Source organism: Phaenicophaeus curvirostris, chromosome Z, assembly GCF_032191515.1.
Source record: "Phaenicophaeus curvirostris isolate KB17595 chromosome Z, BPBGC_Pcur_1.0, whole genome shotgun sequence".
Lineage (NCBI taxonomy): Eukaryota > Metazoa > Chordata > Aves > Cuculiformes > Cuculidae > Phaenicophaeus > Phaenicophaeus curvirostris.
The window spans coordinates 34,285,975-34,358,063 of NC_091431.1; the positions used below are offsets into that span (position 1 = coordinate 34,285,975).

At 38.7% G+C, this 72,089-nt stretch overlaps 1 protein-coding gene across 1 annotated transcript; it reads left to right on the forward strand.

Annotated features, from left to right (window-relative positions):
• Positions 1-10,062: 10,062 nt before the first annotated feature.
• Positions 10,063-32,523, forward strand: SLCO4C1 (solute carrier organic anion transporter family member 4C1). The gene is made up of 13 exons (XM_069880424.1): positions 10,063-10,273; positions 13,289-13,552; positions 14,088-14,282; positions 17,508-17,604; positions 18,447-18,568; positions 20,139-20,254; positions 20,567-20,711; positions 22,224-22,419; positions 23,851-24,004; positions 26,514-26,701; positions 28,716-28,780; positions 30,629-30,766; positions 31,745-32,523. Exons 1-13 carry the CDS (start codon positions 10,063-10,065, stop codon positions 31,867-31,869), a joined length of 2,016 nt encoding a protein of 671 aa, XP_069736525.1. The 3' UTR covers positions 31,870-32,523.
• Positions 32,524-72,089: the final 39,566 nt, after the last annotated feature.

A 72,089-nucleotide genomic window follows, 5' to 3' on the forward strand; every position in this document is an offset into this window, starting at 1 on the left:
GTATCCCTCAAGCTGTTTGTCATTTCCATCTATGCAAAGGTGTGAAACAAAAGAATAAAAGTACATAATAGTGACTAAAGAAGCAACAGGTTGGACTTCTGGTGGTATTTAATATGATGCAGCCCAAGATAATTTGAACAAATACTCATGAGTTACTACTTAATCAGATCAGTTAGTGCATCAACCTCTTCCCTCCCATTCATCTCTCCTTTGGGTTTACCTGCCTGTTCTCATACCAGCTCTGACACAGCAGGGACATGCCGCACTGATCAAGTCTCTGGGAGCAGAGCTGCATGAGCAGGAGCTGAGAGAAGCCTCGCCAGGCTGCCCCCAATTCCCCTGCAGCTGCATCAAACTCAGGACTCCCTGCCTCCTGCCCTTTGTGCCTGTGTCCCCAGCCCTTACACAGCAGCAAGTGTTGCTGCTCTGACAAGAGGAATCATGAATATACTTCCATCATGGCTGTGAATCTAACAGTGACATATTTATATTGTCAGCAAGCCTCAGCCTTTGCTCTCTCTCTTGGCCCCTGTAACAGCTTCATTTTCGTATGACTGTCCCTCAGCCAGCTTACAAAATTCCATCATGTGTTTCTGATGACAAGCAGAAAGCACTAGGGATGTTCTCTCGGAGTTTTAAGACATCCACAGTTACTTCTGAGAGTTCTACTTTCTTTTGGTGATGAGTCTTAAGACATCTCAGGTCTAAGAGTCAGCAGGGCACTAAGAGGCCCTGGGCAGCCTTGTGTGGTGTCTTCACCCACACCTCTGTCCCAAGCCTGGGGCTCCAGGGGAGGATGGAGGAGGAGGCTGCCAGGGCTGATGAGGCCCCTGCCCTGCTGGGCATGTGCACTCCTGGCTTCATGTCCCTTACAGTTACCCTCCCTATCAGCTCCCTGACCTTAGGTTAAGAGTTACATTATCAGGTCTCTCAAACTGTTACCTCTTTACAGTCCTGTTTGACTGCTAAGTTGATTCCTTCAAGACTATCTGCTAGATGGGACATGATTTCTGCTCCTTCAAACGTCCTGCTGTTTCACAACCTCAATGTGTCAATGCTGTCTCCACCTGGACAATTCAGACTTCTTGTGGGGAAATCTCAGTATGCCAGAAACAGATTCCTAGCTCATTTTTCAGCTGAACCTCCTCACCTGTTGAGAGGTGCTGACTGGTAGTGGGTCCATAGGTTGTCTTGTTCTCCTAGGCCTCCCTTCACAATACACTTTTCTAAGCTGCATAGGTGAAAAGAGCATAGTGGTCTTCTAGCTGTGGTGAAGGAGCTGGAGAACAAGTCTTATGAGGAGCAGCTGAGAGAGCTGGGGTTGTTTAGCCTGGAGAAGAGAAGGCTGAGGGGAGACCTTATTGCTTTCTACAACTACCTGAAAGGAGGTTGTAGAGAGGAGGGTGCTGGCCTCTTCTCCCAAGTAACAGGGGACAGGACAAGAGGGAATGGCCTCAAGCTCCGCCAGGGGAGATTTAGGCTGGACGTTAGGAAAAAATATTTCACAGAAAGGGTCATTGGGCACTGGACCAGGCTGCCCAGGGAGGTGGTTGATTCACCTTCCCTGGAGGTGTTTAAGGCACGGGTGGACGAGGTGCTAAGGGGCATGGTTTAGTGTTTGATAGGAATGGTTGGACTTGATGATCCTACGGGTCTTTCAAGTCATCAGCCTTGAAATCCAGAGGGTCTGTCCAAATGTGAATATAACACCAGAAAAAGGGGTTGACACTATAAGTGCTGTCATTTTAATTGTGTATGATTTGAGCTATAAATGTTAAATCATGGCAATTGAACTAACAATAATTCCTTGATTAGACTGCTAAGACAGTACGTTTATCCAAGAAAAAGACTAAGCTTAACAGGGAATTTAAACATGCTGCTCTAATTTGGATCCCATGAGCTGTGACACCATGAACTGCCCCTAGACCTGTCAAAATCTTGCTATGCACTGCTGTTGGTGATATGTTTCATGCCACTTCTGATAGGTATGCTATACCCTCTCCTGTTGTAGTGATTTACTAATGGTGGGAAACCTTCTGATCCTTTTTCACCTGTTCTTCTGTCACTGTGGCTTGGCTATTAAATAGATTTAGTATAAGTGGGATTTCTTCTGCCTTATGCTAAATGCAGCCCTTACTTTCTTACTTTCTGCAACACTTCTGTAACATCATCTACTTTAGTAACTGAGTGTGTGATGTAAAAGTACGGAAGTGATTTAGTTGACAGAAGGCCAAAGGTTTGGCTTACTTCTATTTTCTCAGAGCTTCAGATTCCCTACCTGATTATCTTCAGTAAAACAGGTAATGATGACTGGGATATTTTAGTTACACTCCCCAAAACAGAAATATTCTTGTTCCATTACATTACTCACTACAAAACGAAACGGTAAATGAATCACAGAATCACAGAATAACCAGGTTGGAAGAGACCCACCGGATCATCGAGTCCAACCGTTCCTATCAAACACTAAACCATATGATGAAGTAACCATAAATGAAACCATAAATGAAGTAGCTTTTAAACACTGATACAATCCCTCAATTAGAAATTAAGAAACAGATTAATTATTAAGTTTCCTCCTGAACAACTCCTATTTTATGATTATATGTAAAAAGAAAAATGTAATTTTAATTCTTGTACTCTAGACCTTCAAAATGATCGTTTTCTCTAAAACTTCTCCATAAAAACAGCACATTTAACAAAGAACAGCATTTCATTTTCAGTCAAATGAATCACTTAATCATTAGATAATCTTTGAAAAATAATCCTTTTATGGCATAACTTCACATTTTGGCCACTTCATTTGGCAAGAGCTAACATACCTGAAAAATCTGAGATTCTTGAGAAAATACAAGTATTTCTTCTGTCAGTTTTTAAGACAGGAAATATCAAGTATTGCAATAGACCCACTCAAATCTAACAATCACATGCTTTTGTCCCCTATTTTTGAAACTTTAACTACACAGACTGTACAGCTTTTATAGTGATTGCAATTCTTCTGCAGTGGTGTCTCTAACTTACTAGCAAGTTCATCCTATACACATCTCTGTCTGAGATTTTTTTTTTGTTTGGATTGTTTTCCTTACATCTGTTTTATACAACCTGTGAATCAGATCTACTTGATCAACCTGATATTCAGTGGACTGCTGAGAAGGAAAACCACATAATGAGCACCTAAAAATGTTTCAAACCCCAGCGCAGTTGACTCTGAATTTTCAATTCCTTTTTTTTTCTTTGGTTAATTACAGCTTTAATTTTTTATATTTTCTTTTTAAAGTTAATATCAGTATAAAAGCAATAATCAACTGGAAATCTTCATTTTTAGAGTTTTGTCTGTTCATGGTAAATTTTTAGGTTTTATTTGTTAATAGATTATTTTTTATAGATATTTTCCAGGGAGTTCATCAACTTAACATTTTTCAAGCACAGTCTCTATTTTGTAATAAATATTAACAGCTTACAGCCTTTATATTTCATGTGTACAATTACCATCATGAAGCATATAAATTTTAAAAGAACTGTCCAAGAACCACTCACAGAAATATTATTTTTGGCAAGAAGGATTATCCTTAGTGAATGAAATCAGACATAAGTCTCCTAAACAAACAGAAGCTGTTATATCTAGAAAGAGGAAAATTCCTTGAAAAAACCTGGGCAAGCTTACATTTCACTAATAAAAAACCATGGATCATAATTGTGTAATTTCAGCTTTATTATGGTTAACAGTAAAAATTTCCTGTAAAGGCTAGAACAGTTTGAAATATTTGACATTAAGACACGTCTGAAAAGCAAAGCAATAAACTCAGTATTTATATGTTTATCTGAATATATACCTGATATCTACACAGAAATATCTAGCTCATAATGAGCTTATTCATGCATTGTGTGGCTATGATTTGCAAAGCTGCTACAAAATCCATATAATCTTGACCTCTTGAACTGGAAATATCTTATCATATCAATTGATCCATTCCTTAAAACAAAACCAGTTTTCCAAAACCGAAAACTTCCTTTTCTCAGAAATATCTGAGATCCTTGAGAAAATACAGGTATTTCTTCTGTCAGTTTTTAAGACAGGAAATATCAAGTATTGCAATAGACCCACTCAAATCTAACAATCCCATGCTTTTCCCCATATTTTTGAAACTTTAACTATACAGACTGTACAGCTTTTATAGTGATTGCAATACTTTTGCAGTGATGTCTCTAACTTACTAGCAAGTTCATCCTATACATGTTTCTTCCAGAGATTTTTTTAAAAGCCCAAATGGAGAGACTTGATATAATCTCTTTCTAGATGCACATTTATAGCAGTCTTCTGTGTTAGTAAAGAGGTAAAGTCAATAGTAACTGAAACTGTAACACTTTCCTACCCTAAAAAAAGGCACTTTTTTCCTGCTGCTGAAACATTTCTTGTGACAGAGCACAGAATCACAGAGTGGTCAAGGTTGGTAGGGACCTCTGGAAGTCATCTAGTCTAACCACCTGCTCAAGCACCACCTACAGCCAGTCATCCTTTGAATATGTCCAAGGAAGAAGACTCCACAATCTCACTGGGTAATCTCTGCCAGTGCTTGGTCACCTTTACCAGATGATCTGATAGCTCCTCCTGTGTTTCAGCTTGTGCCAGTGGACACAAACGCTGGGCCTGTCACTGGGCAATACTGCCCTTTTCGCATTCTTCCTTTAGGTATTTATAGACATCAATGAGATCCATCTCATGCCACCCCAAAGCCTGCTCTTCTCCAGGCTGAACAATCCCAGCTCTCTTAGCCTTTCCTTGTAGGAGAAAGATATGCTACAGTCCCTTTATCTTTGTACTGGCCCTTCACTGAACTCTCCATTAGCAAAATTTTTCTCTTATTCGGAGAAGAACTAGACAAGCTATACCAGTGCTGCACAGAAGGGATCTAAAGCCAGTAAAGCAGAATGCACAGAGGGACTGTGCATTTTCACCTGTCATATGAATGTTATAAATAGATTAAAGTCATGGCTAAAAAAGGGGGGGTTACAATCATGGTAAGTATAGCACTTAAGAGAGAAATTTTGTGGTTTTACTTGTTCCTGTTCTGCATGTGCAGAATTATGCTATAAATCATTACTAACTGTCTGCCACTAGAGGTCATGTGTTAGCTGAGGAAACAAACCATAAAGCAGATTAAATTACTTTTGTTTTTGTTCAAACTGGGACACAGGCAGAAAGAAAACACAAGAGCTTTTCCAGTTGTGGAAAACACTGAGACTAGTGTTTCTGAAAAGAAATTAAATAATTAGTTCTTCTTTATTCATCTGCTCGTTAGATTCCAGGGATTAGGAACAATCTATGGAATTTAATATGTGAAAAATCAATGACTGTTAAGGGATTTGCCACATTAGCTTGGAATATGTTTACACATAAAATAACATGAAATTTACAGGAAACATGCAAGGTTTGGTGAGAAGAATATGGCATTGAGATGACAACAAGACATGCCTTGAGTTTTCACATTGAGGCATATTCATTAGACTGTTTAAAAAATGATGGGAATAGTTATAGGAATTAATTGCAGGATATCAGATTAACCCTTTCACTTTCACTAACCAAGCAAGCAAATCTGCATATATGTAAATGAATTTCACTGCAGGATAAGTAATTTGGAAATATATAGGATGAAAATAGCACAAACGTAGTAATAGAAGACCCAATACTAATGTCTTAATAAAGACAAGGATTCAATAAAATGTCTCCTTTGACATATATTCAAAACAAGGAAAAAGCTTATGTTCCTTCCTTGAGTCAGAATAAATCATGGGACAGATCAAGATCTTAAGACCTTAATTAACATAAATACAAGACTCTGAAAAATGAGAGGTGGATGCACATGACTGTCCTGTGGCACAATGTAATTTAGAGATACCTTGAGCTAGTTCTGATCCTAGAATAGAAGAGTACACAGCTGTACATTTGCTTTGTTCACTTTGAAAAGAACAGATGTGCTTGAAAAGAAATAAACTCATACCATTTATGCCTAAACAACTAGAAAACTACACACAGAAAATGAGCAATGCTGGTTTCACATTGTTTCCAAAGCAAATATCATCAGAACTTAAACAGAATGCAGATTTTACTAGAAACATAAAAAAATAGCATCATCAGGAGAAAAGATAATTAATGTATTAGATTTCTGGCTCTGCAAGCCAAGCAGGCAGGCAAATTTCTACCTTATTATGTTTCTCTCTGGGTGCTAATGTGTCCCAGTCCACATGCCTCTTCAAAACAGGGTAATATACTTGTTGTAAGTGTTGATTCCATCTTTAAATACCATAAAGTAGATAAAAATTCAAGACCCAAGACTTTTCTTCACTCAGAAAACAAGTAGATAAGGAAGATTCTTCATTAAGAAAAGCTAGCACTGTTTTTTTCACAACTTCCCTTGAGTGAGTTCTGACGTAGGCAAAACAACAGAAAACAATGTGAAGAAAGTTATCATGGTAGAGATAAAATAATCCACAGAGGAGAAAGATTTTATTCAGAGCGCTGAAATATCAGAAATACAGTTGTGGAAGAATGTGATATCTGAAACATTCAGCAAACACTGAAAAGCTTCCTGAAAAATGTGTTCCTGAAAAAGGATCCCAGGTAATTCACTCTGCAAGTTATTTTATAGCTGGCAGAGTCAAAGGGAGTATTATGTGACAAAATGTTGTGCCATGTTTCTGGGAGACAGTCTTTCTATGAGGTGAGGGTGGGTCCATGCACCACCTCAAATGAGAGGGGATGGCTTTAAGTTGCTTGAAAAAAATATTTTAGATATGCATGTTTCCGCCTTATCTACCTTACCTGATGGCAAAACCTCAATCAGTTTCGCAATTCAGGGAATGGCAGTTTTCAGACTTTTTAAAAAGCTGCTGTGTTTATTAAACAAATCCACAAGTAGTTTTGTGTCTGATCAAAAAGGTGACCCAATGATACTATGCAATTTGTGAGACTGCAGAAGCTGTAGCTGATCAAATACAATACTGTGAATTTACACGGCAGCTACATTTAATGATCCTTTTGCAATTCAGTATTTTGTTCTTTAAAATATCTTGTTGTCTCTTTGCAATGTACTCCAGTACAAATTTCCAGATATTCTTCCGAGTTAACCATTGGTTTTTCTTCCTAGAAAACAGTTTCTCTTTCCCACTTCACGGGAACTCTGGGTTAGAAAAAGACTTCCCTGTTAATCAGTTCCCATGTTCTTGTCCAAGTCATAATTTGATCAAGCTCTGTCTATAGTTTTAGAAGTCACTAAATCCATTAGAAGGTTCTTCCAAAACTCTCCTCTAACTTCCTAGAGAAAATTAATTATGGTCAGTTTGCTTAGTTGTTCTAAAATTTTCTGTTGCCTTTTGTCTTTCTTATAATTGCTTATTATTTCATGGAGCACTTCACCTTGCTAGCCTTGAACAAGCCTGGTTTTTTCCAGTCCCCTGGTGGAAAATAAACTCCTCTAATAATCTTTCTGCACATTTTCTCCTTTAAAAGTGATTTCTGGGAAGCTGAGGGTCCAAGTGGCACACAGTATGGCAGATAGCAGATTGTAGAATAACTTTAACAGGTCTCTTTTGGCTGTAATAGCAACACCCCCAAAAACTGTAGGTCACATTTGCCTTCTCCATGAGCAACCTCCATCTGGTCCAGCAGATTATTCACCGCATAGTCTATTACCACTTTTAAACTGAGCAGTCTAGATACATTCCTAGAAACAAGATGTGTTTTCTCATTTTCAGGTAGGTTGTGTATCCAGTCTTGAATGTTAGGAATTTAAACTAGCTTAATCGCTTTAGGTAATATCTCACATTGAGGCAGTTAATAAAAGCTAGTTGGATCTACTGCATTTTTCTGTAAACTGCTTGTTGAGGAACAAACATATTGCTCAGGTGATATAACCAGTGCAAAAGTACATCTTGTTTTATTCCCCCTCTCTTCCTGTACCCGTGACTTTCTCCTAAAACCTGTATTTTACTAGCATGGTATAAGTTCTTGAAAGTACACTACTATTTAATTCCCATGTTTATTCAATTCCCTATTTAATTGCCAAACTAGGCCTAGACTGGGACACCATAGTGCTACCATCCTCAATTTTCTTAAATATACTGTTGGCTTCAGCCGAAAACACTATTTTTAGCAGCAAGCTCTACTGACTTACCTCTTTTCCTTTCCTTCTATCATCCTCCTTTGATGATAAAAACAAAATTATCATTCGGGAGGGCAAGAACTAAATAGATATAACAACTAACTTAGCTGACCTTGTAGATCAAATGAGGGGTTTATGTCTTGTTACTAGTATAATAACTTAGCAATTTTGTGGATTATTCTTACCACCCTAGCACATAGGCACTCCAGTATCAGAATATTATTTCAAATGACATGTCCTACTTTATTTTAATTAGAGGAAAGAGAAAAAAATCAATGAAATCCAAACAAACACAGGCAAAGAAGACTTCGCTAATATGCTATTCGAGAAACAGGTTAGTGTGCCAGCTGGTTTAGGCACACGCTTAGACCACTCAAAAAGCTGTTAACCGGAATATATCTTGATAACTAGTTGGGGAAACACAATTCCAGACCATAGCCTGAAATAATAATAAGCTTATTGTAGGGTTTTGGGGGCTGTCAGTGACCAGCAGAGGAATGCTTCACTGGGCAGCCACTATCAGAGCTCCTGAAGGTTTGAGAAGGTCACTGCTGGCTGTGAGGCTGGGCAGGGCCTGGGAGAGACACCTAGATGGCTGAGGTGGAGCGTGCAGAAGGCCCACCTTCCAGGAAAGGCCTTGGTCTTCCAGCCCAAGACACTACCCACTGCCCCTGCAAGCTATTTGGAATCTATCTATACAAATATATACACACATATTGTATTCTTAACCTACTGGGTTTTGTTGTTGTGGGGTTTTTGTTTTTTTCTTGTTTTTTTTTTTCTTTTTCCAGAAGGTCATGTCCAGGTAGCTTCTGTGCTGATAATGTGTACTTGAAAATGTATGATTTTCACTGAAGAGCTGTGACACCAGAGTAAGAAAGGATGGTTGGGGATTCTGGAGGGTGCCTTGGCTTTCACTGTGAAACCATAGCCATCGCTGGTGTCTCAAGTTTCATTCTTTAATCTCACTTGTCTCTAAAACTTTTTGAACTCACCAGAAGGGAAGGATTCTTTAGAACAAACCTGTACTGTCCAGGGACTAACACCAGTGAGGACGGTTATTTGACTACCAGGCTCCTTACCAGTTCTTGTGAAGATGAGTAAAATAATTCCCACTATCCACAAACAAAGGCCCTTCCTTGTACGCTTGACAAATCCTGACAGCTGGTGACTGCAACTAAGTTGTTCACGACTGGAAGGTCCTGCAAGTTAACGCTTCCTGTGGTACAGTAGGGGCACTTTTGTAGATTTCCAAAGGATGGCATTTGCAAGCACCCCAGGTTTTTTTTCGGGTTTTTTTTTTTCTTTTTTTTTCTTTTTTTTTTTTTTGGAGGTGGGTTTCCACAGCCAAGCAGGTCCTGTGCCAGCTCAACTCACTTGCATCAGATGGGGAAGTACCCTTATTAACCTATCCGGGAAAAGCACTTTTTCCAACACTTATACTGAACACCTTGATTTGTTTTTCTTTCATGGAAGATAAACTCACGAGGGCTTTTTGTCAGGTGCTTGGATTTTTTTATTATTTTTCACGGCCCAGGTCGCCAGGTGAGGCCGCCTCGCGGTCGCGGGCGGCGGTGACGCACCCCCCGCTCCCCGTCCCCGTCGTGACAGTTTAAAGCAGAACTTGAGAGCGCCCGCCACTAACGTTAATCGCTGCCCCAAGCGGCTTTTCTGGCGGGGCGGGGGCGGCGCGACCGTTCGACGGCGAGGCAAGGCGGGAGCGACGACGCCGTTGCGGGGTCTCGCTGGGGGGCAGTGGCACCAGCCGTCCCGCAGCGCGCGCGGGGCGGGGCCGCCTCGGTAGGGAGAAGCGGAAAAGCGCCGCCACCTGCCCCGTCGGGGCCGGTCCACCTTCGTGGCATTTGGAGGAGCGCTGGAGGCCGAGGGTGGGTTTCGTAGCGCCATGAAGGGTGGCGGCATCGACAATCCCGTGCTCGAGCCGCCCAGCCCTGAGCTCGGCCGCCAGCGCCGGGCGAGCCCCGCCGGGGCATACTTCCCTGTGGGGGCCGAGGAGGGGCCCTGCGGGTGGGGCCGCTGCGCCCCGGAGGCTTTGCAGCTCTGCAACAACCCCGAGGGCTACTTGGCCGTCTACAGTCTCCTCGCCGTCTTCCAAGGTAACGCGTCCTTGCCGCCTCGTTCCGAGCGGCAGGCGTGCTGCCCTCCTCCCCGCCTCCCCGGTTGGACCTAGTCCGCGCGAGTCTCGCTCCTTTCCCCGGGGCGGCGGCTCGGGCTGAGGAGGGGGAGGATGGTGGTAATTTGGGCGGCGGATGAGGGGAGGCAGGGTTCCCGCAGCAGCTCGACCCTGATGCTGTTGCTGAAGAGAGGCTTCACAGCAGGAAGAAACTGCCCCAGTACCCTGGATGGGGGAAGTTGCTCAAACGGTATTTCTCCTTATGCTTTCTTCTGATTCTCTTGCCTACCTGTTTGACCACTGCTGAATCTGTGGTCCCATCAGCTCTGTGCTTCGTGCTCTTGTCTGTACTCTGTCTCCAGCGTTCGCAGGGAATGCTCACAGGGAAGTAGTGCTCCGTGTGCGCCTCGCAGGCTGAGGCATAGAAGCCAGGGAGTAAATATCATACAAACCACTAAACAGAACTAATGCCTGAACATGTACTTTATTAGCTGCCTGCTGATTGAAAAGTACTTTGTCATTATTGGATGAGACTTTGGGTAATTAAAATGGATTAAAAACATCTGGTTTTGTTCTGTGCATCCCAGTGTAGCCATATTTCTAATATTTACCTAATAGCTTAGAAAGAATGACTTGACTGTAAGAGGGGTGGAGGCAGATGTAGGAGGAGCAGTTCAGTGCTAGGAGAGAGGGCAGCTTATGCTGAAGACATGTAAGATATAGATTACTGTGATCTTTTCTGAAGCCACACTGAGGTGACTGGAATGGATTGAGGAGAACTGAGCAGACAATTCTGCTTAAAACTTAGAAGGGTCTTGCTGTTGTGTGTTGTTCGCTAAATCCTCAGAAGAACTAGTGGATTTCAGTGTGTTTTTCCATGAGCTTATTCTGATTTCAGCTGACATAGCAGATTTCAGTGACAGCTGAGCAATAGTAGACTTTGAGATCACATATACTTATTCTTGTAGTTTAAGAATATGGATAGGCAAACAAAAATGCCCTGAATGTGACACTGAAAAGTTTCAGATTATGTTACAGTAGACAACGGGTCTTGAATATTTCCAGTCCTTCTAAATTTTCTATAGCAATATTTCTTAATATCCAGATAGTGCTGATCTGATGGTCTGCTCAGCTGGATGATGAATTCAATATAATTTATCTCTTATTTGCAGTGTGGATAGGTTCCCGATCATAAAAAGGTATTGTAAGAATATCTGTCCCCTTAGGATGCTCTATGCGTGTTGGTTATGCCACTTATCCAGGCCTTGGTGCTGTCATCTAGCTGTAGATGTATGCCAGACCTCGGAGAGGTACCTATCTAACCTAGTTCAGATTTAGCGCTGTAATCGCTAAGTAAGGATGCTTGTTTTGAAAGCTGATGTAGGCATAGCTGTTATAGACCTTGTGGTGTTTTTAATGTGTTGTCTGGATTTTCTGAACAAGTACCCTTCCTTTGGCTGGATCTTAGCAAAGAAATTGGGCAGTGAAGACTCAAGTTGCAACTATTTTTGAGAAACAGAAAAAACAAGAATTGCTTTCAGACAAGAAATTCAGTGCTCCATGTGAAAATTAGCAAAAATATTCAGATCTTGTGGCTTCAGAGCTTAGATAAAAGACCACAAAACAGCTGGGATTTTGAAATTGTGAGCTATGTCTACTACTCTGGCTTTGTGTCAACTTATTTAACTTACCCTCCAAATTACAGAAACCATTACTGAGGAAGATAAAATATAGCTATAAAACTTGCTAATGCTAATGTACTTTTAGGAAAATTTATTTCCTGATGTGCTGAAGAATAATGAAGTAATCCTTAGCGCACTTCTTATGTATATGAACTGTTGTCCAAGAATTAGGTAGCTATCTACAGTGACCTGGTACGTTTGTGTAGATTTTTGTATGTGCATGTGTAACTGAAGGCATGTATTAGTTTATTTTCTTGCTGCCCTAGAAAAGCGGTTATTGTTATCATTAGTGCCTCATTTGCAGTATTTCAACTTCTCAGAAGATTCCAGGTGAAACTTAACTCTTCATTCCTAGCTGTTTTTGTTTCAAGTACATGTGAAACCTCTATTTCCAGAATAGAAAACACTTTGTGCAGAACATGGTTACTAATACCTGCTTTCTGTATGGCACTTAAAGTTGTATAAATGTATGATTGCATATTGTGTTACAGCAGCAGGTAATGCTGCAGTTCATAGCTCTAGCAGCAAACAAGGTAAAGGTCATCTCACTACTTCCTTCCCCACTTCCCCCCTGCTTCCTTTCCCACTACATCACACTCCTTGTGTCAGTAAAAATTAAGAAAATCAACAACCGTAAACTATTTGAGACTGGTCAGTCTAATCTGTCAGAAAACGTTGGGTAGCAATAGTATATTATACTCTGATTAGATTTGTTACTAGAAAGACTTTTAAAGTAAATCACCTTGGTTGCTCTGAAACAGTTGCAAAGCATTTTTAAAAGGCCTTACACCTTTATTTATATTTTAAGGAAAGGTGTTTGTTCAAAAGCCCTTTTCTATCTCTCCTTCAAGATGTCAGGGAGGGAATTAAGTTTATTTGGCAATCATGATTTGAAGGTGGTGTCCTGAACTTGCTTTAGTAATAGATTTCATTCTATCGCAAGTCATAACTTTGACTAAGTTCCTTTTAATTCCTTTATACAGTATCTTATGATGCTGTGATGTGCTGTCTGTGCTTCGAACTGAATCTGGAATCTTGAACATAGTTTGAGGCATGCCATTTCACTGGCTTAATTATTGGGTATTGTATTTTTAATGCCCACAGGAGAGGATGAAATTGAATAGGTCTTGTGCATAGTGGCTGACTTAAGTATCAATCCACTATGCGCCTGGATTTTAAAGCTAATAAATACCTTAAAAATGTAGCTTTGTAAATATATCTGGTTTAACTCTTCCATCAAACAATGGTAAGTTTAATTTGATAGAGTTGCAAGGGTAAAGTATGTTTTTCTAATTGTCACCTTTGTCTTTTTGTAGGTATTGTGGTAAATGGCCTGGTTAATGTCAGTATTTCAACAATTGAGAGGCGTTACGATTTGAACAGTTCCCTCAGTGGCTTAGTGTCTGCTAGCTATGACATTGCTTTTTGTATATTGTCATTATTTGTATCTTTCTTTGGAGAAAGAGGGCACAAACCACGATGGCTTGCTTTCTCAGCGTTTATGCTAGCACTGGGCTCCCTTATATTTTCCTTACCACACTTCAGTAGTGGAAAATACCACTTTGGAGCTAAACTTGAAGGTAAGCTTGTCCTTATGTTTTGAAAATGATTAAAATTAATCATTAATAATTTGGTACAGCATAGTCAATCTCTGTCAGAGTCCTAGAAGTAGGATATTAACTCTAACACTGAAAATAGAATTATTGTGTGCAATCCATAAGTTCAAGAGCTGCCTCTCCGCACAGTGAACTTTGTTTTTCGGAAGAGATCTGAGTGTCAATATCAGTTCTTGCTCATAAGCAACATTTGGTTTTTTACATATATCTTGTCAATAGTGCTTTCAACAAGCCAAAACATTTTAATAAGGGTATTTTATCCATCTTTTATTCCTGGTAAGGAAACAAAGCACAAGATAGTATTTCTTTTGGGGAATATGATGTCATAGGAGGTTAGGACACTGTCATATCGGATGTGTTAGTAGGCCTGAAAATTAATATGCAAACTTGGCACATTATGTACTTCCTATGTTTTATAATTTAACTTTCAGGTTTTTCTTCGGTTGGACTATGGTGATCTGGGTAACAGAATTTAAGTCTTGCTGTCTCTATCTTTCAGACACGTGTCAAATCCCAGGAACAAGCTCTACTAACTTTACTTGCAGTGCCAGCTCAAAGTCTTCACTTCACAAATATCTGCCTGTCTTTATGCTGGGACAGCTGCTGCTGGGAGTTGGAGGAACTCCACTATATACTTTGGGGACATCTTTTATTGATGATAGTGTCCCAAAACACAAGTCTTCTCTTTATATAGGTAACTTCAAAAACTGTTTATAACACATTGCTGGAATAGATCATAGGCTACAGTGCCTTACAAATGCTTTTATGAATTCCTCTGATTAAACCAGTCTTGTCATTGCTTGCTGATAACTTGCATCTTCTGTTTGTGTATATGTGTACACAGGTATTTATATATATATAAACTCATCTTGGAAAGCAGCTCTTGCTAGCATGGAAGATTGTTGGAATATATTGTCTACTTTATAATTTCCAGATCTTCAGCCACTAGATGGAGCAGGATATTAATATTCATTGTAGTCTGATGCATTAGTTTAAAGCGCAGGAGCATTTCCACTTAAGCTAGATTGCACAGATAATTCAAGAAATTGTATGAATCTGTAAATTACTTCGTATTCTCTACCCTGGCTCTAAACCAGAAAGGCAACAATGAAGCTAACTCTAATAGATAAGACTGAAAGGGAGAGGGAATGGCCTCAAGCTCCACCAGGGGAGATTTAGGCTGGACATTAGGAAAAAATTCTTCACAGAAAGGGTCATTGGGCACTGGCACAGGCTGCCCAGGGAGGTGGTTGATTCACCTTCCCTGGAGGTGTTTAAGGCACAGGTGGACGAGGTGCTAAGGGGCATGGTTTAGTGTTTGATAGGAATGGTTGGACTCGATGATCCGGTGGGTCTCTTCCAACCTGGTTATTCTATGATTCTATGAATCTTCTATAAGCATCAAGTCTTTTCAACAGCTGTTTTGCAGACCATGGTAAGTCTTTGTGCACCTCTTCTGCTGTTTTTTTTTTTTCATGTCAGTAAATGGAAGTGGTTATATTGTTCATTTAGCTTGCCTGTTCACAACAGAATAAGTTACAGCAAAAATCTGCTTTTTAATATCAATATTCAGAACTAGTGTGTGTCAGGTCAGTAACCAAACCTTACTGTATCCTTTGGCTTTATTTACCTTATAAGAGTAGGCTGCCCTCCCAGTTCAGGGACACTTCTGTGTGTCATGCAATCAGTGCAGTTCTCTAGCTGTGTACAAATTTGGCACCTGAGGAAGAAATACTGGAAGTATCTTTCCTCTATTGAAAGTGAAGGGATTGCCTAGAAACATGAAGAATTTGTTCATCTTGCTCTATGGCTGTTTGAAAGCTAAGGAATACTAATTCTTAGCTGTGGTTTTTCATCTTTGCAGTCAGCAGTCTCTGGATTATGTGCATTTTTACTGCCAAGTTCATTGCAGTCTAAGTGTTTTTTCTATGGATATGAAGATACTTGCTGTTTCCTCCATTTTAGGTGTAAGCTGATAAAAGTATGTGAGCTATACTGGTAACATGCAGGGGGAGTTGAAAGTATTTAGATTCCTGGCCTGTTTCACAGACTGAATTAGTATTTTAAGGGGCAAAATTGAAATCATGTATTCGCATACCAATCTTGCTTAGTTGTTCAAGGCAAGCCACTTGATTTTTTATGCCAAAACCGGAATAGTTGCCTCTCTTAGATCTTAACTAACAAAGACAGCTTTTATTTTTTGCTTTTTCTTTATACTGTAAGAGGAGATTATTACACTTTTTTTCTGAGGCCAGTGAAATAAGTAGAGCAGAATTAAGGCATGTCTGCATGATCAAGAAGCGACCTGAAAACTTGGGAGAATGGTGTCAGTTGTTCATACTTCAAAACATAACAGACCACCACAATAAAACAATTCAATAAATCGCTTTTGTGCTCGTCAGAAAACTTAATTTGGAAGAAGAGTGTATTTTGCCTAGAAAAACAAAACTAGAACGCAAGTGAGTGGACAGGTAGCTACGTCAAGCCTTTTTTCTCATTTTTATGCAATGTATTGAAGATTTAAAACATACTGCATTGCTTTGCCTAATGTGAGAAGGCTTGTGCTAAGCGGCAAAAAAATTCCCTCTGAAACTTTCTGATAGTGTCTTTAAATAGGTGGTATAGGTGGTAGCATCTTGGACAATGAGCTTGCAACTCATGAGGTGACAGTTTTTCTCTTAAACTATTCATGAGGACTGTTCTCTTTCTGAACTGAGGCATCTGCATCTAAAGCCAATTAAAACTTAAGTAATTCCAAATGGCAGTTCAAACTGAATGATTGGTAGGAGAAAATAGGCACCTTCTAAGCTAGGTTTGGACTTCTGTAGGGAGAATGTGGACTTAACTAGGAAATATCTTATAAGCATGTCACTATTTCCAGAATACTGGAGAACCTGGGATATGTCAACTCTATTTATTTTGACTTACTTTTACTTGAGTGTCCACTTCTGCGCCCCTCCCCCTCTTGCAAACCTTCCAGCCCTGTCTCTTCCCTATCATTCCTACGTGCTGTCTAAAGAGAGAAATAGTACTAAATATTCAAGATCCAGGCAGGTTGGAAACAAATGAGAAATCCAGATTCTTCAAGCTGGGGAAAAGCATAGAATGTCATCAGTAATAATGCATGTCTTACCAATTATTTAGACAGATCTAGTTACTTTTAGTTGGCACTGCTGGTAGAAGCACTGTCTCTGCAGATCAAGTGCCACAGAAATCTGGCTAATAGGCCAGGGAGACTGTTGGGATGTAGAAACAATTCTTGTCTGAAGAAAAAAAAAAAAAAAAAAAAAAAAGGGCCTAAGAATTTCTTAAGTAGGGTGTGGTTACACGTGCAAATATATTGTTTTCTTTTTCTTTCATATTTTTTAAACTCTCAGGAGCTGTGAGGAGCCCTGGCTTTGTGTTTTTAAGGCTCGTGTCAATAAAGGGAAGTGCATGGGAATCAAGTGGCAGATATTACTCCAGTCAAAAGTTTTAATGGAACCCTGGCTTCTGGTCTTGGCAGGTCTAAAAATCAGTTTAAGATTCAATCGAAGTATATATATGTAGGTTCTTAAAGATTGTGGGCATGCACTATTAGCAAGTGGTGCTTGTAGCAAACTCACTTCAGAAACTTTTTCACAAGCTAGCTTGTGACTTTAGGCACAAGATATGCAATAGGCAATCTAAAAAGCATAAAAATGCTGTCAGTCAAGTGTCTTTTGCTGAACCTCTGAGTTGCAGACTCAACAAGAGCTGCAAAGTTTCTTGTTGAAGAACAAGCAGAGATTTTATATTCGGCATGCATGCTGTAGTTGAAGTAATTACTATAAAAGAACAGGTCGAATTACAGAAATTTGGTTTGAAGCTGATTTACAGATTATATTTTTTAAAAAATAAAGCTTTAAAAATGTTTGAACTGATGTATTTTCTCTTTTAGGAATTGCCTATGCCATGTCACTGCTGGGTCCTGCTATTGGCTTTGTCTTAGGAGGGCAGCTGCTTAATATTTATATTGATATCCAGATCCCAGAAAGGCAAGACACAACTTAATGTTTTGCTTTCTATTTTATTTTCCTAATAATTCTTATTAATCTTCAGCATTCCGCTATGTGAGGAGGAGAAATTGAAAGGACTGTTTTTGTTTGTGAAATGCTGCATTTTCAAGAGTTTCTTTAACTTGGTTAACAAGTTACATTCACAAGGGCATCCAGCAAATTACTTTGCACAGTGAATATTTACTCCATTGTTTGTGAAAGTTTCTGTGTAGTGCAAATACTTAGTTTTAGCTTCTTGAGAAATTACCTATTTTAAAGCTGATTAACAAAAAAATACTTTGTCTTTTGATTAGTTGCTTGTTTATTGTTAGATTACAACTATTGCTTTCTTGTGCAAAAAGTTACCCTGAGGTGGAATATGAAGGGCAGGATACTGCCACTTACCTCCTAGGGAAGAGTTTGCTAGAAAATCTACTAGTTGAGTCCACTATCCAAAAAATAATGTTATAAATTATACTGTGGTGCAAAGCAACAACTTCATTTACACTTTTATTTCCTGTGCTTTAAAGACTTGAGAATGCCATTGCATTCATCTGAACTTCTGTATTGGCTTTCATATAACTCACTGCTTATGAATAATGGCCTCTAAGTCAGGTTGAATTTGGCTAATGAGTTGAAAGTTATATTTGATTGAATGCAATATTATAATAGAGCTTTACAAAGGAAACAAATTCAAATATATGTAGAAAACAAAAATGACAATATTCAAAGGCATTCTGTTAGATCAGTACTAAAAGATAAAAAATATATTTCAGAGGCATCTGAAGTTTTGACTTAAATTCATGAAAGGTAAACTTGCTTTTTCCAAATTATTTTTCCAGTACAAAGCTGGATCAAGATGACCCACGTTGGCTTGGAGCATGGTGGATACCATTTATTGCATGTTCTTTTGCTATTTGGCTTCTCATAATACCTTTTTCATGCTTTCCGAAACACCTACCAGGTATATGTTTAATAATAATGGACTACTTTGGAAGAAAGATTTGTTTGTACTTGTGGTTTATAGGTTGCTGGATTGAGTGATTTGATTCTTCTTTGATTATGTCTTCGCAAAAACCTGGTGATAAATACATTGTTTCCAATATGCAGCCTTCATAACAATGCAAATGGACTAAAGGGAGGATCCTGTGTACTTAATGATGTAAGTTAAGATTGGAAACTGGGGTAGATCATGGAAACTGATGCTTGAAGTTTGGAAGATGGTTACAGCTAAGCAACAAGGACTATTTGAAGCTGCTATGTTACCCACTGAGAATGATAAGGAAGTTCCATTGGCTTAAGTTATGCATTGTGGTCACTGACTCTATTGCCTTATTATTTTGGGTGTAGTAGAAAACAGGAATCAAAGCGTCTCAGAGTAATCTTCCAAAAAGAATAATTTTAATATAATTTCTGTCCAGTCAGGTATTGTCCTGTTATTTGGAAATTACTGTGCCTGTCTGGAAGGAGAAGTGATGGGGGGAAAGAAACAAAGAAGTAGGGAGCTGAGGAGAATGTGAGAACTATTTAAAAAAAACAAACCTGAGTGGGCTTCAGGATTGCCTGAAATTTGTAAGCCCCAATAATATCTTCTTAGTGCCAAGTAATCCCAGTGGAAGGATGATGCTTTCAGCCAAAGTCTTCTTTCTGCAGCAGTACATTAGAGATCCATAGAAAGATCAAAACCAATAAAATATTGAAGACTTACAACATCTGAGCTAGTTTTCCCAAAGGAAGGGAGCTCTTATTTTTATGCCTTTTCTGACTTAAAGTCCAAGAGCACAGGTATTCAATGTTTTCACTGTCTAGAAAGCTGCCTGTCTAGAAAGCTGCCTGGAGGAGAGGGACCTGGGGGTGTTGGTTGACAGCTGGCTGAACATGAGCCAGCAGTGTGCCCAGGTGGCCAAGAAGGCCAATGGCATCTTGGCTTGTATCAGAAATGGCATGGCCAGCAGGTCCAGGGAGGTTATTCTCCCTCTGTACTCGGCACTGGTGAGACCGCTCCTGGAATCCTGTGTTCAGTTCTGGGCCCCTCACCACAAGAAGGATGTTGAGGCTCTGGAATGAGTCCAGAGAAGAGCAACAAAGCTGGTGAAGGGGCTGGAGAACAAGTCTTATGAGGAGCAGCTGAGAGAGCTGGGGTTGTTTAGCTTGGAGAAGAGGAGGCTGAGGGGAGACCTCATTGTTCTCTACAACTACCTGAAAGGAGGTTGTAGAGAGGAGGGTGCTGGCCTCTTCTCCCAAGTGACAGGGGACAGGACAAGAGGGAATGGCCTCAAGCTCTGCCAGGGGAGATTTAGGCTGGACATTAGGAAAAAATATTTCACAGAAAGGGTCATTGGGCACTGGACCAGGCTGCCCAGGGAGGTGGTTGATTCACCTTCCCTGGAGGTGTTTAAGGCACGGGTGGACGAGGTGCTAAGGGGCATGGTTTAGTGTTTGATAGGAATGGTTGGACTCGATGATCCGGTGGGTCTCTTCCAACCTGGTTATTCTATGATTCTATGATTGTCAATAAATATGCTTTCTTGTAGGAACAGCAAAAATTCAGGCTGAAAAAGTCTCTGAGACACATAATGATGGAAGTGAGGCACTTGTTGAGAACCAGAATATTGGAAAAAGTTTTAAAGACTTCCCTGTGGCACTTCTGGTAAGAAAATCGGGATTTTACTAGAACTGATATATTCTAAGAAATTAAATTCTTTTTCAAGTAATACATACATACATATATATATAAAGGTAATTGCTGCTTTATCGTGTTGCGATAGGGAAGTCTCCAGTGCCACTGCTAATTAAATTCATAGTCATTTTGTTGGTGCATAAGGTTGTTAAAGCAAGGAAAGCGTATTAGTGAAGTTCCTCATGAGCATATGTAATTTAAAATATAATGACTTTTAGTTTACATGTTACTACAATGAAATAATTTCCTGAGTGTTATGCTAATTTCCTCCCCTCACATCAGATACTGTTGAAGAATCCGGTGCTTATGAGTCTAATAATGTCCAGTTCTTCAGAAGCTTTAGTTGCTACTGGCTTTGCCACGTTTCTACCGAAGTTTATAGAAAATCAGTTTGGAAAGACATCAAGCTTTTCAGCAACTCTTGGAGGTAATGTGGCTTTTCATTTTTAAACCTTTAATATATGCATTGCTGAGCACGTCATTAACATTATATATGGAAGCCTGTATAGACATGTTGTGTTTCTCAGAGGTATTTGTAAATGTATTTATATGAAATGCCGTTTTCACAGCAGATACAGTATTTTTATATTATTGCTTGCCTTGTGAAAATCCTGATACTTAATTCATAGGGGGTACAAAGCTACTTGTTGTCTAAGTTCAGAAGATCTGATACTCATATTCAAAGTAGAATGAGAATTGAATGGTACTGAAACTGTAATTTATTTTTTTTCTTGGTGAAAAACATATTATTTTTCTCATTTAAAATCAGCTGAAGGGGCATTAAGCCTTAGTCCCTACTAAAGAAAGGAAGCTGAAGGGCAGCTGGAAAAAAGCGGATTTTATTTCATTGAAGTGGTTGATTTGGCTTCTTCCTTCAATTCCACCATAATGTTGCAGTGAGGTAGCTTACAATAAAACAACTAATTGGGATATATTATAAAATTATTGTGTAGCTGTTTCTGTACATGGTTTACTGTTACTTATTCCTATTACCTGATATGCAGAAGTAATAGGTAGAACACAGAAAGGTTATGAAACCACTGAAGTGGAAAATTAAATGTTTCTATTCTGTCTATAGACCTTATCTGAACTTCTTTTTAATTAAGTTGAAAATAATGGTAGTGTCAACCAAATGTACAGCTTTAAAGAAATGCCTGTATTACTGTTGAAAGCTAGTTGTAGCTGAACTAATGTTGAGCTAACTAGTGTAAGTAGTACCAGTAACCATGTTAGTTATTTTACCTTTGACTGTGAGCACCTGAAGCCTGTGCAGTTTTGCCATTGTACCCAAACTGTCATTGAAATTAGCTTTCTCAGGTCAGTGCAGGTTACACTGTATTCTGTGCTACACTGTAGATAGAGCATGCAAGAAAAGAATACTCAGTTATGTATCTGGAGTCTTAATAGTGCCAAGAGGATAAATTAATATAGACTGTACAGCCTGTGACAGCAAAACTGACCCAATATTCTAGACTTCTTTTAATCTTTCTATAGATACCTTGTTGTATCTTGTGCTGTCACTTGTATAATAGTGGTTTTGTTCTCTTTTTAAGTGTTTAACAAAGAACATGGGTGGGTGAGAAGAAATAACTGAATCAATGAAAGAATATTTTCTGTATTCATGAAGCAGCATACAGATGTTCAGCTATTTCTGCCCAGTATACAGTGTTTTTATTTAATCTAGTTTTGTTGTGTTGAACTTTGGGTTTGGACAACAATAAATTATCCTGTGAAGTTGAACTTCTGGAAAGGCTAAAGGTAGTATAACGGTAGAATAAATTACTCATGCTGACGGATTCTGGTTTGAAAATGACATCATGTAGACTGCAACGTAAAGAACAGGAGTTTTTTTTTTTTCTTGACATGAAAATGTGCTCTGAGTTGCTTCAATAACTGTCTTAATTTTTTGTCTAATTGCTGGTGTCTTGTATTCCTCTAGGGCTTGTGTTAGTTCCAGCAGCAGCACTAGGCCAAATCATAAGTGGCATCTTGGTTTCCAAGTGCAAAATGAATTGCAAAAGCATTATCAAGTTCATGATAGGCACTTGTTCAGTGGCCCTACTATTAAACACAGTGTTTTTGTTTGCTGAATGTGGGAATGAACCCTTTGCAGGTGTCTCTGAAACATATAATGGGTAAATATATTTTAATGCACTCTTGATTTATTTGTTGATGTTTAAAATAAATTTACTACGTAACAGAATATGAAATCTTTAAAAATTTCATATTTTGCCATGATGTGTGAAACTGGAATGATTTACAGAACTTTAAAATCTAGTTATTGGAATCTTTATCTATTGTATGATTAAGAAAACGTAATGATGTATTGTCTGCAAAATGTTCTAATCAGACTGGACCAGCTCGACAAAAAAAATCCCTACTTTTGTAACCTTTCTAGGTGTAGCTGGCATGGTTATGACTACAGGTAATTTTGTGTTTCTGTGGAAGTAGCATGTTTTTTGTATCTTGTTTTATTAACCAGCCCTTAACAATCTAGGCAGTTTATTCCTGGGTAGAGTCTGCCATGTACAACAATTTCATGAGAGAGCCCTGAGGTGCACTGCAACTTAAACTGATTGTAGTTTTTGCCTTAGAAAAACAAAGACATTATTGTAGTATCAGGCTCTAGTACATCTAGCCCCAACTTACAAAGAAGGCTTTCTTTTTTTTCCGGTAAAATGGCTGGTAGAGGTAGAAATGTGATGCAAAAAGAGCATGGCTCAGTGATACAAGGTGAAAAATATCATGAGTGGAATAGAATAGTTAATTGAGATGTAGTTCAAAATATTTTTGGCAAACAAGTATAGGAAAGGCGTCTCTAAAAAATACGTGCTTTCCTTTCACTTAATGAACACAATTCTTATTCCTAATAAGGATTCAGCCTATAATTAATTTTTAGGTATTTGTAGTAATTATAATTAAATATTCTAGGATGAATGGTCTCTGGGTTTCTGCGAACAAAGTTTACTCTGGAAACCAGTATAGCAGTGGGAAAAAAAGTTGAAAAGTGACGGTGAAAGTGAAGCAAGATTAAAAATAAATACCTACAAGGATAAACATTCTTTAGAGAATATATTTCTAGGTCCATCTTTAAAACTTCAGCATTGAATATATGTTATCAAATCACCAGCATAGGCATTATGTGATGTAAAATGCCTGATCATGCAACAAAGTGCACAAATGTTGCAGAATGTGGAGGCTACTATTTTTTCTAGGTCCTTTAAAGGAATCACTGACATAAACATAACTGACAAATAATACAAAACTTCCCCCAAAAAGCAGAGTGGCATGAATGACTAACCAGATACTGTTGAGGTCTCTCATTTAGGTTAGTGGAAACTAGTAAAATAGATAACAGAAATGGGACAGAAATTCAGAGGTCTTGAAGGCAGTCAGGCTTCCAGTTCTCTAACAGAGTAGGTGTTTAATGCCATACTGCTTTAAACATTTGCTTCTATTTCCTTTTCCAGAAGGCATAAAAAATTCTATAAGTACTCCATTACTTATTTAGATATCTGCTATTATTAAATTACTTTATTAAAAGCTTATTTACTTTTACCTTTCAGAACAGGTGTGCTGTATAACTTAACAGCTCCATGTAATGCTAACTGCAGATGTTTGCGTTCCATGTATTACCCAGTTTGTGGCAGAGATCAAGTCCAGTACTTTTCTCCCTGTTTCGCAGGATGTGCATCACATCTCTTTAACAACATGAAAAAGGTACTTTATGGTATGAAAGTAGCTGGTGTGTTTTTGGGGGGTTTTCTGCAAATTGTGTTCTGTATTGAAAATGTTATTCCCTGAGTATGACAGGAAATTGTCATATTTATGAATTAAGTGATACTGACTATGTGGATTGGAAACACACGTCTAAGTAGGGTGTATGGTGGTATGTGTCACAGTCTAAGACTCTGTTCTGATGCTTTTAGATACTTTGCTCATGGAGCAAACATTTAATATCAAATTTACTTATTTGAGGACAGTTGATGTTACACGGGATTTCTGATTTACCAGAGTGATAGAAAATATACTGAAAACACAATACAAATGTAAGTTAATACTTAGTGGAATATAGTAATTGCAATACACAGTTCAGTCACAGTAACAGTGTGATTGCCATTACTGATTCCTACAACATGGTCATTATGATGGTGGGCCTCCTTAGTTATTGAAAGGCATATCTGGGTTGAAGCCAACTCAAGCCCATTGCTCCTCTTGAAATTCTTCTGCTAGCTGTCTGGCTTTTTTTATGCCCTATGTTGGATTGAGCTGTGCTCCACTTGTGCTTGTCTAGTGAATTTAGGGAGACTTTCAAACTCTCTTAATGAACCTGGGAAGAAACACTGACACCACTGGTTTGTCCCCTCAACTGACATAGCTGTTGCTTTTCTGCTAGCTTTTTTTTTTTTTTTTTTTTTTCTTGGCAGCATCTATGGTCACTCAGTCTGCATTGTTCTGGGAACTCCATGGGCACATCATCCTTTCCCATATACTCTGAGTCTTCTTCCATTGAAGGGGTTTATTGTTCAGTCACAGTATATTTCTCACTTGTGCAGTGGCATGTTGCAAATGTTACTTCTGTTCGGCATTCTAATGCTGAAAATAGATTTAACTTGAAAATACTTTAAATAGAATTGACAGTCACAAAAGTAGAAATCAGCAACTATCTTGACTTTAAATTGTAGTTCTTATCTAGATCTTTAAGCATAATTTAATACTTACTGGATGCGTGACAACCTGCTTGAGTTCCCAGGCCTTGAATGTCAGTTGTCCCTGATGTAGGAATGGTAAGCCAACTGAATGTGGATGGTGTTTTTTGAGCTTCCCCAGAAGTGAGAGACATTTTGAACTAGTAAAATAAACTCTTGAGCAGGCATATGGGAAGAGTGTAGAAAGAGCCTAAAGGCAAGCAAACTGAACCTGGGGGTGCCTCTTGGGTCTTTATAAATCAGAAGAGGACAATGGTAAATGGGAAGAGGTATTATCTAGAAGAAAATGTAGGAGATTGACAACCTCTGGCTGTGCAGCCTTTACACTCTGACAGATCTTATTTTTTCTTCTTTGGAAACAAACCTGAGTGGACTTAAATGAAGAACATAAAACTATTCTATTTGTTCACCTACTTACAAAAACAGTCCAACATTTCTTCTGTTCCTTCCTTCTTAATTGTTAAGAGTAGAGCTCATATCTCGTCCTGTCAAGTTCAGCCTAGAGTAAAAATCAGCCTGTTCACAGCCAACACTCATGGTAGGTGATCTGGGACTTGCCAACATCTCTGAAGACTTGTGTTTTCCTGTTTATTATGCTACTGTTGTAACTGGATATGCATTATCTCTGCTTGAAGAATGAGGTAGTGGTGTGAATTTAGGTGCAAATCTAGAGAATTAATCCCATTCAAGTAACAGATTTTAGTAGTAAAGACATTTTAAGTTCTTAAGAGTATAACATTTCAATTGTACAGAAATAATCAGTAGTTTTGGTTAATAAACTAGATAATAGTTAACATTAGATTATTTCAATATCAGGCAAATGACTTTTGAGACCCATGTAGGATATCTTCTGCTGTAAGGGAAATGAAGTTTTGGCTAGCCTTTGTTAGGAAGTTACACTTTGCAAATGAAACCAGTCTCATACAGGGATAGAGAAAAGGGACGTTTCTTCCCTTTCTCCAAGCACTGACATGCTCCATGGTGTCCATTTTTAAAGTGACATTTTAAAAAGTTTCAAAATTATATATTCTCAGTTTTTTGTCTATATATCAATATAAAGAAATCTTAATTTGAACACTGTAGCTTGGCCTTTCTTAATTGTATATAGTAACTGATGTTACCTTCACTGATTTGTAATAAGGCTTAGTCTGTTGGTGATTTTGTGTATGTAGCATATGTGGCTCTTTCTCTTAACTCCAAAATCTTCTTTAGTTTTAAGTTGTTTATATTTGTACCTAAAAGCTTGCTCCACGCAAAATGGTGACTATAACTGTCTTTCTAGATCACAAACCCAAAAATAATTTTTGTTCAAATGAACTGGATCAACCAAGTTCTATTAAACCAATTTTTTTTAAAAAAGGGTTAGTGTCATATGATCATCAAGAAATGGGCTGTTTCATATACTCTAAAGTCAGAGTTTATTCTTATATTTGTTGTGATGGAGACCCAGTGAACATCAACCATAGTAACGTCACTTAGTGTCGTTCTTAGAGCTAAACTTTGTCTTAAATTATTTGTAGACATACCACAACTGTTCCTGTATTGGGAAACGAAAAACAGAAAATGATTCAGAAGACTATTTTTATGAAGCTGTCCCTGGGAAATGTCCAACACAAAGCAAACTTTTACCTTTATTCCTGACCTCCTTCTTTTTTGCTGTTGTTTTTACATTTATGGCTGTTACTCCAACAACTGTGGCCATTCTCAGGTATGGTTTTGGGCTGAGAGGTAGGCAGCGTTCTTGTGAAAACTCAGATCAGTGAAGTACTCTAATTCATTTTGCTTTGTAATATCTACTTAAACATGTGCAGGGGATTTTGTGTTTTAGTACTCTGTGTATTAAGCTGGCTGTACGTGGAGGACAGCTGTACCACTGTTCACTATCTCTATTATTACATTTGGTCAGTAGATACTACTTGTTTGGGTTTATTTTTAATAAATTCAACTTCCCTTCTTGTAGCAAAATCCTTCTTTGATGGAAGCACTCCTGATTATTTTAGTGAAAGCAGGAAGGAATAAATGTACCATGTACTTGGGTGAACAAAATATTCAGCAATGTTGTGTATCAGTAGTGCCAGGATTTCAAGTTGTACAGAAAAAACCCACCAAAGCAGCAATCAGTTTTGTATTTTCAACTTTTGATTCCTGTCTCAGTTCAGACTTACGAAATTGTAGTCTGCCAAGAACTGTAGACTGCCTTTCCTATGATACTAGTATTGTATGTATGCTACTAATTAGTGTAAATGTGACAGCATGTATGTGACCAATAACCAGTGGTTTGACTGTCTTGCAAATTGCTGAAATTCCTATACATGAAACCTAAATATATTTTTAAAATACATAGCCCTTGTTCTAAAGGTAAAGCTGTTTCATTTTGTGGTGAAATCTGACTTGTACCTCTGACTGTTCTAGAGGGAAAGTGTTCATGATGCTAGGCATACATGCACTATACACATGATGCTTTGGGTGGGTGTTGTTAGATGCTCTTTTTCCAACTTTCTGGGCAGAGTGTTAGGGAGGGGAGTGATATACTGCAATGGTGCTCTGTAGAAAGCACCTGTTCAGGGTTGGTATAAATCTGGAATTAACAGCTTGTCATATTAGTGTGGAGGCATATTTTTAGTTAAGTAATTCTAAGCAATAATATTTGGAAGTTTGAATCCTTATGCACTTCAGTTGAAATAGTGAAACAGTTTTTATGGAAAAGGGGACTATAGAACAGTTTAAAGGTGCAAAACTTAATTTAAATTAGCTAAATGTGAGGTGAGTTACTACAGTGTATTCTGGTATCTGTTCAGTGGGCCTATATTGTGCAACCTGAAGTGTAAATTCATGTGTTTGTGACATTATTGTAGTGTTAGAGAAAATAACCCACACTGTGCAAAACTCAATCTCCTTTGTCTACTTGCATTTATGTGTAGAGGGGTCCTAACAGTAACTACTGATAACTGCTTGTCTTGGATGTTTTTCTATGGCTAATCTTTGAATATACTGCAGAATGAGGGAATAACTCCTGAAGATTTAAAGACTATCTTTTTTTAGCACTTAGAGTGCTTCAATAGTACAGGTTATTGAGGAAAACTTTGTTGCGACTGAATTGTGTAAATTATTTAAGTTGGGTTGTATTTAATCTTTATGGTAGTGTCTTTAAGACACTGTCAGAATAAAATGCTGCTAGAGAAGTATCTGAAAGAAGTGAGTAGGAGGTAAGAAGGTAAATTCTGCTAGTTTTTAAATCAATATATTGATTTATATAGCATAGGCCAGAACTGATTAATTGTAGGGTCGGTTGACTATATGTAAGTGTTATGGAAAATACTTACGCTGTGCTGAAGCCTAGTCTCAATTGACATATTGCTTCTTTAAGTATAGTAGCTCAGGATTGCTTTCTACAACTGTCCTTAGATCCTTTGCAGCTGTATGGAAACAGTTAAACATGTATCAGGGTGCTGCTGGTAAACTAGGCTTTTATGTATACTGTTTTTTAAAACTAGTTCAATCTAATGTTCCTTGATGAGCTATAAAAATTGTTTCTGTCTTTTGTCAAAGCACCTCTTGAAGTTTTTCAAATACTTGTTTTGCACACTGGATTTCTGAAAATGCTTTGCAATGAACAGGTTAAGAGTGTATTAAGAGAAAGCATACTCTCTGAGGGATAAAGCAGAGAAGTGGAACAGTTAAAATGTGTTTACAAAGTCTAAAACTGCAAATCTTGTTTACAGGTGTGTACCAGATAAACAACGCTCATTTGCTCTTGGAGTACAGGAAGTATTTCTGCGACTATTGGGTATGAATTCCTTGTTGACACACTTGCCTCTGAATAATCTACTTATTTGACTTAAAAATTGACTTTCAGAGGAGCTTGAAGGAACCTATTATTGGCTTATAGAAAACATTTTTTATAAGGCAGATGCCACCTGGATTCAAATTCGTCTTTAAATAGGGCATGTACGCTCATATGAGCTTTTCTTGTTCTCATCAGCACAAACAAAAGATCAGTAACTGTCATTCTTTTGGCTAAATGCACCTTCTGTCACTTCCCGGGAAGGAGGCCTGTTCTAAAAGGTGAGATAAGAAAAAGTGATGTAATAGAAAGCAGTCTCAAGTTCCAGAAGTTAAAAGACAGTAACACTGTTTCATACTGCTGTATCCTTATTTCCAATGCCAGTGTATTTTAAAGTAATTAGGTGGAGTCTTCCTTGTCCTTTCTAATTCCTTTGACTAATTTTAACCTTTCTTGAAATTGTAGATAATTATACATAAATAATAGCTGAGCTTTTATGTGGGAAATCTATTACTTAATTTCTAAATCTAAGCATTTCCAGGATCTCAGTAAGACAGGTGAATCACCCTAAATAAAACAAAGCTATAAATAGGTATTCTCTGAACTACTAATTTGAATTTTCCCAGGCATATTTTAAGCTCTTTTTTTTCTTAGACAGTTTAAGTGGCATGTGTAATTCAAGACTAGATCAAGGTTTAATTACTGTGTAGACTTCTATGTCAATATTTAGTACTACAGCCATTGCCTGCCACTAGTATGGCATCACATCTGAGGTCTGCTTTGCTATATCTGTTGGAACATCAGTTAATCTAATTCTACCAATAAAACATAACAAGACTAGGCATCCTTACATGTAGAAATTAGCTGGAAGGTAATATTAAGTGTTGTTTGAGGACTTCTCTGTTTCATTTTACTCAGAGTTAAAATACCTGTTGCGGAGTCATAACTCTTGATTTCACTGTGGAGCAGAAGATAGGAGAACTTTTTGCACAGCCTATGCTGTATGTGGCTGAAGAAGACAGCAACTGGCACCATTGCTACCAAAAAGATATTTGTGCTGTGGTCTTGAGGAATCACATAGAGGTTCTAGACAGTAGAGCTGTAGTGAGGGCATAGCTGCCTGTTAGCTCAAGAACACTTTAGGCCTTGAGTAGTTTAGGTAGACATGTACTTCCCTCCCTAGTGTGTTTATAATAAAATGGCCTTTTTCTGGGTGCAAAATATTTCTGCTTTATAAAGCACTGTTGTAACAAAAATCACACAAATCTAAAAGTTCTACACAGGAATAATTGTAAATGTTACCTATTTTACATGATTTTTTTTCCTAGAAGCTAGGCTATACCTAATTGATGGGAAAAAAGTATAATTGAATATGTTAACATAATAATATTTAAGTTGTCTTTTCTGTGAAAGCCATGCTTCCTTGATTAGCTGTTTTTTTCCTTTATCTTAATCACACTTCTTTTCCAATGAAAACTGAGAAAGTTGAGAACCTGAAGTCTTTGGACAAACTTACTGCTTGATAATTGGTTTAGTGATGGATAGGAATGGTTGGACTTGATGATCCAGTGGGTTCTTTCCAACCTAGTGAGTCTATGATTCTATGAAAGTGAGAGCTATATAAAATAAATAGCTGATGCTCTATGCATCTTACCCATTAATTGTGAGTAATGGAAGAGGCACACTTGCTCTGTAATATCACCCCTATGACTTTGGTTAAAATATTATGTTCACTGGGTGGATATCCCATTTCATCTTCCCCACCAGCCTGGCATTTCACTGTATGTATTAAGACCAGGTACGACTATTCCAGGTAGCTCAAACATTCTAACATTTTGCTGTGTTTTTTAGGTACTATTCCTGGACCAATTTTGTTTGGTGTTGCTATAGACAATAGTTGTACTCTGTGGGATATTAATGAATGTAAAACTAAAGGAGCCTGTTTGGTTTATGACAATGAAAGAATGGCTTATCTTCTGATGGGCATAAGTAAGTGACTTCTTCATATTAAGTATACATAAAAGTTAACAGATGTCCTGATCTTGACTGCTAGATGGGAATTACTTTAAAGTAGTATCTTAAACTTTTATTTTTTACCATCACTTTTTTTTAAAAAACAGTGTTTTTTCATCTTCAGTCTTATGTGGCCTCATCTGTTTGCAGCTTAAGGTCTGAGAAGCTTTCTTCCTCTTGTCATATTTCAGTACTTTTCCCTAAATTAATAGTAAGGTCTTGAATCTCTGGTATTAAAGAGTTTTCCCAAATTGTTTAACAATCTGTTCTTTTCAAGTGTGTCAGGTATGTATGACTGGGGGAGGGATGACAGGCTAAGCTTGCATCTGTGGTAACTGTTGTTGTCCTGTCTTCTAATAACTGTGATACTTACAATACATGAACTGAACTGCTAACATCTAATCTTGAAACTGAAAAAGCAGGAATTGGAACTTCAGTTTTCGGTATCTCTCAGATTTATACGTGATAAAATACAATCCCTCCTCTTTCTCCGCACTCCTGTTTCCCTCCCCAGTTGCACAATGCTGCTGTGTGCCAGTGATGAGTAAACGGAACAAACTTTTAAGGTAGCTGAGGAGAGATATTTAACAGGTATTTATGTGGGCAGTTCTAGTTTGTGGCAGAGAAAATTGATGCAATGAAGAACAATACTGCATCAAGAGGTAAGGAACCCTTACACTTGAGGCAAGAATGGGATAAACAATTACAGAGCAGAAGTAATGGCAATAGCGGCTGCAAGCAAAAACTGACAAGCAGGTCAGGGATGTGAAGTTAGTTGGAAGTTTGCCTTCACCTGCCTTTTGCAGTTTGTGTAAAATGCTTTGAAATTCACAGGATCTGTCCATTTAAGTCTTAGATTGTAACTCACTGTGTGAAACTTTATAAATGACTGAAATACTCTTGTCTACTATTGAAGGTCACTACAACAAGGACTCTTCTGTTCTTTGCGTTCAGGTGCTGCTGGCAAAATCATCACGATTGTCTTTGTGGTCATGGCAGGTTGTTTGTACAAGCCTCCAACAGCAAGTGCAGCCCTGTCACAAAAGGATTCAGAAATGGTATCTGCTATACACACTTAAACCATGAGCAGACTGGGGGGCCTTTTGAAGGAAGCCAATAAAAATAAGCACTGTTACAACACTTGTACCACTGTTCTTGTACACTATTACTTAAGTGTAAATGATCATATTTCATTCTTGAACAACTTAAAATTTTTATGAAAGTGTAGTATTCTTTAACTTGCTAAACATAATTTTTGGCATTCCATTGTATATAACCAAAGAAGTGACACTTAAATTTACAATCTAATTATAAATGCCTTTTTTTTTTTTATACATTAAGTGAAACAAGGTGGAATTTTCCAGTCAAAAAAATCCCAAACCAAACAATATAGAAGAAATGAACTGAATGAGGCTGACAGAGCCTCATTTCCTCCTTCTTATAAATGAATATCAAAGAGGCTGTAGTGGGAGAAAACAAGTCAGTTGGTATATTAAAGGGAGCTATGGATGTTTAAAATGGATTTATTTTAGTTTGCATATAATTCTGGGCTACTGGCTTTGGGATTTTGACAGCAGATAGACTTGGGAATGTGCAAGTATGTTTTAAATATTTTTAATTGTTATCTGAATGGCATAAGTTCACTTTTCAGCATTTATAGAAAAAAGGAAATAGTTATTACAGGATAGCTGAGTTTGTACCAGCAAATGTTTGTTAATGTAAGTGCCTTAATTTCTATCTGGAATATATGCAGAAGATTACTGTCCAGCTGCATTCTTTAGCCATTGTTAACAGTTTTCTATAAAACTGGAATTAAAACCATATTTCTTAATACTTCTGTATATTTGATGTCCTTTCTAGGCGACTGAGTTCTAGGCTTCTCCACTCCAAGAAACACAATGCTGAAAGCTAGCAAAGAATACATGTGCAAGCATCAAAATTGGGAAAATACAGCTTTAGTTATTCCTTTTGACTTACATACTGCATGCTATTAAAACTGCATTTATATAGCACATCCATTGCACTATACAAATTAGCCACACTTACACTGCCTGCTACTGAAATATTGTTCAATATTAACTGGAAATATTTAATGAGCAAGGTATCCTCTGCACTTGCCTTACTTCATTAACTTCATGAGTGTAAACTTCCTTTCTACTCCACTAGCTATGCATGTCATTCTTACATAGCCACATGTGCCCTATATGTGCCCTAATATCTTAATCATAGTAAAGACGCGCTACGGTGGCTAAACTGGTAAACTTTCTCTTGTTTTGTCTTAGAATCATAGAACCACCAGGTTGGAAAAGACGTCTTGGATCCTCTAGTCCAACCATTCCTATCTGTCACTAAAGCATGTCCCTGAGCACCTCATCTACTCATCTTTTAAACACCTACAGCGAAGGTGACCCGACCACCTCCCTGAGCAGACTCTGCCAGTGCCCAATGACCCTTTCTGTGAAAAATTTCTTTCTGATATCCAATCTGAACCTCCCCTGGTGCAGCTTGAGGCCATTCCCTCTTGTCCTGTCCCCTGTCACTTGGGAGAAGAGGCCAGCACCCTCCTTTCTGCAACCTCCTTTCAGGTAGTTGTAGAGAGCAATAAGGTCTCCCCTCAGCCTCTTCTCCTCAAGGCAAAACACCCTCAGCTGCTGCTCATTAGACTTGTTCTCCAGCCCTTTCACCAGCTTTGTTGCTCTTCTGTGGACTCGCACAAATAAAAATAACAAATAAATAACTGTCTTGCAATTTGCCTGGGCACTCTAACTCCCTTTAAAGAAATAACAAAAACTGTTCTCAGAACAACTGACCCTCATTTATGACTTTATTTTCAACCAAGTTAAATATTTTGTCATTTTGCTCTTTAAAGACAATCTCCTAGCGAAATATTAGAGGCGAAACAGGTCTCAAGAGTTAGCCCAGCCATTATTAGATGTTCCTGAATAAGTTGGAAGGACTGACATTCTCCATATTCAGCCTGGCTTTTATTTTCGTTATTTATATTTCAAGAGGTGTCATGCTAAAACCCCATGTGTTCCATATGAAAGTTTAAAAATTATTAATGATGAGGAAAAAAACTTTATACATTCATAGAATCATAGAATAACCAGGTTGGAAGAGACCCACCGGCTCATCGAGTCCAACCATTCCTATCAAACACTAAACCATGCCCCTTAGCACCTCGTCCACCCGTGCCTTAAACACCTCCAGGGAAGGTGAATCAACCACCTCCCTGGGCAGCCTGGTCCAGTGCCCAATGACCATTTCTGTGAGAAATTTTTCCTAATGTCCAGCCTAAACCTCCCCTGGCGGAGCTTGAGGCCATTCCCCCTTGTCCTGTCCCCTGTCACTTGGGAGAAGAGGCCAGCACCCTCCTCTCTACAACCTCCTTTCAGGTAGTTGTAGAGAGCAATGAGGTCTCCCCTCAGCCTCCTCTTCTCCAGGCTAAACAACCCCAGCTCTCTCAGCCGTCCTCGTAAGGCCTTTTCTCCAGCCCCTTCACCAGCTTTGTTGCTCTTCTCTGGACTCGCTCCAGTGCCTCAACATCCTTCTTGTGGTGAGGGGCCCAGAACTGAACACAGTATTCCAGGAGCGGTCTCACCAGTGCCGAGTACAGAGGGAGAATAACCTCTTGAGAAACTGTCAGCCTCTGGGCTGGACAGGCACACACTCTCCTGGGTGGAAAACTGGTTGGATGGCCGGGCCCAGAGAGTGGTGGTAAATGGAATTCACTCCAGCTGGAGGCCAGTGACAAGTGGGGTTCCCCAGGGCTCAGTGCTGGGTCCCACCCTGTTCAATGTCTTTATCAATGACCTGGATGAAGGCATTGAGTGCACCCTTAGCAAGTTTGCGGACAACACTAAGCTGGGGGGAAGTGTCGATCTGCGGGAGGGCAGGGAGGCTCTGCAAAGGGATCTGAACAGGCTGGACTGCTGGGCAGAGTCCAATGGGATGAGTTTTAACAAGGCCAAATGCCGAGTCCTGCACTTGGGGCACAACAACCCTGTGCAGTGCTACAGACTAGGAGAAGTCTGTCTAGAAAGCTGCCTGGAGGAGAGAGACCTGGAGGTGTTGGTTGACAGCCAACTGAATATGAGCCAGCAGTGTGTCCAGGTGGCCAAGAAGGCCAATGGCATCTTGGCTTGTATCAGAAACGGCATGACCAGCAGGTCCAGGGAGGTTATTGGCTGAGACCAATGGCATGAGGTTTAACAAGGCCAGATGCCAGGTCCTGTACTTGGGGCACAACAACCCTGTGCAGTCCTACAGGCTAGGAGAAGTCTGGCTAGACTTAACCAGTCCCGTTAACTGTAATTGAACTAATTATATTTCTGTGCTAATTTAAGATGGAATATGCATCTTCTACCTTCCACTTAATTGTTCTAACAAAAGCTTTAATGAGTGTATTGTCATGGTGCATTGCAAGCAGTTGGGAACTGCTTCTGCATCTGTTCTGATTTAACCAAAAGATATATGACTTCCCTAATGTGATGTTAAACTCAAGTTAGTAAACACTGCTGAAAGAAAAGACATTGTTGCTCTGGCTGGTACCCTGCTATCATGATTGCATGGCTCAGTATGCACAAAGTATCTTATGTGTCTTCTGTCCTGATACCTACAATCTCTCTGAGCAACAAATAACTGAGTGATTCCATGCATAAGGGAAAATGGTGAACAGGAGAGGCTGAATATGCCTTATCTGCTACAGACAGATCCATTCTTTAATTTCTTTTTTTACTTCATGTTCCGCAAGTGGGGAAACAACTTTATTTTTAGAAGAAAATATAATATGAAAATACAACAACAGAGACTATAAAATGAAGAAAGAAAAACATGCCTCTAAAACAGCCATGTAATGCATAGTTGGAAATCTGTGAAAATAACATCTTGGTGTTCCATATTTATTTTTTATTGAAGCTTCTAGATCAGATATGCTCAGTTAATAAGTCAAAGTAAGATTTGCCTAACAGTCCACACTGATTTATCTGAAATTCAAGCTGCTTTCATTCCACTTCATTCCTATATCGTCACTAAAATATACAGTCTTGAGTCAGATTTCTTTGGCAATCCTGTTGAAGCATCTTGCAAATGAAACATTTGTTCCCTCAGTTATTTTGGCTGTAAGACATTGGCAGTATACATTACCATAAATTTGATTTGGACACTCAAGTAAACGATTGTATCTCAGAAGGCGGAAAATATATGTACAAACAAAGCTACTTCTTTCCAAAATCATTTGATCAGAACTGTAAACAAGTCAAATCAGTTTGGACACAGTATAGAAGCGCGTCTTTTCATAGTCACCTAAAATTTCAGTGCTTATCCTTACTTTTGGTCTGAACCTGTTCAAAATCAAATTGATAATTTTACTTTATGGTGCAGAGAATGACCACAATCTTAGAAAAGTAGCGTAGTACCTACATCCAATTAGTAATGAAAGTAATTATTTAGAAGGATGGTGGTTGTTGTTACAGATAAAGTATGTGCTGTTTTTAAAACATGATACAGTATTATATTTATTATACTGAAATATTTGAGAAAATTCATGAGAAACCACGTACTAGTTTAAAGCACCTTTTGTGTGCAAGGAGGTTCAGCCAGTGCTGAAGTACACATAGAGCAGAGCTGCAGATTTGCAGTTACTTCAGGCTGCAATCATCACATTCCCTAAAAGTTTACCTGTGTCTCAGATGAATTTTATCTTGGTTGCTCCTCTGACTTGATTTCCTGACCAAAACATTATGCTGACAAAATGAAGTCGTTGTTGCTGTGATAAACAAAGGTGGTGGGGCAGAGGGGTGAGTAAGGAGGCTGAAGGGATGACATTCTGATGGTATTTAATGGAGGTAGTGTGAGCTTGTTACAGAACGGTGGATTGATATGCTCCCAGCCATGGAAGGTGGGAAGTGTGGTGACCAATAGTGCTGTGTCTGACTAAGTGAATATGTAAACTTTTTCATCTATCATTTAACATTGCTTAATCTTACTTAGCTGGTGACTGTTCATTTATGTTTAAAAATCCCTCTATAGTAACAGGAGTAAAACTGAGTGAAAGTGGGGCTTCTGTTGTTGCTCTATAAGAAGGCAGCTGAAACACACATTTTAAGGAATAAAAAAAGCTTTATAATGAGAGGAAGCAGCGACTGTGGACGGATAGGCAGGAGAGGTGTGTTGACATCTTGATGGTTCTTTGTGTATGGTGATTCTCCTTTCTTTAAACTTTAATTGAAGAAGCTGAAAAACTGAATCATTTTCATTTTAGTGTTTGGATGTGGAGAAGGTGACTTAGTATCCAGAGAGCTAAGTGAATGAGTCTTAATTTCAATTGGATTCTTGTTCTTTTGCCAGTCAATGACCAGTTGGGAATAGTTAATGGTCTTAACTGTATCCTGGACCATTAACAACTGGGGTTATGTCTTAGTAAGTATCTGCAGTTAAAAAGTTCATGATTATAAGCTAAATATATTTTAATGTCTTCTGAAATGCTTGTGGTTTTTTCCCCAGAACTTATTTCCATGTGTGATGTTGTTGCCCGAACTTAACTCTTTACTTGATTGTGTTTAAACTGTCAACAAAGAAGGCAGAAAAATGAAAGTTCCTTCCAGTTTAAAAACCTGCAGGAGTCAACTTTCAAAGTATTTCTTGTTGTTGGAATTGAAATCCATTCTTTTTAATCAACTTGAACAAGGAAGAAACATTGTATAAACCTTTGCCTATTTCTGTTCTTCACAGTGTGGTTTACAGCATGAGAACAAGGATGATGATTACATGTAATTTCCATAATCTGAGTTTCTGGCATATGTTGAATCATCTATGATAGCTGCTTGGGATATGGACACTGCACATAAATGCAATCAATGTGTTACAGATTTTTTTTCTTTACATTAGTCTTTTACTGTTTCTTGACAACAGCTGTATAAATAACCTTGATATGAAAGCTTGTGAAATCTTTGTACTGTCTCAAATCAATTAATGCACCTACTGCCAGAAAATATGGAAGTGAAGGGAAAGCCTTAGTTTTATTAGTGAGTTTATTGTAGAAGACTTCCACATAAGACAACCATCATTAATATAATGCACAGTTCTATCTACTGACCCTGGAAATTACAAAAACTCTAGAAATTACTCACATTTTTTCTTTCTTTTTTTCATATTACAACTTTAAAATCTTAAAGTATTGATGTGTAAGTGACAGAGATTACTGTAGGTTTCAACTAGGGATTACTTATTGCCAAACTGCAGAGTAACATTGTAAATAGTAAGGGTTATAAAATTAATTATCGCTTGTAATGCTGTTGTACCTCAAATCTAGCCTTATTACCTGTTTATGTTTATTTTTACCTATTTTCAGAGATAAAATTACTATTACTATTACTAACTTCATTAGTTTTGTATTCATACTGAATATACAAGACTTGTGGAGATAAGGCTCCAGAACCACAATGCAAAAGCCAGCAATGGCGGTTGGTTCTCCAAAATCACTTTAGCTAAGTGCAGCTTATCCAATACAGCTGGTGCTTAATTTTGTTGCTTAGCGTGAAATTTAATAAATAAGCACTAAAGGGGTACTGCCAGAGATAGTTCTGTAAAAGATGTCAGTTATGTACTCTATACAAGCTCAGGTTGTGATACTCTGGGCTATGTGGAAAAATATTATTTTCTGCAAAGTGACTATGCGCTTGTAGCTTGGTTATTTTATACTTTTGCATTAAGTTAATAGATACATTTTGTATAGCTCTGTGCAGTGTGAAATTAAACCTTTAGCTTCTTCCCAACATGCACTTTTTTCTATTGGCAACATTTTAAGGAACAAGTTCCAAGATTTTAAAATAAAATAATTAATGACATAAAAACAAAACCATTTTTCTTTTGGCAAGGCAATTCTTATTTGCTTTCATTTGCTTTTTGTTGAGTCGATTATGACTGCAGCACTGGCATTGCACATTTACTCAGAAGGCCTGAATTGCTGAGAACAGGACAGCTGGTATGTTGTATGAGGATGTTGTGGTTTCTAGTGGCTGATAACTTGCACCTTCTGTTTGTGTATATGTGTACACAGGTATTTTTATATATATATAAACTCATCTTGCAAAGCAGCTCTTGCTAGTATGGAAGATTGTTGGAATATATTGTCTCCTTTATAATTTCCAGATCTTCAGCCACTAGATGGAGCAGGATATTAATATTCATCGTAGTCTGATGCATTAGCTTAAAGCACAGGAGCATTTCCAGTTAAGCTAGATTGCACAGATAATTCAAGAAATTGTATGAATCTGTAAATTACTTCGTATTCTCTACCCTGGCTCTAAACCAGAAAGGCAACAATGAAGCTAGCTCTAATAGATACGACTGAAAGGGAGAGGGAATGGCCTCAAGCTCCACCAGGGGAGATTTAGGCTGGACATTAGGAAAAAAGTTCTTCACAGAAAGGGTCATTGGGCACTGGCACAGGCTGCCCAGGGAGGTGGTTGATTCACCTTCCCTGGAGGTGTTTAAGGCACGGGTGGACGAGGTGCTAAGGGGCATGGTTTAGTGTTTGATAGGAATGGTTGGACTCAATGATCCGGTGGGTCTCTTCCAACCTGGTTTTTCTATGATTCTATGATTCTATGAAAGATAGTCTGCTGGCAGCTGGCGTTGCCCCTAACAGTCCATTTAGGCTACCTCAATGTACAGTCATTATTGTAATTCAACTCACAACTTTACTGAACTCCTGTTTAAACTTCTCTATAGCATAGGCATTAAATTTTAAAAGCAGTTGCCTATAATGTCTGTCCGATAATATAGAATTTGTTGGGCTGGGACACCATTTATTACATTTTATGAATTTTTAAGGACTGCTATCTAAAAAACTTACTGCATCATTCAAGTTAGAATTTTATAGGTTACAGATGTTATGACTAGCAGATCACAGCTGTGAGTATAGGGCTGTTCTCTACAATAGCAAAACAACAATGACTTCTTCATATAATTAAGTTATGGATAACATGGCTGAATTAATGCCTCATTCAAAATAAACTTCCTGAAGGGTTTGGGGAAGAAGTCGTGATGTCTTTTCACTGTCTTTTTAATTACTAAGGAGTCAAGATCTGCAGTTTAGCACACAAGACAGGTTTTCCCTTATTTACAAGAAAATTGATTCTATTAGCTCTTTGTCAGCTCCTCTGTGATATTGAGGGCTGCTGGAATGCTCTATACCTCTGCTATGTGTTTTCCTTCTACAGCAGCATGTATTAGGAAATAATCAGGTCAGTGCTGGGAATAAAGAAAAAGTGAAATGAAACAATACTTTTCACCCTACCAAGCTCACAAACATCCTATTACAAGGATTTGCACTACTTTGGGGAAGACATGGGAGAACCTAAATACAGAATTATTCCACGTAATTGTGATGAAATTTGCATGATATATAGAGTTTTTGTTTGGACAAAGTGCCCTCAAATATCAAGCAACGTTCTGCTGTATGCTGGAAAGGGGGGTATATACTCCCCTCTACAGGGAAGCTCTGATGAATCCCTGACAACCTGGTGGCTCTTGTGTCCTGTGTTGTTTCATGTCCACTTCATCAGTGAGTATTCTAACCTGGGGACTGTCCTTCCTGGGGACTGTTAGGGGACTGAGCTCTGAAGAACTCAGGGTTTGTAGTGTAGACGCCTCAAGAGTGTCTAGTAGAAGATATTAGTTGACCAAGGGAAACCAGTTGACATAATCTTTCTGGATTTCAGGAAGGCCTTTGATACCATCTCACAGTATCCTTCTAAACAAAATGACCAGCATACAGCTGGATAAATACATAATGCAGTAGGTGAACAATTGGCTGATGGGTCAGGCTCAAAGGGTCATAGTGAATAGGGTTATATCGAGCTGGCAACTAGTCAGTAGCGGGGTTTCACAGAGAAGGGATGCATCTTAGGGCCAGTAGTCTTTAGCGTCTTCATAAATTATTTCAATGCAGGACTTGAAGGTTTAATAACTAAGTTTGCAGACAGCATGAAACTGGAGGGAGCTACTGACACTCTTGAGGGTGAAGAGGTCCTGCAGAGGGATCTGGATAAATTGGAGAGATGGGCAATTTCCAATCACATGAACTTTAACAAGGGCCAGGCTTTGCACCTGGGACATGGAAACCCTGGATATACATACAGACTGGGGAGAGACTGGAGAGAAGCCCTGTGGAAAGGGATCTGGTGGTTTGGATTGATGGTAAGTTGAACATGAGCCAACAGGTGCCCTGGTAGCCAAGAGGGGCAACAACGTACTGGGGTGCATCAAGCACAGCATTGCTAGCGGATGGAGAGATATGGTTGTCCCGCTCTGCTCTGCACTGGTGCAGCTCCACCTTGAGTACTGTGTGTGGTTTTGGGTGCCACAGCATAAGGATATCAAACTACTGGACAGTGTCTACAGGAGGACCACAAAGTTGGTGAAGAGTTTAGAGGGGAAGTCATTTGAGGAGTGTCTAAGGTCACTTGGTCTGTTTAGTCTGGAGGAGACTGACAGGAGACCTCATAGCAGTTTACTGCTTCCTCACAAGGGAAAGAGGAGGAGGAGCAGGCACTGATCTCTTCTCTGTGGTGATCAATGATAAGAGCCAGGGGAATGGCAGGAAGCTGGCCAGGGAAGGTTTAGATTGAATATTAGGAAAAAGTTCATCACACAGAGGGTAGTAGACACTGTAACAGGCTCCCTGGGGAAGTAATTGTGCCACCTTGGGAAATATCTGTGGAAAGCAGATTCTTATATGCAATTACATTGTACTGCTACAGACTAGGAGAAGTCTGTCTAGAAAGCTGCCTGGAGGAGAAGAACCTGGGGGTGCTTGTTGACAGCCGACTGAACGTGAGCCAGCAGTGTGCCCAGGTAGCCAAGAAGGCCAATGGCATCTTTGCTTGTATCAGAAATGGCATGGCCAGCAGGTCCAGGGAGGTTATTCTCCCTCTGTACTCGGCACTGGTGAGACCGCTTCTTGAATACTGTGTTCAGTTCTGGGCCCCTCACCACAAGAAGGATTTTGAGGCACTGGAGCGAGTCCAGAGAAGAGCAACAAAGCTGGTGAAGGGGCTGGAGAACAGGCCTTATGAGGAGTGGCTGAGAGAGCTGGGGTTGTTTAGCTTGGAGAAGAGGAGGCTGAGGGGAGACCTCATTGTTCTCTACAACTACCTGAAAGGAGGTTGTAGAGAGGAGGATGCTGGCCTCTTCTCCCAAGTGACAGGGGGTCAGGACAAGAGGGAATGGCCTCAAGCTCCGCCAGGGGAGGTTTAAGCTGGACATTAGGAAAAAATATTTCACAGAAAGGGTCATTGGGCACTGGAACAGGCTGCCCAGGGAGGTGGTTGAGTCACCTTCCTGACGAGGTGCTGAGGGGAATGGTTTAGTGTTTGATAGGGGTGGTTAGACTCGATGATCCAGTGGGTCTCTTCCAACCTGGTTATTCTATGATTCTAAGTACAGAGGGAAGATAACCTCCCTGGACCTGCTGGCCACGCCATTTCTGATACAAGCCAAGATGCCATTGGCCTTCTTGGCCACCTGGGCACACTGCTGGCTCATGTTCAGTTGGCTGTCAACCAACAGCCCCAGGTCTTTCTCTCTCCTTGTGAGGGCACTGGTGAGTCTGCACCTCGAATACTGTATTCAGTTCTGGGCCCCTCACCACAAGAAGGATGTTGAGGCTCTGAAGCGTGTCCAGAGAAGTATGATGAAGCTGGTGAGGGGGCTGGAGAACAAGTCTTACGAGGAGCAGCTGACAGAGCTGGGGTTGTTTAGCCTTCAGAAGAGGAGGCTGAGAAGAGACCTCATTCCTCTTTACAACTACCTGAAAGGATATTGTGGAAAGGAGGGAGCTGGCCTCTTCTCCCAAGTGACAAGGGACAGGACAAGAGGGAATGGCCTCAAGCTCCACCAGGGGAGGTTCAGGCTTGACATCAGGAAAAAATATCTCACAGAAAGGGTCATTGGGCACTGGAACAGGCTGCCCAGGGATGTGGTCGAGTCACCTTCCCTGGAGGTGTTTAAAAAACGGACAGATGAGGTGCTGAGGGGCATGGTTCAGTGATTGATTGGAATGGTTGGACTCTATGACCCAGTGGGTCGTTTCCAACCTAGTGACTCTATGATTCTATGATTCTATGATTCTATGATTCTATGATTCTGTGATTCTATGATTCTATGATTCTATGATCCTATGACAGATGTCCTCCTTGTTCTGGCCCTACAACTTCCAACAATGCCTGGTTTTCAGGGAAGTTTGTTGTGAGAATGGGGTCCTTTAGGATTAAAGTACCCAAATATGCATGCCTTATTTTTTTTTGTTTGTTTTGGGTTTTTTTTGTTTGTTTTGTTTTTTTTTTTAGTAGAAGGCGTAGTGGTGGTAGAGCCAATCATCTAAAAATGTGATGGTTTTAAGTTTCAACTAATTTTCACTGAGACTGAGATACTCCTACATTGTCTTTGAAAATGAGTAAGCTGTCAGAACACAATAGGTGTGAAGTTTCCCATTTAAATCAAATGTCTTAATGAATAGAACAAGGCTTGCCATTTTTTTAATTATCTCAGATGTATTCTTTGGTAGCCTGACCCATTTTGTGAAGGAAGACTGTCTGTGACTTGGAGAATGCTTATAAATATTTGCTATGTGAAAGAGGTCCATTTTGCTGCCAATTTTTCTGAAAGCACAGGTCTTGGCAGAGTACATACAATTTACTTTTCCTTGGTGCAATGGCACATTTTACAATTCTTCCTTAGTGTTCAGCAATAAACTTTATGATCTTCACTTACAGAACTAGCAAAGTGAGAAAATTACATGCTTTATATGCACCTAGTAAAGCAGATATAGTTGAATAAAAGTGTTTGGTCACATCAAAACTGTTTGTCTTGATAAATTATATCTTCCCAACTTTTTTTTTTTGTTTGTTTGCTTTTTTGTTTACGCTTGTTACCATAACCAAAGATCAATGCATAGTAAAGAAAAATACTCTTCCATCTCAGCAACAGAATTGAGGTTTGGGATGATGCTCTAAGAGCTGTTTCCAAAATTTTGGTTTGCAAAATCAAAATTGCAAAAATTGTTCCCTAATTAACCTCGAGAAGGGCACTGGAGAAAAGTTAATGATTTGATATATGTTTTCCTGTTATAAATTCAAAAAGTACCATGCAAACCTGCCGTGCTTTTATTTCCTCACAACTGGGTAATATACCAATGTTGTATATAAACCAACCATACTCTTAGTGTAAACACTAGTATAAAGTTGTCACATTTTGAGCTTCTGAAACATCTTAATAACCTCTTGTTAACACGGTTTATTAGATCTGTAGTGTAACCCTGTCCCTTTTAACTTGCATTTGCACTTAGTGCTTAGCAGCTGTAGCACGCACGAAACATTTGGAAGCTCTACAGTTTAGGGTTTAGGTTCCACAGATTCTGTTGCTGTAAATTTATCACAATAAAAAGGATCTAAGATGATGCATCTTGTGATTCAAACTTCAGCTAATTTTAATTGTTTTCAAGAATAAAAGGTAGATAGTCCTTAGAAATGTAAACCAGCCATTTGTTATTCACCTTCTACCTGCCATTCATGATTTTCTGCATCTATCTTTCCTCAATCATCTCTTTTCTTGGTTAATGGGGACTGCTTAGTCTTTCCCCTGAACATACGTGATCATCCTCTGAACTTTCTCTGGATATCCTGTCAGGGCCTATAAACGTGTTTCCAAGCATCAATAGTAAAATATAAAAAATGCCTATGCACCAATAATCAAACACAGAGTAGTCTTCATGTGATATCACAAATATGGATATTATAAATATGAATTTACAATATGTTACATCACAGAGATGATTTTCTATGTTAGAATCTACTTCAGTCTACTAGTATGTCTGTTGCAAAAAGGAGATTCAATGAAGCGTACTCCAGTGATTTTTGAAACCAGTTTTGCTTAAAAAAAACTTTGTTTATCTGATACTTTTCTGAGAAGTTTACCAAGTTAAATAAATGCTTGTGGAGATAAATTTTGTTCAGTGTTGATTCTTTGAGTTCTATATTTTCTTCTTGTTGATGTGATAGCTGTGCTAGTGTAGCATTCAAATAATTGCTGACTATGCAAACTTCCAGTAAGGTACCTCTTATAGTAGCATGCTTGTATGGCAACACATCGTCTCAATAACTAGCACCATCATGAATGAACAGGCATTCTGGTTTTTTTCTAGACTTGAATTAAGTGTTCGTTTCTCAAGTTTCAATTAAGTGTCTATTGGTACTTTGGACCAGTAGTCACTATATATACAAAATTTGACTCATTACCTGACCACAAACAAATTACTTAACTACATGTACTTCACTTTGTAATCAATGAAACAGCAGCAAAAAAAAAAAAAAGTACAAAATAATCGAAAACCAATGATTATAAAAGTGCAAAAATGATGGCTATGTTTTTACAACAGCAAGAGCCTTAAATGTATAGTTCTTTCCCTCATAACATGAAGCACCGTGCTAAAACACAAATACGTTAGTCTTTTGAATTTTTATTCTGGGAAAAAATGAGGGCAATTTGATTTTTTTTTTTCTTCTCAATGACTTCATTATTGTAGTTAGCAACTGAAAAAAAAAGACCAATTGAAGTCAGATTAAATTTTTCTGTGGTGCTGAAAGATTCAGCACTACATAACTTATGAAAAGATGAAGGATGCTGCAAAAGATTAATGTACACTTTTACTTTCTGCTGAAGTACACTTTCTTAAACTTAATTCATATATGAGGCATTGCATAATGTATTTTGACTTTAATATCATTTCTGCCATTTGAAAATTTTGCTAATCAGATTTCTAATTCTTATCAGCAATAATGGGAGTATATGCTTCATTGATGGGATTTTCTAGATCTTTATTGATGGGGCTTTCTAGATCTTTATTTTCTATCTCTTAACTTCTTGTAAAGATGTGAGAAAAGCAAGGAAACACAATTTCACAAGGCAACAAATCCAAATTACTATGGGCTTACAGGAAAAAGCACCAGTTTAGCCTTACATCTGTGATGTCATGAAAGACCCTGGAATATAAATCAACTACAGAAACACTTATGCTGTTTTATAAGAAAATGGAGAAAAAAACCTTACAGAGGTAGTAAGGAATGATACTGTTCATTGTGCAATCATGGGGCTAAATTAAGAGATTAGTTCAGCTCTACCTACTTCAGGGGCTGTGCAGCCTGTTGGCTCTGTTTCATCTGGTATGTGGGAGTGAAGATGGCCTATAAGTTATGCCAGTAAAGGTGAGGAAATCTTGCTGTCTCCCAAACTGGTACAGTCAGTCTACAGAGCACAAAGGACCTTGTCTGGAATGGATTTGCTGTTTACAATTGATTGTGGTAATTTCATACAGTTTTAGTGGTGTGAAATTCCTGCAAATTTTGGCCTTTTGGTGTCACAAGTACTTGTCTCCTTTCCAGCCTCAGTGTTAATTTTGACATTGTTATACCAAGCCAGTTTGAATTTCAACTATTACTAACATTCCACTTATTGATTTGTGCATCAGCAGGAGGATCATGTTTGACACAGTTAATCAGCAGAGTAAAGGTGATGAGTAGCCCTCAGTGGTTTTACATTTAATTTGTTGATTAGGATTTAATTATCAGTAAGGATGAAAGTAGCATGCTTGTGTTGGTAAGTACAAAAATGATACAATGTTCACGTTGTTTTATCATGACTGATAGATTTGATTTCTTTTTTTAAAAAAATGTTAGTTTTCTGTTGCTTGGATCAGTTATTCTTAAAGATCAATTTACTTTTAATGGGGAATTAAGTACAATGCCTGGAAGTTTTACTGTTATTGAAGGCAAACATTTTAAAGTACTTTTTTTTTTTCCCTTATCCATTATATTCTATGTTTTAAAATGTCTTATATATGCAGAAATATTTTATAATGCATAAGCATTAAACAGGCTCCAGATATGGATACAATATGGATATATTTTATTATGGATCTCTAAAACTGGGACAACAGGAGACTGAAATGCTTTCTGAACAAGTGAAAGCAGGACTGAAGTAATCACAGGCAGGACGGGTATGGTCTGCAGGTTTGTGTGGACTGTTCTGAAGAATGACACTGCAGCATAGTCTTTCTTACAATGTATTGCTTCAGAGAAATACCTTAGCTAAAAGTAACTGGTAGCTGAGCACTTCCTTTATTTCTGAAATAAATATTGCTGGGTGTGGACTCCGGATGGATGCAGAAATTCTTGTAAAATAAATCTGAAGTCTGAAATATATTTATTAATAGACTAATTTTAAGGAAAGTTTTAACTAAGTGTTGATTCTAATATATGTACATGAAACCTAAGAAAAAATGCAAACCTGATTATTTGGGCAGAAATAATAAATTCAAAAGAATGCACTGACTGTCAAGTGAGGGTACTCTTCCTATACCTCCTCAAATGGTAGCATAGTTGCAAACCAGTGCACAGTCTTGAATTTGCTCTTTGAATATTAAATTAAATAACTGAACTACTACAGTGTCCTGGATTACACTGTTGAAATTCATTTAACTCAGTAGGTACTGGTGGATGATGAGATTTATCTTACTATGGAAATCATTGAAGCAGAAACCTAATGACTGTGTTTTGCGTGTTAAAACTGAAGGGACCATTATGGAATTAATAGTATGTTTTTAAGTCTTTTGAATAAAATCTGGAATGAGTGTGAGGATTTCAACCCATGCCTTACCTTTCACTGCAGTTTAGCAATCCCTGTGTTGTCTCATAGAACTATATTATGAAAAAATCCTTTATACTCCTACCCAAATTTCCCATCAGTTTACACACTCAGGATGTGTTCATAATTTTAAATGGAAAAAAAAGTCTTTCTCCTGCATAGTTTTATAATTTCTTCATCTGAATGACTGTGACAGAAAGAAGGCACTCTAATTCTTCTGTTTTATTCTTCTGGTGCATATTCCTTTAGGGTTGTTCTGCTTGGATCTTTATCTTTCTGTCACTAAATATTGACTACTATTAAAAATACTTAAAAATTTCTGCTGAAAAAGTTCTGATAAGGGAAAAAAAAATCCTTATCACACCCCCAGCCCTGATCTTCAGTCTCTAGAGTGATAATCCATATATACCAATTTGTACTAGAAGATTCATTGATAGTTAATAAATACCATATTATTCCAGAGTACGATGGGATCTCTAAGCTGCTTTTTGCCTTTGTTAGCAGTTTGTTTTTATCTTTGGCTGCTACTGGTGATTGATCCAAATGAAATATTAATTAAAATGAACTTAAAATGTTGTGTTTATCATGGGGTCATAATGGGGAATACATAGACGTGGAATTCACTTTGAACTACCACTCTTTGAAGCACTCTTTGAAGAATAATTTGTAAGTGTCCTTTCACTGTCACTATTGCTGCTCTTAATAAAGACCTGTTCCCACCACTATCAAAAGAGAAGGGCTGAGGATCAATTTAGGGAAAAGAAGGACCTGTGTTGTTTTTGAGATCTGCTTTTTTTTTTTTTTCATAACATGGAAAAGGGTAGGACAGGAACACAGAGAACAGTAACTGACATCAGTAAAGGAAAAGAGCCACAATAACTGAGATGTAGTTTTGATAGATATTCTGCAAGATCTAATGTGTTAGACCTTATATGGAATCGCTCTGGAATGATACTGACAAAATTATGATAAATTTTTCCATAAAGAAGCAGTTGTCCCCTTTGGTTAAACAAAATGATGGCTTGATTGTTAGGAGAATAAAGGAGTATATTGTCATACTGCAGTTCTTAAAGACAGAGATTTTGGTAAAAATATTAACACTGATAATCATGAAACTGCAAAGTAGCACCTTCTAATTCTTCACATATTCATTAATTAATGAGTGCCTTATATCACCAACAAGCACAGCAGTTGGCTTGTAGACCTTGAAAGGCCTTGATGTATTTCACACTGTCGTCAGAATCAAATGTGGTTTCACCTTGGGTTGAAAATAAGGCTTTGATACTATAACATGTACACATGTTATTCAAATCATTACCTCTATGATCTTCAGTATTGGCAGGCTCTGTATCTTCTCAGAGGCACACTGACTTTCAAAAGACTCAGTTCAGGCCAAGAAATCTATTCATATGGTAATGATCCAGGTCCAAAATAAATACTGTAGATCAGGAAGAATGTATTGTTTTAATATCCTTTGTGTCTGAAAAATCAGATCAACTCTACAAATACCTGTAAAATATACATGAAGTGTTTCTAAAAATGAGTGTGGTTAGAGTGGGTTTAATGTAGCTTGTGCTTATGCATCTTTTTCAGTAATAAGAGCATACATATATATAAGGCTTTTTTTCTTGCTAGGAGTAAACCCTTAGCAGAAATCAACAGTATAATTTTGTCACATTTTTTAGATCAAAACCATGAGACTAATGTATAATTTTATTATTACCTGTTGCTGTGGTTTGAGCTAAATTAGAGTCAGTTTTGTGACTGAGTTGCTATAAGTAACTTCATTCTCTGAAAACTAACTCCATATTTTTGAGACAGGGTTCTCCTCTAATGAGGATAACACAGGGCATTGGTATGCAAAAAGGCCAATGCTTATGCTTAGTCAAGGCCATCAGCTGGCAGAAAGGGGCTGCACCTGCGAGGAGGAGCAAATAGAGCAGGTGACCCTGAACAGAGCATTCCATCCCATATACGTCATACTCAGTATGAGCTTCAGGGATCCTTAGGGTGTCACTCTTCTGTGATGGCCAACTTCCAGTGAGGATTTTGTCTGTACGGTTGTTCCTAATCCCAAACCTGTGTGTTCCTCAGTGCAACTCCCTCCAAGACCCATTCTTTCATGTCTGCTCTGCAGTATTTCTGGTGATGTATGGTCATTGAGGGGTGGGATGGGGATGCAATCTCATATATCTGTATATATCTATTACTTTCTATTTCTCCTCCTCCTCTCATTAAAGCTGTAGTTTTAGTTTCCAAGCTGCAACTCTTTCTTCCCCACCCCCGCTCATTCCCTCTCGCTTTTCTCTGCAAAGAGGGTATGGGGAAGGGATTTAGGAGCTCAGCTGCATGGTTTTAACTGTCAAAATTTAGCCAGGTGGGGCTAAATTGTGACACCGGTTTACAACTTCTTAAGATGTTTGTAGAACTCAGTGAAATTGTTTTTTCTTGACTATTTATATGTTAAATATTTTTGTCTTCATTTCATGAAGCCATATAACTCTGTGTATGCATCTATAGATACTTCTGGCATTGATAATTATGTTTAAATTAGGATAATATGCTCTTTAACACTTTTATATTGACTTTGGGGTATATTTTGAGTCAGGGTAGTGCTACTATACTTGTTTTTAAAGGTGTGATGTTAAATAAAAGTACAACGAAGTATTTACATAAGATGCTTTAGGGTGAATAAGGAATTGACCCTAATAATATACAACCTAATGAATTTTTAAATATCAGATATTCTCACTAATTATACAAATAGCAAAAACATAGGAAGAAAACCCCACTAAATGTAATCTTTTTTTCTAATAGTGCTTTTTAAACTTTGACAATAAACTATTGCAGAGTTGTAAATATATTAGACCAAATGAAACCTCTGGGAGTTCTCTGGTCTGACTTCTAGCTTAAACTATGGCTGTCAAAGGTTGCACAGGTCCCATGGCTATTTGATTTCTTCAAGCATTTCTAGGAATGGGATACCATAAGTTCTCTTGATTACATATTGCAAAGTTTGACCACTTTCATGGGCAGAGTGTATCATTGCTGGTCTGGGAAGCACAACATACCGTGAAAAGGTGCTGATGAGTGAGTAAACTTAATACTGAGTACAAAATAGTACTCAAACTAAAGAGTAATACACATGACGTTCAGCAACTATTATAGCAATCTAAGCTGCTAGCATGTATTTTGTTGGTCATAGGTTCTAACATGTGCAGTTCCTCCAAGAAAACTAGTCATATTCCACTGTATTGTGAACTGACACAACTTCTTTCTTATGGACTAATTTTATTTTGTAGGACTCAAAGAAATCAAGCATAGGTCTGTGAATCCTTTATAGTAATTACTGAACTTTTAACACAGTAAGATTCTTTCAAGACATACAACATTGACTTTGCATTTCAAAGAACAGTAACTGGCCAGTACTTTTAGCATTTAAAAGTCTGGGTTTCAGATTTTCTTCGAAGGCAGCTCTCTCTTTTTGAATAACACAGAGGTGCATACTGTACAAAGAAATTTGAATGTATTTCACACTTTTGAAAAATGCTGTTCTAATATTCCAAAAATTAACTCCTGTACATAGGACATGTACTGTTTTAATCAAAGGGATGAGTCATTTTATACTCTGTCATTTGGACTGTTGAAGGGAACAAGAGGCACATGTACTTTTCACCAAGAGGAAGCTTGGAATGTTTTCACTAATTTTAAGTGTGCTGTAAGATTAGTACTTTCAAGACAGAACTAGAAATAACTCTTCCTGTCAGTTTAAACAGGTTGTTGAGGGGCTGTTGTATATTGCTTGTGACTGTTGCAGGTACCTGGGAGTTCCTTATGTAGCTGGAACATAATAATACAGTAACAATAATACAACATGTAGAACTTCATATGGTTGAAGCACATTAGAAAAAACAGCCCCTTTAAGAGAGAAACAAGGAGATAAATGAGATCATAGTTTTTCCATCAGACCACAATAATATTTTTTTTAAACTGAAAATGCCAAATGGTTCTCTAAAATGCAGTTCATGTGTATAAAATATGTATACAATAGGATGCACATGATTTATTTGCATTATTTTTATACTATAAAATAAAATATTCTCTTGTATATTATGCACTGTTGCTCATAGTAGTTATACCATTTTAGCTCTTGACACTTTCAATGTTCTGTGCTTCTTTTGGTAACTTTCCTTTCTAAATCTATGAAATTCCTTTTTCTTTTGTGTTAGTATAGAGTCAGTGCACTATATAAATCACCTACAGGAGAGGAATGTCCAGAATTTACCAAAATTCTTAGTACAAAATTGCCAGGAGGTTTATCTATTTTCTGTGTTATTCATCTTAATTTTTAACCCGCAGAAGTACTGCCCAGGAGCTAGAGGTTTCAGTTTCATGTTTCCTCTTGAAAAAAAAGGCCTTCTGTTCACATGGGGTTTACATCTCATTCACATTTCTTCCTATTTTATAATCCACATACTGAACTAGATTCTGAAATTTCTATGAAATGGGCTATATTTTACTGCCCTTCATGCAGGAGAACCTTTTGAAGGTAACTATATAAACCAATACTGTCTTTAAAATCCAGAGTGTATGCTGTGAGGCATTGTCTGAAAGATTAACACTTAGTATATTAATTAATGAATGATGTTGGTACTATATTCTGGAAAGCAGGTCTTACGAGGAGCGGCTGAGAGAGCTGGGGTTGTTTAGCCTGGAGAAGAGGAGGCTGAGGGGAGACCTCATTGCTCTCTACAACTACCTGAAAGGAGGTTGTAGAGAGGAGGGTGCTGGCCTCTTCTCCCAAGTGACAGGGGACAGGACAAGAGGGAATGGCCTCAAGCTCCGCCAGGGGAGGTTTAGGCTGGACATTAGGAAAAATTCTTCACGGAAAGGGTCATTGGGAACTGGAACAGGCTGCCCAGGGAGGTGGTTGATTAACCTTCCCTGGAGGTGTTTAAGGCACGGGTGGACGAGGTGCTAAGGGGCATGGTTTAGTGTTTGATAGGAATGGTTGGACTCGATGATCCGGTGGGTCTCTTCCAACCTGGTTATTCTATGATTCTATGATTCTATGAAAATTTGTATTTTTCTTGCATGTAAACAGTGACTATATGGGGCAACTTGGCCATACATCTGCCAGCTGTGAAATTAATAGTAAACAACTAAAAAAGGCTTAATTGCACAAAGAAAGTGTGAAAAAAGGAGGGAAATATAGAAAAAAACAAGCAATACTGTTTACTCAGAAGGTTTCTTAATGTAATTCTGGAAATCATCGATTAGAGATTTAAGAGCTTAAGCACTTGCAGCTGAATTTTAAAAAGTACTTGTATAAAAGTTGACACTGCATCAGGACAAGTTAAAGAATTTGTATCTGTCCATTCATCTGAAGGTTTTGTTATTGTCTATGCAAAGTCCATGAAAACAATACAGTAAAAGGATCTTACAAATTATAAAGTAATAAAGTGGCAGATTAACTTAGATATAAACTTATATCTATATATCTATATCTATATATCTTATATCTATAAACTTAGAAAAAGGAATTTGCATAAGAGCATTGTTTACCTATTAAAAAAAGAAACTTTATAAAGGCATGCACAAAGGATTTCTATACTCAATTAAATTCTCAACAGAGTTTACACAAACTTGCTTTTTGCATTGTTGAAGTATAGAATTAATTATTCTGGGGTGCTCTGGAAGCTGAGGCTTCTCCAGATATTTCAGATACCTACAGCCTGATGATTTGATGGCTATTTTTCTGTTTTAAGGATAATCTGTTAATCTGTAGTGGGGGTATTGGTCTATCTTGATTTTTTCCATCAACTTCTGCTCTTCAAACTTCCACCATTAATATGGACCATGTAATATAAGCATAGGCTCTAACCCCCACCCCCCACTTTTATATGTGTCTTGTCAGGTGTAGATCTTTAAAGATTACTTTGGAATGAATAGACAATACTCCTTCCACTCTCTAGCCTACATACATGCAAATTCATGTGTTAGAATATTCATTATTAGTAGAAACAAAGTTTATGTTTATGAATGGTACAGGAGATCAGAAACATGACCTGTAACTTCCTTAAAACACAGGGACTACAAAGGAAGCATACAGGGAATCCAAGCAATGATGGTGAGGCAGGCAGACCTGGACAGATAGAACAGTGGCTTGTTTCTCTCGAAGCCTCCAGTGCAATTCACGTGCTACTGAGGAAGATCTGAATTCTACTAAAATAGCATTTTGTGTAAGAGAATTATTCTTTATAAATATTTCATCCAGCTTTTCTTCCAAGATTTCTGGGATGACGACAAGGATGGCTATTCCAGCTCCAGTTCAATGTCTTGTTTTAAATTTTCTTCCTGATTAGTATTTTAGTGGTTGCATGTTTTTTGACCTTTAGTTGTGTATAAGGTAGATGTGAAAGAGCGAATATCCTAATTTCTGATTGGAACTGCCAGACGCAGCAACTCAAGATGAAGCCTAGTGCCTGAAGATGCACAGAAGTGAACTGTGCCTCACAGCTCCTGAGGAACCATCCATACTGTGATATTCTTGAATTAAGTGTGTATAAAATGGAAATGTTTAGGAAAATAAACTCTGTGGAGACATTTAGAAATGCAGAAAATACCACAGATTGTAAATGCTGGAAAATATTTTTTACAAGAATGTTTGCTTCTAAGATCTGTCTGCTGCTTCAGTGAAATTAATATTCCTTTCGGAGACCTCTCTGTGTCCCAGAAAATGCATGTTTTTCCAGCCTCATGGACATGATTGCTAAATGATTGTTACTAAAAGCTAGAATCAACTCAAAAATAGGTTAATTTGTTTTCTGTTATTTTTGTTTTGGCCTCTGTTGCCACATAGTGTTTCTAACTCTTTGTTTCTCACTGAAGCACATATGCATGGGATTGTGATGCCCAGTTGCCGTGCCCAGGAAAGTCTGAACAATGACTGAGGTTTATTGCTAATTCAAAGACAGATGACAAGTACCAATGATTTTCCTTTATGATTATATGCAGAAAAGTCTATATATGTTCAAGGAGTATTTAGCAGAATTCATTCATATAGAAATTGCAGGATTTAAAAGGGATGAAAAAAAGCTTGTGATGAAAATAGGCTGTAGAGGTCTTAGATTTATTAGTGCTAGCAGGAGGTTGCATTATCCTACTGCTTCATAAACCATTTTGCTTCAGAGGAATCACACCTCTTAACTTGGCAAAATTTTTCCTACTGGTCGCTTAGTATGGGGCCTACTGGCATATGATGACACATCCAGAATTTTCAGAATGAGTTTCCACAAGAAAAATCAGTACAGGCTGATCCCTCTAAGAGGGAAATATGCTGTCCACACTAGAGGTGTGTACAGATTTTGGTACCCACCTTGCTTGGGAACTCAGCTGAGTGGTGTTTTCTTTTTCCTTTGTGATCCGCTACCCTACCTTGAAAATATTTGGTTTTGAAGCCATTAAACATGATTTATCACTTCCAAAATTCTGAATATGTTGTCAGTTTTCCTATTCCTATTTGATTCAGACAAAATCTACACTGTCATGTTTTCAAGGAGTCAATTTCAATAATTTTGTCTTAGGACGAGGATTTGCAGAATTCTTTTGCTAAATTAATTACCTCCCTCCTTTCTCTCTCTCTCTCACATGCTATTCTCTATTGCTTCACTACTTACCTTAGAAGCAGGAAGAAAAGTCAGTTCTTCTCTCTGCTATTTTGTTCATGGAGGGCAGCGTAAGTACACTGAATGAAAAAATGTAGCTCCCAGCTAGGCTGCTACTATGTGGTTGAACAAAATAACCAGTTATAATGGAAGAGCTGTTTATGTATTTGTTTCAGCCCTACAACGCCTTTTTCTTCACCAGTTCCATATACAGAGGAGAAAAAATATCATCAGGAGGTAGGTTAAAACCAAGGAATAGGAATATGAAAGTGGAAGGAAGAAGCCCTCAGGAGTAGGCTAATAAGGAAAGATGGCTGAAGGTAGTAAGAAAACATCAAGGACCAGAAAGTAATTACAGGTAAAGAGAAGGAGAAGATAGATGTTGCCCAGAAAGAGGGTGCAGAATCTGGAGCTGGATCACTGTGAATAGGTTACAGAAATGACAGAACAATACAAAAGCTCAGTAAAAGGCAATATAAGAGAAAAGGGAATTTAGCTTGTAGTGTTGCAGTATTGGGACTGAAGAATTTCTGAAGATATCATCAGCCAGTCTTGTAATATATCCAAAATTTTTTGAGGTTTTTATTATAAAGAGGACATCTTTGTTAACAGAAAGTTGGCTACAGCTTTGTTAAAATTTAAGACTGCCTGGAGAATTACAAGTCTGTAATGATATTAAAATTCAATTACATAGATTTTAAAAATAAATAAAAGGTTAAGTCTTCTATAACTAAACTATTTCTAAAATTCTCAGTCCAACAAATAGAGTTGGGTGCTTTAAGAGAGTTCTCCCTGTTTTTACTGGCCTCAGTCACAGGGCTGTGGTAAGAATAACATCAGTGGTTTGAATCCTTGTTCTTGGTCACACATACAAGGGTCTATAGTCTTCTCCCCACTGAACATCTGCAAAGTGGAGCTCTATTCTCTCCTTAGTTATTGGAGGCACATATATGCAGGGGGGAGATATACTTGTTTATGCTTTTCACAATGTGTTGTTTTGGTGGGGGAATGACATTTGGTAAACATAATTCAAGCTGACCTCTAGCCATTGTTGCCCTTGAAGTCTATGGGGCCAGATGGGATCCACCCAAAGGTATTGAAGGAGCTGGCGGGTGTGCTTGCCAAACCCCTTTCCATCATCTTCAAATAGTCCTGGAAGACTGGGAAAGTTCCTCTTGACTGGAGGCTGGCTGATGTTGTGCCCTTCTACAAGAATGGTTGCAGGGAGGATCCAGGGAACTACAGGCCTGTCAATCTGACCTTAGTGCCGGGAAAAGTCATGGAACAGGTGGTCTTGAATGCTATCATGAAGCACATGCAAAAGAACTGGGTGATCAGGCCCAGTCAACAGGGGTTCACGAAAGGCAGGTCTTGCTGAACAAACCTGATCGCCTTCTAGGATAAAGTGACTTGACTATTGGATGAGGGAAAGGCTGTGGATGTAGTCTTCCTGGACTTCAGTAAAGCCTTTGACACAGTTTCTCACAGCATTCTGCTTGAGGCACACACTCTCCTGGGTGGAAAACTGGTTGGATGGCTGGGCCCAGAGAGTGGTGCTAAATGGCGTTAAAGCCAGCTGGAGGCCACTTACAAGTGGGGTTCCCCAGGGCTCAGTGCTGGGTCCCGCCCTGTTCAATGTCTTTATCAATGACCTGGATGAAGGCATTGAGTGCACCCTTAGCAAGTTTGCGGACGACACTAAGCTGGGTGGGAACATGGATCTGATGGAGGGTAGGGAGGCCCTGCAAAGGGATCTGAACAGGCTGCACCGCTGCGCTGAGACCAATGGCATGAGATTTAACAAGGCCAGATGCCAGGTCCTGCACTTGGGGCACAACAACCCTATGCAGTGCTACAGACTAGAAGTCTGTCTAGAAAGCTGCGTGGAGGAGAAAGACCTGGAGGTGTTGGTTGACAGACAGCTGAACATGAGCCAGCAGTGTGTCCAGGTGGCCAAGAAGGCCAATGGCATCTTTGCTTGTATCAGAAACGGCGTGACCAGTGGGTCCAGGGAGGTTATTCTACTTCTGTATTCGGCACTGGTGAGATTGCTCCTTGAATACTGTGTTCAGTTCTGGGCCCCTCACCACAAGAAGGATTTTGAGTCTCTGAATCATGTCCAAAGAAGAGCAACAAAGCTAGTGAAGGGGCTGGAGAACAGGTCTTATGAGGAGTGGCTGAGAGAGCTGGGGTTGTTTAGCCTGGAGGAGGCTCAGGGGAGACCTCATTGCTCTCTACAACTACCTGAAAGGAAGTTGTGGACAGGAGTGTGCTGGTCTCTTCTCCCAAGTGACAGGGGACAGAATTAGAGAGAATGCCCTCAAGCTCCGCCAGGGGAGATTCAGGCTGAACATGAGGAAAAAATTTTTCACGGAAAGGGTCATTGGGCACTGGAACAGGCTGCCCAGGGAGGTGGTTGATTCACCTTCCCTGGAGGTGTTCAAGGGACGGATGGACGAGGTGCTGAGGGACATGGTTTAGTATTTGATAGGTATGGTTGGACTTGATGATCCGATGGGTCTTTTCCAACCTGGTGATTCTATGATTCTATGAAGAATCATTCAGTATGAATTATGTAATGTGTGACTGAGAATATTATACTGCACAATGTTTTGTGGCTCAAAGAACAGCCATCTCCTGTAACTTACTTCTATGGTTAACTTGGCTTCTGCTATCATTTTACAGCTATGTTGAAAATGTTTTTGATGACTTCTGGTAGAGTAAAAATAATATGCAACCTACAGAAAAAAAATATTCAGTGAGCTCAGGAAAAGGTCAGAATAGAAGAACAAAAGGGCTCTGAAATCTACCTGCAGATTTGAATTCACTAGTTGTACGATTTAGCAACAAAATGTAGGTATATTTTTATTTCCTCTGCATCTAACTCGAGAGGATTAATATTTAATGGTCTCATGATATAAGAGTATCTTGTAGCTTAAAACATTAGTGACTACTGTGTCATATGTTTAATGAACAAAAGTTTTTCTCTGTTTGTGTTTTGTAAATATGAGTTGAGCAATGGTAACTATGTATTCCTTCAATTAAAATATATGTTATTAGTTATACATGGGTCACTACCAAGCACATTAGTGTGAAATAACACCTGAATTGATGACACTACTTAATATTATTAATAATGTAAAACTGGAACAAAAACCTTACTTCAGTGATAAACTGACTGTAAAACAGGCTTTGATGTTTTGAAGTATTCATGTATTTTAGAATGTTCAGATAAATGCAGTATTTCAAATATTATATGCAGCAACATGGAAGATAATCACAGCAAATACGTCTGCTTAGCACTTCTATCTCAGATATATGTATGTGCGATTATGTCTAATTATACACAATGGGAAGAAAATGGAGATGTATAGTGATTGCACCAGAATTATAACAGGCAGTTATTTAATATGTACAGTTTTCAGCCTCTGTTATGTCTTTTTTAACAAAGAATGAAAGATACATAGGGTCTTTTCCTCCCTTTGAAGTAGGCATCACACCAAGCTAGATTCAGAATTCTTCTTGCCCTAATAAAATGTATTCAGTGACTTATTTCACGGTGACAAAGGCAAGCTGGCAAAGTGAAACAGCATCAACTGTGCAGCTATTTTTTTGTTTATTTGATTAATTCTGTTATTTTTTTAATGATAGAGTTGTAGGTAGCTTTCCTGGAGTGTTAAGACCTGATATAGCTTTTTAGACCTCCAATACAAATCATTCAAGTGGTGATCAAGAAAAAATGTTCAGGAAACAGCTTAAACTGACTTGTTCATTAGGACTGTTAATTGCGCACTGTCATTTGGAGTGAGGAACCTGTACACAATTTTCCTGTCAAGAAAAAGGAGAATAAAAACCCAAAGTCTACAGTGGTTAGGACACTTCTTTGGGGTGTGGAATGACATTCAGATCAGTTCATTTCTACAGCTGGTCCATGGCCCCCTACATGGAATCTCTACTCACTGCCTTGCTCCAATTTGGTGTCACTTGCCTGCTGGGACTGTACTCCATCCCACCTGCTAATGTGATCATCAAATGGTGATATTAAATTGCAGGGACCAGTAAGCAAGAGGTCTTTCAAGATTTTAGGCAGGGTCAGCAGATTGGTGTCTCTGGCCCCTGCAAATGTCCTGTGACCTTCCTCATTCCCGTAGACATTGAATTCAGATTCCCCTGCCCATCCTGACCATTGTGACCAGGGCACTATGCCTATGCTTAAGCTGCAGGTCAATAGGTGGAACAAGAACAGGCTTCTGGTGTTCCTCATCCTGATGGCCACTCACAGCCACCTGTGTGAACATGTCTTCTGGCTGTCCTTGCAGCCTTACCATCTGTGGCTCTGGCTCTGGACTGCAAATTCTCTGTAATGACCTTGGCAATTGCCTTCTCATTCTGCTGCACTGTCTAGTGTACTAATGGCAGTGCCACACTCCTTCCTGTGAGGCTCATACGCTGTGGGCTGCACCCTGGGGATGCTGCCACAGTGCCCAGACTCCACCCTGCAGAAAACAATGCCCCCTGCAGCTACCTGCCAGGCCCTGGGTGTGCACGTGCTTATTCTGAATGTTTCACAACAGCAAAAGCATGCATTGATTTTCTGCTTACAGGAGTCGTAAACACTCTGGCTATACAAGCACTCTCTCTAGTGTGAGCTTTTATTGGAGCTACTGTCTCTTACTGGAGTGCTGCATGTCATTTCCTCATGCTGCTCAGATGAAAAACCGTTATTCCAAAGGAGTATGAGGTGATGAGTGGCTCATGTTGAATTCACAGGCAGCAGCCATTAATAAGTTACTGCAGCTGCTGATCTCACAAGAGGCAGTGGCATCTGGCAACATCATTTTGATAACCAGATTTTCTGTGCTTTTCCCATTGGAGGAATAGCAAATCTCAGATGCTGCTTTTCAGAAGTCCTTAAAAGCTTTTTAAATTTAAATTGATGGGGTTTTTCTCCTTTTCTTTCTGTCCAATTTGTTCTGTGCTCTCTTAGTGATTCTCTTCTATGAGCTCCCCAACTAGCTGACCACACTGCCCTGACAGCTGCGATCTGCAGTGAAGCTTGCCCACCGAGAGACTGTGCAGGGGGACCACGCTGGACTGCTGCTGGTGGTAGGATTTACATTCATAAACAACCCTGAGACCTGGATTGAACTGCAGGTTTTTCAAATTCTCTGTGACAAGAATAAAGTCTGTATTTTGTGTCTCTGTGTGTGCTTTCTCCTAAACATTTTGAATTTTGTAAATCTTGCTAGAAAATGTTTTTTTTTTCCTGAAGTGGACATTCTGGAAAACAGGAAATACCATTTCACAAGGAAATGGAGTGTGATTCTGGAGATCATGAACTGTGGTAAACGTTGGACAAAACCAGCAAGCTGAGAGTTAATAAAAAAGAAAGGGAGCTCCTGGAAAAGGGTAAATGTTTTGATCACATTATGTTTATGTTCTTCATTGAATCTATTTTAAATATTATGAATAAGCTTGAAGTCTACAGCTCTCCAGGCTATTCCTCTGAAATGTGAATTCCTCAAAGTCAGAGCTTCCTGGAAGGAACAAATCAGTTCAGCAATTTTTCAAATGCAAAAGAAACTGAAAGATGTGTTTCCTTATCAGATCTAGTGAGGTCTCTTCTGCTCCCTTCTGATGTAAAAATACAGACAGCAACAGACACCTGTCAGAACTTTGTGCCATTTTTCTATACCTCCTATGCATTTCCTTTTAACATCACAATAGGAATGTGGAATGAGAGGCCTTTGATCTCAATCACAAAAACTGAGCTCTTGAAATTTATGATGAGAAACGCAGTTTACATCTTTCATACATAAAACCATCATGGGGGCAAGTACTTTTTACTTTAGTTTTAACCTATACTTTTGAATAAATGTGTTTATTTCATGTGCTCAATAGCCCTTCCACACGTTGATGTATATGACACTGTTTTGTGACTCAGGTACTGCTGCACTAGAATAAAACTGGAGGGTTTTTTATAAGGAGGCGAGGAACCTCTGTGCATGATTTATTGTTATAACAACACGCATGTTGAACTTGCCATGTGTAGGCTGTATTTATTCTGCATTGGTTCTGCTACGACTATGCCATGCCTGCAGATGCTGCCTGCAGTGGCCAGTTTCCAGCCCTTTAAAAGTTCCTTCTCAAACTAGGAGCCAATTTTCCTTGCTCTGACCCAACTCATTCCCTACCAGTTCTCTGTTTAGATTTACTTCTATGCCCACCAACTATGAGTGAATCATTAGGAAAGCCGAATTTGTGAATTTCTTTTGGCCAGAACTGAGCTGAACCATCACTGCCTCACCAGCGTATTATGATTTTTCTAACAGGAATGGATTGTAGAAAGGCTGTTGAGCGTAAGTGGAACTCGTTTTTCTCTTCCAGTCAGAATAGATTTTGCCCACTTCTTGTGAAGCACAAGAAGGAGATCTGCTCGTGTGCTCATGAGCAGATGGGGTAGGTGCCTCAGGATTTCTCTTACCCATGCTCTTCTGTGCTATGCATTTATCAGAAGAGCTGCCCTGACCAATCTTTCATACCACAGTGCCCCTGGTGAAAGGCTCATAGCAGATAAGAACCTGCCTGTAACCAGTAAACATTCAGCGTCCTAATTGTCCCCCAAAGACAGGCTTTTTTCCTTACCAAACAGAGGTGCTTTTGTCACTTCAGTTATACTGGTGAAGTAATCCTCAGTTTGGGAGTAGCAGTGATAGTTTCTAGCATGTTGGTGGAGGAGTCCTACATAGAAAGAAAATGCAAGTGAAATGCTGTGGGAAAAAAAAAAAAGAGACAACATCTATAAACCTCTGTGGAAACTGCTTACACAGTCTTGTAAGTGTGTAATTCACCATCAGGAGAATACGGAGAGTTCATTACTACCACAGCCCAAAGGAATTTGTAAACGAACATTTGTAGTTTCATCTAACTAATTTATTCTAAATTATAAGAGTATGTATTTCTTGCTTCATACATAATACCTCAGCAAGCTTTACATGTTTAGGACCTTGGAGATTTATGGGCTATCATTTATGGCAGGTAATGATATAAATTGATTGGATATTATCTAATTTATTTTCTAATATAATATTTGAATGCAAATTAAGTAAAGGCTTTTTTTTCAAGCTGTAATGATTTAACATGCTATTATGAGCATATGTACTTAATATAGATATTACATACTTGTAGTTAGTTAAGCATCTCAACACTGGGAGAGTAGAAAATATTCCAGGGAAAGTGTTCATCGCAAAGAAAAACAGTTTTATACTTTTGTATAAACTTCCCATGACTGCCAAGGACAAATAGCCTCTTTGGGTGGCTGATTTAATATGGTTTGATAAATGTTCTGGAAAGGTAAATTAGGTTCATTTTGTAAATTAAATAAATAGGTTAGTGAAAATCTTTTCTAAAATCAGAATAGCAATTGTCTGTAATGGACAGCAGACTGTTTGCTTTATAAAGCATACATAGTGGACTGCAAAGTAAGCATGAAGAGTTTTGGAACTGTATTCCTAAACTGTCTGTCATTGACTTAGATCAGTTAATGATAGTGTGCAGAGTTGATAAAAACAGCTTTATGTTTTCTTGTGCATTAAACCAGAATGAGTCCTGAAATATCAACTTTTAATTATGAAATTAAATTTCTGAAATTTATACCTTTAGAAATACCAGACATTTAAAGCACATTGTTTGAAAAATACAGAATCCTTTTCACACTTTTGCAATACAGTAAGTAATAGGATTAGGAAAAGGGAAAGGTGTTCCAAAACTAACATGTTTTAATCTTTGGTGGTGCAACAACACTGCCACATTTCTGCAATATCTTACTGGCAATTTCCAGATCAACTTTTTTTCAGGAAACCTTCTGGAAAATGAGATTTCAGCACTTCAATAGCAATTTCAGGACAGATATGGATAAGTTATGTAATTTCAAGCACCACATCTAGCGGATTGGTACAATGAGAGTAAGGGAACTTAAAGATGCAAGAAAAATAGAAGAAAATAAAACAAATACTGCCCTATAAACCATTGCTTTTCCTGTGTCCACTGCTGTGGTTATCCCATCATAGAATGCTTTTAGATTCTGGACTTTTTCTGGTGGCTGCCTCTGTTCCTGTATCAGGAAGCTCAGGGTGTGGTTCCACCAGTCTATCTCTTGCTTATACTCCCTGATGCTGCTTAGCTTCTCTACTTCCTCTCGCACCTCTGACACCAGGGTGAGGAGATTTTCCACCTGCTCGCACCTTACACAGCTGTTGCCCCTACTGCTGTTTCCAGTGCAAGCTGGTGGCACTCACTGCAGCCAGATAGCTGGATGGCTGTGTGCTTTCCTGGAAGCTCAGTCTGGGCTGACACATCCCTCCTGGCAGGTGCAGAGCATGCAGCCTCCCACCGGGTGGACACCATGGATGGGCTCCCTTTCATAACTGAACTCACCTCGTGAGCACACAGACTATGCCCTCCCTGCGCACCCTGCCTTCGTGAACTGCTCTTGCAAACCACGCCCTTCTGACAAGGCCCGCTTCTGTTCACCACGCTCTGGTCGTCACACTCCTAAAGGGCTGTTTAAATCTCCCTCAGCTGCTTCCGGGACTGCGCTCCTGCATCAGGCACCACAGACGCTGTGACCAAGAATCATGTTCCCCCCTCCTCGCTCCCTGTTGTGGGGGTTCCGTCACTCCACAGAGCATGTTTTTGCCTCGATCTAGCACCCAGCTGCAGAAGTTACCATGCCTGATGGCAATACTCACCAACTGAGCTGCTTCCAGGACTCATGGAAGTCATGACAAAAAATCTAGAAATAATTAAAACTCTACTATTACACATTAATTTCACCCTTTTCCTAGATATTCTGTACTGCTGTGGCAAAGAACTAAGTTACGTGTACAAGTCACACTAAAAACTGAAAGTGGTTAAGCAGAGGGGGAAGTGTGATGTGAGTAGTGAATGTAGACTTGCAGATCAAACAAACGTTTAATTGCCAGACTTTAAGAAGTGTGCCAAAGACTACTGAAAGCTGGCCCAGCAGAATTGCTGTGTAGAGCTATTGAGGGATTACAGTGCTAATTAATATGGGCTCAATGGCAGAGCCTAGCCCTCTCATATGTTTGAATTCAGGAATTTGGTCCAAGGTATGGAGGAGTTTTTGCAGGCTGAAGGATGCAGGGAAGTTGGAGCTTGAAAGTGTTTTAATTTGAATGCATTATGTTAGAATTTTGTATCTTATTTCATTTGTGTTGTTGAGAAAAGAAGATATTATAAATTTTATTCCCTGTGCTTTGACAGGTATTCTCAAAATTGAAAATGCTGAGGATTTATTTTTTTTTTAAATATGGTCAAGTAATTCTGTCTTTTTATTAGTATGATATTGTTACCTACCATTTTTTCTCCATAAGTAAGAAATTACTTAAAAAGAATTTACTTAAACTCAGTAGAAATTTAAGAGATATTTTTCTATGAACAAGGTCACAGCAGAAAACACCGTATTACATCTTTAAAATTACAAAACATAAAGGCCACATTTTCTACTGAATGTACAGGTGGCATTGCCTCTTGTATGTTAAATGAATGGTAAGCACCATGAAAGAAAAATAGTCTGATATATCAGAAATTATCGTACATTTTTAGACAAAGTATGAGAATAATTTTAATAGTATAATTGGAATGATTAATGTGTCCATGTGTTTTTTTCTGGTTCTAGAGATTTTTCTAATTATCTATATGTCTATTTCCATTGGCAGTGAATTTTTAACTGCACGGTAACTTTAGAGTGTTGCAATGTGTGCATATATTTAGAAATAGATAAGATACTGGTGTTCTAAAAAATAGATTCTGATGTTTTAAAAAAGTGGATTCTGGTGTTTTAAAAGATGGAACCCTTGAGTGGAAAGTTGTATTTTTAGACTGCTACAGTAGGATCTGTAGATAAGCTATGTATTTTTGCTAATTGTAGAGCCACATAAAGATTTATCAACAGAGTCATCCTGGTAGTGTTGCAGGACCACAGTGAAGTCATCTTCCTAATACTCCTGTAGCTGAACGATTTCCTGCTTGTTATTGTTGGTGAACAGAGGTTTCACAGGTCAGTTCTACATTTTCAAGCATAGAACAGAGAGAGTTAGGTGCAGGTTTAGCGGAAAATCCCAAGGTACTTAGATAACTAGGTAAATCATCAATATTTTTAGGAGCATTATATGGATTAATACCAACACTTACCCTGTGCAGTAGCTTCAGAGAAGCATGTGAGAAGGCAAAGTAGTCTCACTGAATAGCTCTTCTTTTATGATCAGAGCCTAATCAGTTAATTGGTTAGTTATCAATAAAGACATCACAGTAAAGATATTTTAAATATAAATATATTCATGTATTACACTGTCTGATCTTATTTTGCTATTGATATTACTTGATGTATTACTGTAACAAATCACTTTTATACTGGTCTTCTTTTGCAACCATCCAACCAATTTCTTGTCCACCAAACAGTCCACGCATCAAATCCATATCCCCCCAATTTAGAGAGCAGGATGTTGTGGGGCACCATGTCAAAGGCTTTACTGAAGTCCAGCAAATCACATCTGTCGGTTTACCTGTTTCTACTGCTGCAGTTACCCCATCATAGAAAGCCACTAGGTTGGTCATACAGGATTTGCCCCTGGTGAAGCCGTGCTGGCTGCCATTAATCACCTCCATGTCCTCCATGTGCTTTAGCATAGCTTCTAGGAGGATCTGTTCCACGATTTTCCCAGACACAGAGGTGAGGCTGACAGGTGGATAGTTCACAGGGTTGTCTTTTCTATCCTTTTTAAAAACAGGGACAATGTTACTCTTCTTCCAGTCAGGAAGGACTTTTCCTTACTGCTGTGACTTTTCAAATTGAGTACCCAGGGAACATCTTACCTTATTATTAAGACTGAGGCAAAGAAGGCATTAAGTACCTCAGCCTTAGTCTCATCCTTTGTCACTATTTTTCCCTTGCATACAGTAAAGAATAGAGATTCTCCTTGGCATTCCTTTTGTTGTTGATACGCTTGTAGAAAGATTTTTTATTATCTTTCAGACAATTGGCCAATTTAAGTTCTAATTGGGCTTTAGCCCTTCTGATTTTCTCTCTACGTGATCTCACTTCATCCCAGTAGTTCTCCGGAGATGCCTGCCCCTTCCTCCAAAGCTCATATACTCTCTTCTTTTTTCTGATATGGCCTCAGACTTCTCTGCTCAGCCAGACTGGTGTTCTCCCCTGCTGACTCATTCTCCAGCACACAGGAATGGCTTGCTCTTGCACTGCCAGGATTTCCTTCTTAAAAAGCATCCAGCCCTGTTGTGCTCCTTTGCCCTTAAGGACTATGTCCCATGGAACTTGATCAAGCAGCCTTCTGAACAGAACAAAGTCTGCCCTCTTTGGGAGTCCAAGCAGGGTTTCTGCTGACACACCCACCCACCCCCTCACCCACCCCCTCACCCACCCCTTTACTTCTCCTAGAACTGAGAATTCTATCATCTCATGATTGCTATGCCCCAGGCATCCTCCAATCGTCACCTCCAATCCCAGAAGACCTTCTCTGTTGAAAAACAACAGGTCCAGTGGGGCATTAGTTGATTCACTCACCAGCTGTGTAAGGAAGTTGTCTTCCACACACTCCAGGAACCTCCTAGACTGTTTCCTCTCTGCTGTATTATGCTTCCAGCAGGTATCTGTCAAGTCTCCCTCAAGGGCAACGGCTAGTAATTGTGAGACTTCTCGCAGTTGCTTGTAGAATAACTCATAAGCCTCTTCTTCCTGGCTGGGTGGTCTATACCAGACTCCCACCACAGTATCTGCTTTGTAAATAGTGCTGTGCTGATTTTTACCCACAGACAGTCAACCCTATCATTGCCATCATTAATTTCTAGGGTGTCAAAACACTATTTAACATAGGGGGCTACCCCACTGCCTCTCCTTCCTTGCTTACCCCACTTGAAGAGTTTATAGCCAACCATAGAAGCACTCCTGTTACGTGAGTCATCCCACTATGTTTCCATGATGGCAATTATTTCATCGTTTTCTTGCCTTACAATAACTTCTAGTTCTTCCTGTTTGTTGCCCATGCTGCATATATTGGTGTAGACGCACTTCAGTTGGGCTGTTGATCTTGCTGCACTCCTAGGGGAAATAATCTCAGTTCCTAAAATACTACTCACTGAATTTTCTAACCCATCAATAATCTTTACATCTTTACTGCCACTTGAAGTGTATTTGAGATGGCAGACCAAAGGTCCTCACTAGGCATGCCATTCCTCAAACACTGGAGTGCCATTCCCAGGCTTTTTCATTCAAGCCTTTTTTTTTCTCCCTCCCCTTTCACATCTAATTTAAAGGTCTATTGATGAGCCCTGCTAGCTTCTCGTAATTATCCTTTTGCCCCTTGGGGATGTTGCAGGTTTCCTGTTTCTCTGGCTAATAACTTTATGGAGAGAGTAGGATTTATTGCATTAGCTGTAAAACTTAGCTTTAGTATATCTTTAGCATTTGGGTTGGGATACAAATTTAAATGCTTCCAGCTATGGCAATGTAGTTTTGTTGGCTGTATTTACTTTCAATTTTTGATCCATTCACACTGATGAATGAGGATATTATTTTCTTTTATGGTTTTACCAAGAGTCCAAACTGCCTGAGGCAATTTTGGTTTTGTTTCTAGTAAAAAATTCTAATTTCTGAATGTCCTCTGCATGATATGGATCCTTGACTTGAAACTATGCTTTAAGACTTGTAGTCCAGAATCATAGAATCATTAAGTCTGGGAAAGACCTCCAAGATCATCAATCCAACCATCAAGAGACTACTAGTGTAATTTGGTATTGGGTGTGGCTAAGATGGTATTGACTTTCTTCTTAGCAGCCCACATGATGCTGTGCGTTGGACTTGTTACTAATACAGTGTTGTTAGCACACTGCTATTGTGGCTGTTGCTGAGCAAAGCTCACACATCATTAAGGTTTTCTCTTTTTTCTCTGTTGCCCTCACACTCCCTCCTGCCCCTGTGAGTAAGCATGGGGTCAGCAAGGAGCTAGGAAGGGGTGTAACTGAGACAGCTGACACCACGGGATATTCTGTGCCATATAATGTCATGCTTACCATTAAAACCTGAGTCAGAGGACGAAGAAGGGGAGATTTTGCCTTTCAAGGTTACTGAAAGACTGACTGGACATTTGGTTTGGTTTTGGGAGGTGGTGAGTGATTTCCTTTGCACTGCTTCTTCTTTTCCTTCCCCAATAAAAATGTCTTTATCTAGATGCACAGGTTCTGTCACTTCTACTCTTCTTGTTGTCTCTACTTTCTTACTGGAAAGATGTGGGGGGATACAGGGGTGGGGAGTGCACAAGCAGCCAGCAATGGCTGCTGACTAGGGTCAACCCGCCACAGCCTGAAAATTAATATTACACAAACACTTGCTAATATGTGGATATAATGTGTACGTGTGTGTGTAATCTGTAAAACTCGTTATATTTGAAGTATTACCATTGGAGGGTCTTTACTGGGAGGAATAATGATGCATGATGGTAACAGAGGCAGTAACTGATTAATAACAGAGAATAAACTATTTAATACATTTGAGTTCCTGGATAACTCTATACATCTCTTGCTGTCACTGTAAGGCATTTGACAAAACTGGCACTGCTGCTAACATCTAAGATGGATCTCTTGCATGTATACCATATCAAGCATCTTGAACCCTGCAAAGGATTATTTGCTGGAAATAAGTACAAATTAAAGAACTGAAGAAACTAGACATTATTATTTCTAGGCGCGTGTGCATTAATTACTGTAGGCAATTTTTTTTTGAACCTTTAAAAAATCTGTTTAAATTAAATTGAAAGTTCTACCTTCATCCTAATTGCATAAACTTGGTGGTTTGCACGTGCCATTTCCTGAATAAAGTTGTATCCCTAATTAATTAAGAACAGAACACATGTAGTCCAGCCCTATAGGTATGCCTCCCCCATAGCAGTTGCCCGAGGTTTGTTTGGGTTCCCACAACATAACAGTATGAGTAAGAACAAATCAAATGAAATCAAAGTCACATATTTTCTGAGTGATACATTTGTGGAAGCTTTGTCCTGTGACATACACATAAAAGCCTGATAATATTTGCGGCTTTCTTAACCTTCCCCAGCCCAGCTATTTTTTGTCTAATTAAGTGATTCTCCTTTTAATCTCTGGCAGGTAAACTTCTATATGCATAGCTAAAGTAGATAAAATATTTTCCCAAAATTACTTTACAAGGTCAGCAACACCTGGTCATTATTGACAGGATTTCCCTTCAGCCCAGGTTGTGAATGCAGCCCACATTGGGAATGCTGGAGCCACAGCGAGGTTCCTTCACTCCGTCAGTACTGTGCTTCACTCCAAGAGGTGTTCCAGAGGAGGAAAAGAGAGCTTACTGTAAAACAAAGATGAAACAATTGGGACTATGTTATAAAACATATTTGCTTGCACATGGCTACAGAGAGGCTGGTATAAAACCTCCATGTCTAGATTATTTGTTATGACTTATGTACTAGAATGTCATACTAGTTATTTGTATTATCAGTGTTTAAGTATTTCATAGGCCATTAGGCATGCATGTAATTGTGCAACACATTGCATACAGTATACCATATATTTGGCAGTATCATTCTTCAATGTTGAAGGAGCAGCTGCCTTGAATGGGTTTTGATTCTTATCATGGCAAAGGAGTTGCATGGGAGAGAAGATTAATGCAGTACTAAAATGCCAAAAATCCTTGAGCAATTTCAAGTTTCTGTGTGAAGTTTAGGCAATAAGAGGAAGCTCTGACTAAAATTTCATCCAGGTTTTCATACTTTATCTGGAGAAGGTAGAAATGGATTCTTGAGTTGGTTAATGGACTTTTTTTTTGCACTGAGCAAGCTTCTTTATCTGTTCTGATGATCTTTGAAAGCTCCTTGGTGGAAAAGCAGTGTCTTTATCATTGTATCAGTATCAAGGAATAATGCTTCAAGGGTAAATCAAGAATTTAAGTGAGTTCTTTTTTCTCTTCCCTGTAATTCTCCAAGTATTCTCTGAGGCACTCATATCTTTTAATTCTCTCTTTTATAGGAAAAAGATTAACTAATGCAGTGTACAATACTCTCTCTAGTCTGGAGAAAAGGGGGCTGAAGGGTGACCTTATCACCCTCTACAACTATCTGAAAGGAGGTTGTAGCAAGGTGGATGTTGGTCTGTATTTTCAAGTTACAAGCATGAGGATGAGAGAAAACAGGTAGTGCCAGGAGTGGTTTAGTTGGATATTAAGAGATATTACTTCACTGAAAGGGTTGTCAAGCATTGGAACAGGCTGCTCATTGAAGGGATTGAGTTATCATCCCTGGAGGTATTTAAATGATGTGTTGGTGTGGCACATTAGGAACATGGTTTAGTGGTGGGCTTGCCAGTGTTAGATTAAGGGCTGGACTTGATGATCTTAGAGGCTTCTATGATTCAATGATTTTAAGATATTCTTGTCTTGGAATGTCAACATGAGCTTGTTCTTAAAATCCACATAAATTGAAATACTTATGCCTGTAGATGCCATTTGCTTGGTTCTAACTTAAAATTTATTTATTCATTGCTGTCGTAAAAAATCACACTAGAAGGAAGGGCATTAAGCATCATTTTCTGTGATAAGCTCTACCACTTGGCTTAGTTCCTTCCAGATAACTTCTGCATGTGGACCACTCTTCTCCTTGATATGACTAATCTTTTCAATAGCTCTATATAGACTTGTGTCATGCTATCCAGGTAGAAACTTATAAAGCTAAGATGTGAGATTTCTTTCCTTTACTGCATACTTGTGTGTTACATGGGAAACAAATTCAGGATTTACATAAACAGCCTCTGTAGGAATAAAAGATGGAACTGTAGGCTATGTCTAACCTACATTTTTAATTTATTTAAAGATGTAGCTGTGTTTCTGATCAATTTTGTATATATCCAGAGGACACTCTTTATAAATAATGAAGATAATCCTAATATTAATTATGAATAAATATTTCTCATAGATTTCTTTATCTAATAATTAGCATCTATTTTTGGGGGGTGTTTGTGGAATGTAATAAAGAACAAAGGAAGAACAAATCAAATGAAATTTTAACTCAGTTTCATTAATTAGAACATAAAATTGTGTCATAGTGTATCTCATTTCGCTTTTCCAATGCCTTTCATTAATGGTAACCTCTCTTATGTACTAAGATTAATTCCTACCTTCAGGTAGGAATTGCATGATGCAGAGAGGATCTGTTGGGCAAATAGACTGAAAATGTTAAAGACACATGAATACCCTGCAAAAAGCATGACATTGAGGTGATACCCTGAAAGTACATAAAGGACATAATTGTTTACTGAGTCTTCCAAATAAGTGTAATTCTTAACAATGAATTCTATTCATATACTCTGCCATTGTAGTCAAGGTGCTGTGCAGGAAATGTATTCTTCTTTCCACAGGTGTCAGGGATTTCCTGCATCAGCATGACTTATCTGAAAGCAGTACTGTGATAAAACTCCTTTGACAGAGCTGGATAACAACCAGCCTACTAAATGCACTGACATAACCATTTTTTTTCCCATATTTAATTCCTCGGTAGCGCTACATGTATGGCTGTCTCTGGGATTGTGTTACTAAGATCTAGAAAATACATGAAAAGCAAGAAGAAATGTCATAGGAGGCCAATCCTCTGATTAGCATGTTTTCATGAAATGTAAGTCATTCACAGGTCACTTGGAGGACAGAGGAGAGATTTGCCAACTGGCTGCATTGTGACAATTCTTCACCTACATTGTAAATTAGTCTCCACTCCAGTATCAAGAATAATTAAGCTGGACAGGAAGAAAGTATAGAGGGATCCCAGGAGTTAGGAACATGAAAACAACAGTGGAGTTTCAATACCTTCCATGTA

Excerpts from the sequence above, each read along its gene's own strand:
- SLCO4C1 (XM_069880424.1), top strand. The coding sequence starts at position 10,063 with ATGAAGGGTGGCGGCATCGACAATCCCGTGCTCGAGCCGCCCAGCCCT. Across the intron at positions 17,605-18,446 it reads GATATCCAGATCCCAGAAAG|TACAAAGCTGGATCAAGATG; the intron begins GCAAGACACAAC and ends TTATTTTTCCAG. Across the intron at positions 28,781-30,628 it reads AGTATTTCTGCGACTATTGG|GTACTATTCCTGGACCAATT; the intron begins GTATGAATTCCT and ends TGTGTTTTTTAG.